Raw genomic sequence first — 72,089 nt, 5'->3', positions numbered from 1 at the left:
GTTGATGTTGGATGGTTCCACGGTAGCCTCTCGTTTTCTGCACGTAGAGTTGGAGCTGAACGTTCACCTTCGCCGGCTCTCGTTCAGTGAGCCCGTGCACTACATCTACAACCCGCTGGAGTATGCCTGGGAACCGCACCGCTGCTTCGTTGAGACTTACTGTCGTGGCGGACAGAGTATTCTCTTCCTGGGGATGAACCCGGGACCCTTCGGCATGGCTCAGACCGGGGTAAGGATGTGCAGGCAGGCCAAAGAGAGAGCCCAACAACTCTCACTTGATAGCTACATTGTTAAATTAGCCTACTTCCATTCAGGGCAAAAGGTAAATAGTAGCCTCCTAGAACTTTTGGTTGATAGAGGACAATATAAACATTTATTACCACTTTCTCATATTCACCATTGCAGAATGGAAATGTCTGGAATAAGGCATACACATAAATAAGTCAATATTGCCCACTCTGTTTAAATCTGATCAAAGTCAGGGTAGAATAGAGTTGTATTATTATCCACCTAATCATCATTCCTCCTCTGCTCTCAGGTACCCTTTGGTGAGGTAAACTATGTCCGTGATTGGCTGAAAATCACTGGGGAGGTTGGACATCCCCCTTCGGAGCACCCAAAGCGACTAATCAAAGGCCTGGCCTGCATTCAGAGCGAAGTGAGTGGCTCCCGTTTCTGGGGCTTCTTCCGCAAGCTGTGTGGTGAGCCAGATGTGTTCTTCCGCCATTTTTTTGTACATAACCTGTGCCCACTTATGTTCATGGGTACCACCGGCAAGAACTTAACACCCCCCGAGCTAGTCATTGGGGAACGTGAGGCCCTCCTGGCTCTTTGTGACATGGCACTGTGCCAGGCTGTGGCTGCCCTTGGCATCACCATGGTGATTGGGGTTGGCAGAGCAGCGAGCGCGGCGAGCCCTCACTGCGGCGGGCATGGAGGTACGGGTGGAGGGCATCATGCACCCATCCCCCAGGAACCCGTTGGCCAATAAGGGCTGGGAGGCAGTAGCTAAGGCCAAGCTGGAGGAACTGGGTGTCCTATCGCTGCTGACCATGTGACCTCTAGCTAATCAGCCTCCATGAGCGAATACTGTATTTGCTGTATGCTGGCCTGGGTGTATAAGTTGCCTGCTGGCACAGATCTAGGGTCAGCTTACCCTTCCCAAATCCTAACCTTCATCTTTAGGGGGAAGAACACATCACCCAGGCCCTCTCACACAGCAGTCCCTGTTGAGCAGCAGTTCCCCTCCAGAGCTCTCATGTTTATAGGCCATGTGGAGAAATAGTGCATCACAATGACTCTCCTCAGATGCTGTTATATCCATTACAGAAAATATACATTATGTCTATATGTACTTTACTGTGGTGTGTACTGCCTCACAGCATGTCGACAGGTACTCATCTCTGACCTTTGTGAGGACATTCTGTAGCATATTACCTGGAAATAGTTCCAGAGACTGTAATGAAGAAATTAAACGTTTTTAAAATGATATCATTTACAACAATTTATAAGATTAAAGATTTTCAGGATTACAGTAGATACTGTATACAGGTTTAGGAGGAGCTTGCCTTAGGTCTTTTAACAGCTCTGTTGCTATCAGACTCTGGTGATGTAACTGACCAGTTAGTCTGGAATAGGTTTTAGTTTGTTCTTCAGAGTTATTTCTACTGTTAAATGACAATGTTGTAATTTGTTAACAAGAAAAATAAGTCATGTTGCAGTAGTTTATTTTATTTTCTTCTCTGTCTCGACAGTGGTTTGCAAATTTGGAGTGAATGTGGGCTAGTTTTTTGTCCCATTGTAACAACATTGCTAAAGCAATGTTTCTCATTTGGTCAATTTAGTACATGTTCAAGCCAACCATTGTTGCTTGGCTGATGCTTTATGCATGGACATGCCCTGTCCTTACCTGTTACTTCTTAGCAGGTCTTAACGTGTTGACATCTTATCATTACTACTAAGAAATTCTGACCTTCAAGGTCCTAAACCCACATTACTGCATAGCTAGGTATAAAGCCATCTCTATAATGTTTGTACTGGGACGAAGCCCCAATAGGTCATGCATAATTAGAAGAAGCCCTTGACATACATGGCACTCAAATGGTCTTGCACCGTGTTGTTATACCACTCAGCTCTGCAGGAGGTTAAGCTTGTAATGGAAAAGGGACTAAAGTGTTCCCCTTGCAGGTTTCTCTCCGATGATGCTTCCTCCCTTACACAACATTCTGTACACCTCAGGCAAAATTCCACAGGTCAGGTGATCAAGCTTTCTGTGTGCCACTCTCCATGTGTGAACCTAAATCAGGTGGTCCCTTAATAAGAATGATCGCTTTAGAAATGCATAGAATTAATCTTATGCTATTGCCTTGTAATGCACTTTGGTGTGTACCTGATGTTAGTGTTTAAAAAAATAAACTCATTAAACAAAATAAATGTCCTCTCACTGTCAACTGTGTTTATTTTAGCAAACTTAACATGTGTAAATATTTGTATGAACATAAGATTCAACAACTGAGACAAACTGAACAAGTTCCACAGACATGTGACTAAAATAAATGGAATAATGTGTCACTGAACAAAGGGGGGTCAAAATCAAAAGTAATCTGGTATGGCCACCAGCTGCATTAAGTACTGCAGTGCATCTCCTCCTCATGGACTGCACCAGATTTGCAAGTTCTAGCAGTGAGATGTTACCCCACTCTTCCACCAAGGCACCTGCAAGTTACCAGACATTTCTGGGGGGAATGGCCCTAGCCCTCACCCTCAGATCCAACAGGTCCCAGATGTGCTCAATGGGATTGAGATCTGGGCTCTTCACTGGCCATGGCAGAACACTGACATTGCTGTCTTGCAGGAAATCACGCACAGAACGAGCAGTATGGCTGGTGGCATTGTCATGCTGGTGAGTCATGTCAGGATGAGTCTGCAGGAAGGGTACCACATGAGGGAGGAGGATGTCTTCCCTGTAATGCCTACAATGACAAGTTCAGCCTGATGATGCTGTAACACACTGCCCCAGACCATGACGGACCCTCCACCTCCCAAACGATCCCGCTCCAGAGTACAGGCTTCGATGTAACGCTAATTTCTTCGATGTTAAATGTGAATCCTATCATCACCCCTGGTGAGACAAAACCGTGACTCGTCAGTGAAGAGCACTTTTTGCCAGTCCTGTCTGGTCCAGCGACGGTGAGTTTGTGCCCATAGGCGACGTTGTTGCCGGTGATGTCAGGTGAGGACCTGCCTTACAACAGGCCTACAAGCCCTCAGTCCAGCCTCTCTCAGCCTATTGCAGACAGTCTGAGCACTGATGGATGGATTGTGCGTTCTTGGTGTAACTCGGGCAGTTGTTGTTGCCATCCTGCATCTTTCTTTTGGTGTTTTTCAGAGTCAGTAGAACGGCCTCTTTAGTGTCCTAAGTTTTCATAACTGTGACCTTAATTGCCTACAGTCTGTAAACTGTTAGTGTCTTAACGACCGTTCCACAGGTGCATGTAAATTCATTGTTTATGGTTCATTGGAAAAGCATGGGAAACCGTGTTTAAACCCTTTACAATGAAGATCTGTGAAGTTATTTGGATTTTTACGAATTATCTTTGAAAGACAGGGTCCTGAAAAAGGGACTTTTAATTTTTTGCTGAGGTGAAATATTGAATTGCCACGACTTTGCTCTGGCATTATTAGAATGTTTTTGTACATTAACTCATTTCCACTATGTTGCATTTCTTTTGTATTGCGTAAGGCAAGGAATGGACTATATACTTCATTCTCATTATTATACTAAATCAGCCAGTTATTTGTATTATATGCTATGGTTTAGTGGAACGTTACACAGGAGTGCTATGTAACATGTTAATACAATGCTGTATCTTGAGTAATTACTGTGTTCATTGCATAAGCAGCTTAGTGGAAAGTACTTCCATGAATTCTCTCTGTTCCTCTTTTAACTCTGATCACAATGGCTCCCAGTCATCAGGAGCTAGCAGGTAGAGAGGGCTGCTGCAGTACGGTGGTTTGATGTTGTTTGTCTTGATCCTGGATAATGCATAAATCATACAGTCACCAGCTACGAGCCTCACCATTACAGGGTGCAGGTGTGTGTCTGAGAGAGAGAGAAGAGGGGCCGCCATCTTAAATGGGTTTGTCTGGGGGGAGCTTGATGAGGCAGGACGTGGTGTCTGTATAATGGCCATTTGCTCTCTCTCACACAAAAACTCTCTGACTTCAGAGCACCTGCACACTCAAAATCAAATCAAATTTTCACATGGTTAGCAGATGTTAGTGTAGCGAAATGCTAGTGCTAGATGTGCTAGATGAAATGCTAGATGCTAGTGTAGCGAAATGCTTGTGCTTCTGGTTCCAACATTGTCGTAATATCTAACAAGTAATCTAACAATTCCCCAACAACTACCTAATAAACTCAAATCTAAAAGGGGTGAATGAGAATATGTACATATAAATATATGGATGAGCGATGGCCGAGCAGCATAGGCACACCCACAAGCAAAATCACATGTATTCAAATGCACACACACTATGCTCCCTTGCGTTCTTTATCTCTCTCTCTCATGCATGCAAACACACACACAGAATGGCGCTCCACCGCAGGGCTGAGAGCATAGCCGCAGTTCCCTAATGACTCCCATCCCTCTCTGTTCTGTGCCGCATTATTAATTAGCTCAATGAGCCTTGCCAATAGGACCCGCTCTGTGGATTAGAGTCCTGCGGTAAAACACGCACACTCCTCTGAAAGTACCCTCCTGTGTACTGTCATGGGCCCTGGATGTGGGTCTAGGTGAAATTCAGCTGCTGTCCTGTCTCTCTGCCACAAACCCAAGCTGTGCTGCGATGAGCAAACTTCCTGGCATGATGGAGGCTGACAATAGAGGGGTTTGTTTTTGTGTCACGGTGTTCCATCCACCCATTTTGACACACAAATGCTGCTCATAGGTAAGACGAACATATTATGTACAGTGTATTCAGCATATAGTAAATGGGGTAAGACAATAACCCCTCAAGATAGTCCAGTTTGATGCTTCAATCGATTCTGATGTTCCTCAGGTGCATAATTTTCAATTTTGAGACTGATCCTTTCAATGTGTGTTTGACTTGGTATTTGTGTCTTGCTTGTTGCTTTTCAAACATGACAGTCCACTTGACTGATGATGAGTGGGTGTTTGTATGTGCATTTCAGCATCTTACGCCAAGGAACAATGGCGCAGGACATACTTCTTGGCAGCCTGACCTCCCGGTGACCCCACATCCATGCGTGAGGAAAGGACAGGGGAGCTAACGTTAGCCGGCGTGGGCCTGTCAGAGCCATCGATTCTGTGATGAATGGAGGTGGCGGTTATTAAACCAGAATTAGAGCGTGGGTGGGAGGAGGGGGAGGCAAGCAGGAGGGGGAGAGGTGATAAATGAAGGGGCGAAATGTTCTGCAAGAGAGGATAGAGGAGGTGGGGGGGATGTTGAGGGAGGTGGATGGCACAACATCAGCATCATCCCTCTTTATTATCCTCCAGGGCCGCCCGTCATACGGAGAGAGCGAGGGCACGAGAGGGGCACACCTAACTGATAACCTCCACACTGTCCACACACACTGGAGGAAAGGGGGTTGGGGGAGTGTAGGCAGGGGTACACATTACTGATACCCCCCTTATGGAACCTTAAATTCTGCCCCCCTCTGCTTGGGCTGTTTCCTCCCCATTCCCATCACTCCGTTTGGCCTTCAGTGTTGAGATGACTGGGGTTTCTATTGGAATATTAACATTTTTAAATGTGCAGTTTTATCCAGCCTCATGTTTTTGGAAAATCTAGAAAATATAAATAGATGATTAAAAAAACGTCCTGCTTATAAGAAAAGGTTACTGTGAAATTAATTGGATAGATTCTCGTAAGATGAATGTTCTCATTAAAAAATAATTTAATGAAAATTTGAATGTATAAGTTTAATTTTCCTAAGTGTTTTGCGTATCATAAGAATTGTTGTTTTAAAGTCTTGTGTGACTCCCATTTTTCTTGAACTCTTCTTTTTTTCTGTGGCTGCAAAGCCCATCAATCATGGCGGGCTCTCGAGAGTGGGACGGTGCTCACGCGGTACACACAGATAAGTCATACAGGCGCAGGATATTAGACGGATCAGCAGGGGGGAAAGAACAGTGAGGGTTCACCGTGCGGTTACGACACGGACGTACATGCACACGGTCATATGGGGGATTGATTTTTCTAGGCAAATCCATTTACCATCGGCCATTGCTGTTTTCAGTGTGTTTCGAGAAAATACGAGACGAGACAGATAAATTGTCACATTTCTGCACCATGCACTGTACTAATCACTTCCCTTCTCCTCTCTCTACCCCCTCCATCACCCCCTCTGCTCTTTTTTATTAGTGGTTTATTTATCAATGTTTTAGTTACTGTCACTGCTAATTTCTGCCCGGGTTTGTCTTCATTACACCTCTGGAGTCGTTAGGAGAGAGCGTGCTGCTGGGTTATGTAGAGGCACCACACTGCTTCTCACTCACTTACTATGGTAATTCTCTGGCTTGGTAATGGCCTACCTCCCTCTACAAATTTAAACCACCCCCCACATTTTATCAGCTACAAGTTATTTGTTTTCCAGTCTAACCCAGTTTGTCTCCTTCAGTAAATGTGGATTTTGTTGATGTTAAGGTTGGGTTGGCCTGAAAAACTAGTTCCCTCACCACTGGACCTAAACTGTCCTCAACTGTCCACATAGAGGCCAAGAGACTATTGGCTAATGCTGGTAGATCTGCTGATGCATAAGTTGTGTCATCATCATGAGCAGGTGAAGGTTCCGTGGAGTCTTACCCAGAGGCTTATAGAGAAAGGGATGCTTCAGTTCTCAACCATTCTCCAGTCATTACTGAGAGGAATAGAATGTCTTGAATAAATTAAACGCTGAGCCGCCTCTGTGTGTGTGCGTGTGTGCTTGTGTGTGTGTGTGTGTGTAGTGTACGTGTGTATGTAGTGTACGTGTGTGTGTGTGTGTGTGTGTAGTGTACGTGTACGTGTGTGTGTGTGTGTGTGTGTAGTGTACGTGTGTGTGTGTGTGTGTAGTGTACGTGTGTGTGTGTGTGTGTGTAGTGTACGTGTGTGTGTGTGTGTAGTGTGGGTGTGTGTGTGTGTAGTGTACGTGTGTGTGTGTGTGTGTGTGTGTAGTGTACGTGTGTGTGTGTGTGTGTGTAGTGTACGTGTGTGTAATGCAGCAAGTTGAAACATTTGATAGTATGGCCATTGTATGCAAAGGAAAATGCTCCACATTATCAAGGTGTATAATTGCAGTACTTTTAGAAAAAAGGGTTCCAAAAGGGTGGCTGTCCCTATAGGAGAACCCTTTATGGTTCCAGGTACAACTCTTATGGGTTCCATGCAGAACCCTCTGTGGAAAAGGTTCTACATGGAACCCAAAATAGTTCTTCCTGGAACCAAAAGGGTTCTACCGGCAACCAAAAAGGGTTCTTCAAAGTGTGGGGACAGCCAAAGAACCCTTTTAGGTTCTAGATAGCACCTATTCTTCTAAGAGTGTATACTTGAAGATATACTGTATATTGGGAAAAAGCAGCCTTGGTAAAAGCACACCAGCAGAGAAGAGTTTATTGACTAAATGTTAAGCTGGCTTTATCAAAAGAAGGCAGACTTATTTATGGGGCGGGGGAAGAGGGAGAAGCTCAGTGAGTTATGTGTGAACAAGCCTTAGGACCGTATACAGCAGACAGATATCCTGCTGCCTTGTCTCAAGTCTCTATGGGTTGAGAGCAATGTGCATTGTGGTGCGGCCAGTACTCTTTGTGGTATTTCAGAGGCTGTGGTACTGGCTGTGGTAAGCAACGATGGCAGATTCTGTTCTCTGAGTTTACAGATGGTATTCCTGAAGTAGTCTGTTCCCCTTTTATTTCAGCTTAAAATTATTCATTTGTTCTGAGCAATGAGCTGTCTAGCTGCCCTGTTCAGGTGATACTTGGGATTGGGTTGATGGATGAGAAATGGCGGTGGCACGTAGATGGCAGAGGGCGAACCAATCCCTCACTTAATTAGAAATGCTGTGATTCCACTGTGAGTGCAGCTTTTAAAAACATATTCAGATCTGAATATGAGACCTGCCTCCGCCTAATGTGACAACCTTCATATGTGTGTTGCCAGATGTTGAGGATGCTGTGAAAAATGTACATTTTAATTCATATGAATAACTTTAAAGGCATATTCATGACTCTGGAAAATACTGTATGTCGAATCAACCTAGGGTCCACCACTACATCCTTCTCATATACCTTAAGATCTGAAAATACTTTCTGGATAGATGTAAGCAATATGGAGGGAAATTGAATAGAATAGTACTTTGTTAGTCCATCCATTACTACAATCCATTACTAAAGAAATGTGTCTCTTGATCTGCTCCTATTCTCCTTCGACAACACATATCAGCTGCAGTGGGGTTCCCCTGGAGGGTGGATGGTTAATGCGTTTCTCAAGGGCACAATGACAGTGGATGGTAGCTATCATCTGAAGCCAGTAGCGCTCTGGTTTCCAGTTCAGTTCCCACCTTTATCATCCGGCCCAAGATTTGAACCAGCAAACTTTCAGCTACTGGTCTGCCTCTCAGTGTTCTGGGCTTAACATCCTACCAATACCAATTAAAACCTTTCAGATCAGACAGGGACAATAAAGAAGTGTAATGGCCGGTAGGGGCTATAGGTCTTTCTATTTTTTTCTCTCTTACCGATCCATCTAAGAGCTCAACTAGGTCAACAAACAAAAAGCAATTAAGTGGGGCAGCAGCCTCCTTCAGGGAGTTGGTAATTAGAGAGCGGTGGGGACAGCTTCATTCTAAATAGGTACTAAAAGCCCCATCCATCATCTCCACTGTGAAGGCTCCCTCTCAGGTCATGTGATGAGAGAGAGAGAGAGAGAGAGAGAGAGAGAGAGAGAGAGAGAGAGAGAGAGAGAGAGAGAGAGAGAGAGAGAGAGAGAGAGAGAGAGAGAGAGAGAGAGAGAGAGAGAGAGAGAGAGAGAGAGAGAGAGAGAGAGAGAGAGAGAGAGAGAGAGAGAGAGAGAGAGAGAGAGAGAGAGAGAGAGAGAGAGAGAGAGAGAGAGAGAGAGAGAGAGAGAGAGAGAGAGAGAGAGAGAGAGAGAGAGAGAGAGAGAGAGAGAGAGAGAGAGAGAGAGAGAGAGAGAGAGAGAGAGAGAGAGAGAGAGAGAGAGAGAAAATGCATGTGTTTCTGTTCAGCGATTTAAATTGTGCTGCCACATTTGCATTGCAGAAAGGGGCAAACATATCACATTCCCTTGTGATTGGTTGGATGCAAGGCGATGAGGTTGAGGATTCAAAGTTTATGAACTGGGCACTACCATTGTGAACTGAAAGTGGGGAAGGTTAAACACAAAGGACACAGCATCCTTGACCTGTGCTGTTCCCCCCACCTCCAACTGCCTGCCCCTTCTCTTCCTCCATATGGTTGGGAACCTGTTAATATGGCAATCTCGCCAAGGGCAGCACAAATGATATTTGGGGAGACTTTAACTGGTAAAGAAGAGAAGAATCAGTGGAGAAAAACAGTGTTAGGAACTGTTCAATCTCTTGGAGGCCATTCATGCATTCATTTGGACATTTCCCTACAATTACGCATTTAATATAGCTTCTAATCAGCATCAACTTATTTGGGATACACTGAGCGAAATATCTTACTTATTTACTAAACGATCAGGCAATGGGTAGAAAAACATTTGACAAATTTACCACTTACCATTATTTGGGCAACAATTTAGAAGCTTAAAACCACTGGAATAGTGGTAAACTTGCCTGGTATTGGATGCAAGTGTATCTTGTCGCTACCAGGAAGATGGTTCGGGAGGCGAAGGAAAATTGAAGGGCCAAAGTTGGAGAATTACCGAACATCTGTCATGACTTCCGCCGAGGTCGGTCCCTCTCCTTGTTCGGGCGGCATTCGGCGGTCGACGTCACCGGTCTTCTAGCCACCGCCGATCCACCTTTCCTTTTCCATTTGTTTTGTCTTGTTTTCCACACACCTGGTTTGCATTACCTCATTACTCATCTTGCATATAACCCTCTGTTTCCCCCCATGTCTGTGTGTGGAATTGTTATATGTAAATGTATGTGTACTCCAGGCTGGTTTGCGCCGGGTTATGTTAATCCGTGTGTGTTTAGTTTTCTGAGTAACGTGTTTTGTTCACCTCAATAAAAGGCTCCGTTTGCTACCCATTTCTGCTCTCCTGCGCCTGACTTCCCTGCAGCCAGTTACACACTCCTTTACAACATCTTTGGTCACCAAGTCTCCAAATCTACAATTAAATGCCACCTCCATTCCAATAGTCTCTTGGGAATGGTCTGTTATGAAACCAAAAATAATAAAAGCATTTGATATTTTCTGAGACACTTGGGATTTTAATTCAAATCGTGTGCTGCATATTTAATAACCGCCCTAAACTCTACACCCCCAGTGGCTCTGTGACGCCCCCTTGACAACTGTGAGTCGAGGAAATGTCTGGTTGCGGCAACCAATCATATCGCTGTCTGTAACCAAGACTTAACAAAGAATTGCACTCGCCAACCAATCCGAGACCCCAGTGCAACCAGGAAGTAACCAAGAACAATGAGAACAGAGCTATAGAATTGGCTGGCACTAGAATAGGGGCCTCTCCATCTCTACCATGAACATTTCATTCAACAGTAAAGTTTTCGATGCTTACGTTATCTTTTTTTAAATCAGAAGTTTTGTTGTCTGCTGTTTTCAATCAGAATATCTAGCACTAGCAGGTAAGATCAGTGCATTAGGCACATTAGTACAGATGTCTAACAATTTAGCTAGCTAGTGAGCTAACTAGCTACAGTACTTGCAGTAGGAGTGTATTTTGACAGATTGTCAAAATAGTCTGTCAGCCCCAATACTTCCACACTAAGCTAAAATCACAAAGTGTGTGATTTAATAGTAGGCCTATGTTTTGTCACACCCAGTTAGCTAATGTTAGATACTAATCCTTAACAAATTTTACTGTGTGATATTGAATAAACATGCACTTTTTTTCCCTAATGTGTTGAGATGTTAAGTAAAGGTTAGGCACTATTCATTTAATGTTCCATCTATACATCCAATCTACACACTGTGATTACATTTTACATCTTATACTCACCATTACAATATTTTCCCGTTATTTCCATAAAACACATGGAGCAACACATCTTCAAAAAGTTGCCACATGGGAGCCTTGTCCTGAAAGACACCCGTTTCTACAGATGCACCATAGAGAGCATCCTGTCTTGTTACATCCCCACCTGTAAAAGCAGCTGCACCGTCCCCTGGAAGATCACAAAGGACTTCAGCCACGGCCTGTTCTCTCTGCTTCCATCTGGCAGATGGTAAGAGCATCCACCTCCAGGCCATAAGACTGTTGAAAAGCCTAGCTGTCCACCTGCACAACCTGCGGTTCACCTGCACCTTAAGAGACTGACTCTCTGTAACACTGACCCACTAACTCTCTGACTCTCTGTAACAGTATTGCTTCCGTCCCTGTCCTGGCCTCAACCTGGGCTCGAATCAGGGACCCTCTGAACACTTTTGCAACTTGTCACCCACAAAGCATCGTTAACTATCGCTCCACGAAAGCCGCGTCTCTTGCACATGCACGCATGCATGCACACTCACTCACTCACTACCATCACTGCTGCTATTATTTATTACTGTTTATATGTACTGCTCACTTTATCTACATGTTGACATAGCACATTTCATACTACATACTGTTACTGCTAGTTTTACTCCTACTTTTGAGAGATAGCCCAATAATAGACTAAAGGAGCCTAACATTACTCCTTATAGTCCAAGTATCTTGGATGTTCTGTTTAAAGGTGAATTGGCTCTGGAAGCCAAAAGAACCAAACACTCCATCTAAACGTGAATCGATTCTCAGTTGTGGTACGGTTCTAGAAACATAAATCCCTCTACTTTCACATCACATCAAAAGAATTTCACAAATGCAAAATACACACTTACTGAACACTGTTTTAACTGGTTTTAACACAGCTGCAGCCGACAGTATTTTTCAGTGACACATTTATGGCATCCGTCTTCCGTTTACACACAGCTGTTAGCAGACACATATAGCTAATTAGCACAGGTAGTCAGTTGGCTCTTTTCTTCTGTCTTTTTTCTCTAAATACCAGTGGCGATTTTAGCATGTAAATCTTGGTGGGGCAAAAAAAAAAAAGAAGTGGGATGCATGCCATCAAAGCCACTACACAACACTAAATAATACATGAATTGCACTATAACGGTGACAAGCGGTGCCAACACAAACTGTTAGGTCCTACATAAAGCTGTCCCAATAGCAGAGTCCCAACACCTTACTGCTACACCTGGCTATCAGCAGAGCCTTCTCTGGCAGCGAAACAGTTAATTCAGCCTCATTTACTGCCATTAAAAAACATTGCTGATATGACTGACTTACTTAAACAAACGCGGTTTCTGCTGACAATTGAGATGTACAAACTATGGCATAAGGGGACTACGAGCGGATAAGAGGCAATCCGTAATTTTGATTAAGACATTAATGATCGAGCTAGGATGTACGTAGTCAATATAACTATTTGTTCAGCACTTTTGAAATGTACAGCGACAGAATTTAGAACATGGGCAGTTCTTACAGTGTTCTTCCTGTACACCAAGTAAGAAACGTAGGATAAATAAAGGGGGCATATAAGCAGACAATGGAAGCTCTTACAATATTCAATGATTACATTTCCAAAAACAAGTTATAGGCTACATGTGCACCACCAAGTCAGAACAGTAGGCAAAATTAAGTGGTGAAAATAGACCAAATTATTAGGGTGAGGCACATGGGCTACTAACAGCTTACTACACAACATATACTTACTATTACTTTCTTAGCTACAGTATACATACAGTGCCTTGCGAAAGTATTCGGCCCCCTTGAACTTTGCGACCTTTTGCCATATTTCAGGCTTCAAACATAAAGATATAAAACTGTATTTTTTTGTGAAGAATCAACAACAAGTGGGACACAATCATGAAGTGGAACGACATTTATTGGATATTTCAAACTTTTTTAACAAATCAAAAACTGAAAAATTGGGCGTGCAAAATTATTCAGCCCCTTTACTTTCAGTGCAGCAAACTCTCTCCAGAAGTTCAGTGAGGATCTCTGAATGATCCAATGTTGACCTAAATGACTAATGATGATAAATACAATCCACCTGTGTGTAATCAAGTCTCCGTATAAATGCACCTGCACTGTGATAGTCTCAGAGGTCCGTTAAAAGCGCAGAGAGCATCATGAAGAACAACGAACACACCAGGCAGGTCCGAGATACTGTTGTGAAGAAGTTTAAAGCCGGATTTGGATACAAAAAGATTTCCCAAGCTTTAAACATCCCAAGGAGCACTGTGCAAGCGATAATATTGAAATGGAAGGAGTATCAGACCACTGCAAATCTACCAAGACCTGGCCGTCCCTCTAAACTTTCAGCTCATACAAGGAGAAGACTGATCAGAGATGCAGCCAAGAGGCCCATGATCACTCTGGATGAACTGCAGAGATCTACAGCTGAGGTGGGAGACTCTGTCCATAGGACAACAATCAGTTGTATATTGCACAAATCTGGCCTTTATGGAAGAGTGGCAAGAAGAAAGCCATTTCTTAAAGATATCCATAAAAAGTGTCGTTTAAAGTTTGCCAGAAGCCACCTGGGAGACACACCAAACATGTGGAAGAAGGTGCTCTGGTCAGATTAAACCAAAATTGAACTTTTTGGCAACAATGCAAAACGTTATGTTTGGCGTAAAAGCAACACAGCTGAACACACCATCCCCACTGTCAAACATGGTGGTGGCAGCATCATGGTTTGGGCCTGCTTTTCTTCAGCAGGGACAGGGAAGATGGTTAAAATTGATGGGAAGATGGATGGAGCCAAATACAGGACCATTCTGGAAGAAAACCTGATGGAGTCTGCAAAAGACCTGAGACTGGGACGGAGATTTGTCTTCCAACAAGACAATGATCCAAAACATAAAGCAAAATCTACAATGGAATGGTTCAAAAATAAACATATCCAGGTGTTAGAATGGCCAAGTCAAAGTCCAGACCTGAATCCAATCGAGAATCTGTGGAAAGAACTGAAAACTGCTGTTCACAAATGCTCTCCATCCAACCTCACTGAGCTCGAGCTGTTTTGCAAGGAGGAATGGGAAAAAATGTCAGTCTCTCGATGTGCAAAACTGATAGAGACATACCCCAAGCGACTTACAGCTGTAATCGCAGCAAAAGGTGGCGCTACAAAGTATTAACTTAAGGGGGCTGAATAATTTTGCACGCCCCATTTTTCAGTTTTTGATTTGTTCAAAAAGTTTGAAATATCCAATAAATGTCGTTCCACTTCATGATTGTGTCCCACTTGTTGTTGATTCTTCACAAAAAAATACAGTTTTATATCTTTATGTTTGAAGCCTGAAATGTGGCAAAAGGTCGGAAAGTTCAAGGGGGCCGAATACTTTCGCAAGGCACTGTATCTCCCTGGCATATTACATTGTTTATGCAGCAGCATACAGTACAATATATTTTTGGACTCACGTTGTTGTGCTGTGCTCACTTGAACAGGAAGGTGGTGCAGCAGTCCTTCGTGGGCAAATTTTGTCATCAAAGTCTGGCATTCTCTGGATTCATGGTGCTTTCAAGACAACTGGGAACTCTAAGTTTTTAAAAAAAGGTTGAATCATGATGACGTCAGTGATCTTCAAGTCGTAGCTCTAGAAAGAGGCCCGAGTTCCCGATTTACAATTCCCGAGTTGGATTAAAGTTCAAACGTATTTTCCCAGTCGTAGCTCATTTTTCCCAAGTTCCCAGTTGTTTTTAACGCACTAAAGTCAGGTTTTGCAGTTCCGAGTTAACAGTTGTTTTGAGCGCGGCACAAATCATGCTTCATTGACAACATGTCCAATGTGGAATGTCAATCATTTTAAACAAGGAAAAGAGACCCTTAATCTTAGACTTGGGACCACACAGCCACTCCACTGAATAGCAGGCTAATGATTGCTTTGCAATGCTTGCAGTTAGCCACTGATTCCTTCCAAACTACTAATTGTTGAATTTGCGATATCCAACTTGTTTTGTAATGTTTATGGCCGATGAGCACCGATACGTTTTATTTATAATTTCACTTAATTATTTATCTTCATATGACAAGGATTAAAAAGGATTTGCCAGTAGATTGTCGACTTGATTCATGATGATGACTGCTAGCTAAGATTTTGAAAGTAAGAAAGCTACTGTAGATATAACGTGATTTGATGTCATTTTATCTTTGGCCAATGACCTTGAGCTTTCTTGGATGGGCACTTCTCATGTAACTCTATGGCAGCACCATAGGGGTTTACATTTTCGAGCTCTACCCTTAGACTTGGTGGTGACGTAGTGTCCCCATGATTGACAGAACACTGCGCCAATCACGGCGCAATGCTCCATATTTTCTGCTGGCTTGCCCCACCACCACAGAAAGCACTTTATTTCTTAAATGTTTTTATTTGCTCTGCCCCACCTGCCCTGAATGACGGGTCGCCACTGGCAAACACATGCTGTAACATGGAGATATGGCCCTGTGGTAAGACTAACACCATAAAGGTGTGTATCAATTTAACCTTTTGTTTTTTGTTTTGTATTTGAAAGATAAGGTCCTTATGCTTACAAAACCGTACTGCAAGCGGTGCGTGTTAATGTTCAGACCGAACTCCGGGGCTCTTAACAACTTCCCTACAGAATACGCCTACGTCCAATGACTCTTACGTGTAATGGAATTGAATTGAGAGTTTATGACCTCCACACCTGTGCCTGGCTGGGTCTCTGTCTGTGACCTCCACACCTGTGCCCGGCTGGGCCTCTGTCCATTCTCCACATCTATGCTTGGCTGTCCTTCAGTCAGCTCCTTGTCCTCTGTTCCTTACGGGCTGGGCATTCTGATTGGAGCCAACAATCAGTCTCTCTCCATTTTAAGGTAATTATACAAAATTGTAATTATTTGTGTTCAATTGTTTGTCCCTCTGTGGTGTTTATGACCTCCACACCTGTCCCCGGCTGATCCTCTATTTTTCAAGCTTATACAGCATCAGTTTTCATTGATGTATTAGTCAACAGTATTCTCCCCTTCCTCTTAATTTACTCTGAGCCCAAAACCCCTTAGCTGAATGCTGTAATTACATTCTGATCAGTTAATGTCAGTCTTTGAATGTGCCATTGTATAAACTATTTAATTTTCCTGAGTGTGTGCTGTGCACTGATTAAAAAACAAATTAGAGTATATTTGTCATTCTCACATCTTCCTCCAATTATGTTGTCTTCAATTACTTCCTTGATTTACAATCAAAATAACTTAGCCAACATTACGTTTTCGATGGGATCATGGTATTACATTTATAGATTAAGCCCTTTCTCTAAAACTGGGATAAACAAGATTTAACTCCTGCGGTGTTTAGGCCTACTAAATGTACCCTTCTTCATAGCTCATAGCTCAGTATTTGAAATATTTATTTCATAGTCTTTTTTGCTCATCTTTATCGAGGGTGCCAATCATTTTTACCTGACTGTATGTAGCCTGGGTATGTATGTATACAAGTATAGCACAGGTGAGAGGAGAGCATACGGTTCTTACCGCCTCACTAGAACAACATGGAATACACGTCTCTGCATCCTTTCTAAGGTCATCTTTTGCAGGGAAACTATGTATGTTATATCATGCAATAAATGGGAACCTCACTCAACCAAATATCTATCTACTTTTACTCTGATAAGCCAATTTTATGTGGAAGCGTCATGAACCGCGCCAAGGCCAGCGGTCATCAGTAGTGTTCAACAGCTCTGTTCTCATTGGCCAATTCATGGTAACGTCTTGGTAGCGATGCCGTCTCTGTTTGGTTGGTGAGGGCAATTCTTCGTAACTTCTTGGTAGGATCAGGGATATGATTGGTTTTCGCTACCAGAAATGTCCTCGACTGACTCTCTAACCGCCAGTACAATATTGTACCGAAAGACCATCAATTTTCTAATATGTAAGAGATGGTACTGTGACTGTGCTGGAGTGATGTGACAGTTGTGTTGAGTTTATAATGGGCCTATGTAGCCTAATAATATGTGACCAGAAAACTTGAGATATTGTAGGCTACAGCTTGGGTCATCTATTTTGAAACCTCCCAAAATAAAAACGTTTGATGGATTTTTGAAAGATTTTTCTTCAAACCGTGTGCAGCCTATTTCATAACTGCCCTAACATTGACAGAATAACGTGTAGGTGAAAAGATGGGCATGTTTCAAGGCGAATGGTCGTATTTGAAACTACTTCTCTAGAACGTCAGCGGCTCCGTGGCGCAATGGATAGCGCATTGGACTTCTAGGTTAAAGATCGTGGTGATTCAAAGGTTGTGGGTTCGAGTCCCACCGGAGTCGATTTTTTAAAAATCTGTTGATAGTGAAACATGAGTATAGACTGACAATGAAACATGAGCATTTGCTAATACGCAAAATGTGCTTAACCTCAACTATAATAATAGCCCGAATATTCACCTCCATTGATAAGCCGAAAGGCTCTCTCTACACACAAGGTAGCATAATCTATCGCCGAAATTAAAGGAAGATTCACCAAAAATTGTATACTTTTATTAACGTCAGATGTCGGGTAGTTGTCATAGTCAATAACCAAATAGGCGACCCTTTACTATGCATACAATCTTGAAACATGTTAAAATACTATGCTGGCAAAAGTTGTTTGCGAACTGCTTGTTGCTCTCGACGTGCTCGTTCAAGATTACGCAGCCTGAAGGCCTGCGTAACAGTGCACGTGGCGTAGTGGGTGTGGACTCCGAGTTGGCGGCTGGTGCTGGAAAAGGCTTCCAGGCATACAGTGTCGGAACAGAGAGTGCAACGAAAACCCATCATTCACCATGAAACATAGAACTTCTTTAGTAGGTTGATGAAAAAACACACCATCAACAGAATAATTCCGCTATGAACAGCAGACATTGAACACACGCAATGGTGCCCCCAATCTCGGATAGAATCTCCATAAATAGAAAGCATTGGCTGGATAGCCTATATCCCACTAGGATTTCCCAGTGTAGTTCATCCAGTATTACGTTTAACAGAGGTTTACTACTGAGTAAGTATCAATACCAGAACATAAACAGGTATGCCGTCATGTATTAGCAAATACTGACCACATTGTTCTTGAGGTTATATTCTTATTTCCTATTGAATTTTGTGGTTATAACAAGGCAAAACACTTAAATACGGATTAGGCAATTATGCGTTTGAATGCTGATATTTTATACTGCAGAGACGTTAACTTCTGGCAGAGAGATGCTGCATGTTTGCGTTCAATCAGACTGAAAACAATGTTTCACTCTCCCACAGACTTGCAACATCAGCTCGCTCTAGATTGAAGCCTCTGTACCGCTGGCTGTGGTCTCACAACTAAACATAGGCTATTATATTTTATTAAAATCCGTCCCACTCCATTTAGAGTACGTACGAGAGTACCCACTCCATACGTTACTTTACATCTACAATATGGTAGACAAAGAACGAGAAGAGTTTGAATAGCCCAGTATTATGGGCCCTTTGTTTCTGCATAGGCTGTTCAGATGGAAAGAATCATTCATTTTAATTTGTCGTCTACATGAATCAGGCATGCAGGCCTGTTATATCTACTATGTTACACAACATTGAGGATAAACTGTAAGGGAGCTCTCTTACCTTTATTTCGGCAGCCTTGTGTTATGACGGTCACGTTAAAATAACGGATCTCTCCAAGTTGATATTTTGAAGTGCCCTCCCTAAACGATAAATAAAAAGTATAGGCTTATACCATCAATGATCTTAATGTAACCGGGTGCTCATTAATCTTCTATTTCGCTAACATCGATTGTTTCAGACCCAAGCTCGTGGTTCTGTAAATAGCGGGACCAGCCCTTATACAAAGTGATTTGTCCATTAACAAACTAAAGTTCGAGTCAATTCATTAAAAGTATATTGATATGTGTCCCTGCACTTAATGCCAAGGATCACCAGGTGAACTAAGGCTAATTAAAATTAATGTGAATAATATACCTGCTCATATTAATTACACATTACAACAACATACAATTGTCATGATAATAATATAGTTTAATTTATAAACAAACATTATTTTATTAATATGTTAATAATAATAATATTTATGATTTTTCATGTTTTCAATCTTATACAAAAATAAATGAACACCTGAATTTCAAAGTTAGTAAAAAAAGGGGGCACGCATCATTGTTAAATGTGCAAGTTCCTATTCTACAAAATAACATAACTTATTCAACTTCACGCCAAGCCGATTTCAATTTGCAGTATAGCCTGTGACAGATAAGTGGAGTTGGAGTGGTTTGTTGGTAATCGATTGAGAGAATTTTTAAAATATTTAGTCAACTGAGTGTTGCCTCTCCAACCCGGTGACCGAGTCAGCCCAAGGCGAGTCAGGGGTTAAAAGGTCGAAGTTGAAATGTGGAGCAAGTTCCAATCACCCAAGGAAAGCAATGTAGTCGAGGAGTAAGTGAAGAGCTGTAAACACCAGTAAACATGCAATTTGATGTTTCTAATTGAAGTGAATTTGCAACGAGTGAAAAAATACATATTTGAAATGATCTGTAAAACTGTTAATAACATTATCCCCACTTTTGCCTGAATTTAATCTAATTCATTCCGATGCAGCAGAAACCTATTTTCTTACATTTGTATTTTCTTAACGTGTTTTTTTTTAAACGTGCAGCCTATACTTCAGCGTTCTGATATCGTTGTTTTGCCCTTTAATTGTTTATTTTTCAAGCAATATCTGACAAATGTTAGCCACTTTCAGATTCTGAACGTACCAGATGTCTCCCCACTCACTATCGTTCTCACTTTTCTCCCTTGTTTCCCCCAAAACATGTCAGCATAATGCGGAAATCAATAGTGACTAGTCAATTGTTGTTTTCCACCATAATCCACATTTTTTTATGGCCGACATTAACTTGCCAGCAGTCATTTACCGTGTTTACCTTCATTTAAGAGACGGAAAAATATTTCACGGTTGCACAAGTTAATATAGATCTAGCCCAACTTTAAAACATGTTTTGTTGGCTGCACTTAAACCTCGAAAGTAGTTAGTTTTGAATTGAATTAGGCTAATTGCTTTTTTCCTTTAATCATGATGCTCACTGAATTCTGTAGCAGAATGACTGCTGATAAAAGTGATGCAACCTACCGAGAAATGATCGGAAATTAATTTCAAGACCAGAACTTGCTGTGTCAATTAAATGTAGCCTACTTCTTTGTAGGCAGTTATAGAACTGGCTAAAGATGATGTGTTATCCTTTTTGGTGTGTTGTTAAAGTGGGATAATTTTTGTTTTTTTGAATGGCCAGTTTCATAATTACGTTATTTAGATATTAGTCATTATATAGGCTCTGAGATTGTAAGGAGTTGATATGCTAATTTTACCAAATCATATCTCTCAAGTTGCACTAGCCTAATATATTTGATTATTTTCTCAGTCCTAATATCTCACAGAACCGCCTGTAGGCCTACTCACGTACATGTAGGCATATTTATTACCAGAACGTCGAGGTCAATAATCAGACAATAATCATCGTATGCCATTCTGCATGCATTTCGATTGCATTGAACTTGTACAGTGTCGAACACATTTTTCCATGGGATTTAATTGAAAGGGTTTACCATGTAGCCTATTATCCTGTCCAAGTATTGTGCCAATAGTTTATCTGGGCTATTTAACACACAAAAAAACATTAGTCATTGTGTTAGGCTACACGATAACTAATTTCCTTTGCATAAATAACCAGCACGTGCCACTCTTTCCTGACATTCTTCACGCACGGGAGCTGCTTTTAGATCTTTTTCAAGATGTTACCCGCAAGACATCTGTAATAGAGAACACATTGGGAATATGAAGGAAACGCCTATACCTTTGTTCAGCTTGAAATAAACATTTCCATTGTATCAAAATGTATTATAAAGGATCGTTTAAATGTATGTTTAACTTCTTGGGCTTAATGAAACCACCATAACCCATCACGAGACCTACATAGATGCTTCAAAAACAATGTATAAGAAAAGTGATGATGGGTGATATAAAAAGTCCATACATCTTGTGCTTGGCCGAATGTGGCATAACCGTTTTGACACCCTTTACCTAATGTTACATTTGTTTTTGAGTGCTTTGAAGGTGTACATCCTTATTTAGCCTACATAATGAAATCTGTATTCTAACAATTCCTTGCTGACTGACTACCAAAGTTGTTGAAATGTTCATGTTACTGACCTGTTACTGCGCTTTCTATTAGCCTACATGGGGATCAGGTCCCCCCTCTTATTTATTATGATCTAAAAGGTAAAACTGACCCTAGATCAGCACTCCGAGATGCTTTATGAAAATTGACCCAGCTCGTGAAACTGCAGTCATAGCCCACTGAGGTTTGGTATGACGGAGGCGGAGGCAAGTGAGCAACATCACTCAGAGGTGCTCTGATGGTAGATCTTCCAGTGCTCTGATAAATGATAGGATTGGCCCGTGCACACAGAGCCATCTCTCTTTCTGGGTCCATCTCGCTCTTCTTTATCTTCTCCTTTTTTCTTTCCCTCTATCACCTGTGCTCTCTTTTTTTTCTCTCAATTGTCTCCCCAACTCTTTATTTTATCTTCCCTTTCTTTGCTACCTCAACCTCACTCTTTATCTCTTCCTCCATCCATTTATTCTGTCCTTTGTGACCCCCCTCTCTCTCTCTCTCTACTATGGCTCTTACGATTTTCTCTAAATTCATTTCTAAAATGTAATGTCATTTATAGGCTATTGAAGAACATCTTTTTACAACACCAAGCCTTCACATGTTATCACTGTTTAGACAAACATGTCACACTACTTGAAAGCAAGTACCTTTGTCCTCTCTCTTTATATATTTTGGCTCCTGAGTGGCGCAGCGGTCTAAGCACTGCACCTCAGTGCTAAAGACCTCCCTACAAACCCTGGTTCAATTTCACGCTGTATCACAACCGGCCGTGATTGGGAGTCACAATTGGCCCAGCGTCTTCCATCATTGTAATTAAGACTGTTCTTAACTGACTTGCCTAGATAAATAAAATACAAATATACCTCTGCCAATTGTTTCTTGAAGACCTTACAATGACCCTTAAACTCTCTTAGAACTGGGTTTAGCCTGTAGTTGGACAACATGGCTCCAAATGTGATTTCTATCGTGATTGCTCTGACCAAGTGTCTTCTTACAGCAGCTCATTTGATAGTAATGGGGCACAGTTGACCCAATTAGTTAGCCTATACGAGACCACTATGTTAGGGAACTTAGAGCACGCACGTGTGTAACTCGAATTTTCACACATTAGGCTACCCATTGACGTCAATGCATGATTTAGAGCTCCTCGTTTAAAATATTATTTTAAACATAAAAAACAACCAGAGCTATTGGTTTCTTATCGCCTCCATAGGTTTACCTGAAACAGGCTGGCCTGTCAAGCGCCTGACTTCAATCACAACCTCAGCCTACATTTCAGAAGGTTTTTCATTTATTTTTTTGTTATCATTATTTTTTCTCCTACATTTCAGAAGTAATTTGATCCACCGACCTGTGATGACGTAGCCTGCTTAGATGGGTCCCTAGGTTTGTCCTTGCAATGGCACCCTACCCCTCGCTTCGAGTTGAGGATCGAATACATTTTTTTACATTTTAATTTAACCTTCATTTAACTAGGCAAGTCAGTTAAGAATAAATATTTCTTTACAATGACGGCCTAAGTTAGTAAAAACTTCTGTGGAAGTTTTTCATGATCATGAAAACAACAGGATTCAACTTTGTATTTGCTCTGTTAGAATATCTAATATTCAAAGGAAGTATATCAACTCGGAAAAATCCATTTGCCGAATAACTGAGGTGATCTAAAGCCATGTATAATCCATAGTGGACCAGTGACTTCATTATGGACTAATGATAATTGCGCAAGCTGCATGATGCGGGTGGGCTCGAATGGTAAGGATAAGGAAGATCAAAATTATATTTTGGTGGTGTTTATATTTTTTTTGTGAGGTGCACATTCATAAAACATTTAAAATATACCCTGCGCATCTAGGATTTATACCATTTATGTTTTCAAAGTTAGTTTTGAGAACCATTCGAATGTGCCTAAAGAACATTTTATCGGAGTAAAAAACAGCAATCAAAATCTCAGTTTTTACTGAAAACACTAGATCCATCCTCAAATCGAAGGAGACCTAGCAACACAATTAAATTAAGGTAGCTATCTATATTAACAAACTATTTAGCAAAAGAGATTCAACATTCTCAGTTTTGCAGAACGTTGTCAACACGTTTTGATAATAGGAATTCCTGACTTCCATACATTCTGAACAGAAACCTTGAAAATTCATCATGAGCACACATTTCTGTAGCCTAAATCTTAAATTGGATTAATTTGGTAATACGTGGACAGATTAATGTGGTCAATTGTGGCTGTTGTTCGTTTGCTATGTCGTTTAGAGACAAATTAAAACAGAAAATAGAGATGAAGCATGCTACTACTATGCTTAACCTTTAAAAAATAATCTCAAAATATATGGTTAATCATTATTTGACTTAGGTTTTGAGAAACTTGTTTTTTTCTGAATGTTTGATCTTTTTCAAATAATATGTCATGCTCCAACAGAATGGATGCATTTATAACAGTCATTCATTTGTAAATATCCAGCACAGTCTATTAATACTCATAATAATTCACAAATATACAGAGCTTCTTTATGTAAGCCACTTACCTTAATTATGGTGTTTAGATGCCATGTCTGTCTTCACTCACATAGAGCAGGTATCAGGCGTTGTAGTAGGCTAGAGACAGGGGCATTCGGTATACGCCATTGACACTTGAGTGTTTCTAATGTGTCTATTCACTAGCATCAGTGTTAATTGATCTCTGAATTTGTACTTGGGAAAGTTAGATTTTGGGTTGAAATGACATGGAAACAATATAGATTCAACAAGGTTTTGTCCAGTCGGAAAGCTTAGAATTCAACCAACAATGTATGAAGAAATAATGTATCTTACATATACATATCTTTTGTCACCATTCTTCCTTTTGTTTTCTTTGGCTACTGTTAGTTTTTCATCAAGGCAGTACCACAGTATACTCTCATTATTGATTAATGTGATTGGGTGATATGGAAAATGGTAGCTAGATAAAGATGGATAGAGAACGTGTGCAAATAGAGATAAGTCTTCATAATAAACAGATCAGGGTCTGTTTCCGATCACACAGTGATTCCTATGATTGATAGCTGAATTGCTGTAACCCTTTGATGTGTGTGTTTTCCGTAGGGATCAAGTGCAAGAGCAACTCTGGAAGATGTGGTTCAGTTGTGGAGCGGCCTGGATGGTGAAAAATAATCAGGCAAGTGTAAATGAATTGCCATGCCTGTGCTCCTCTTCATCCAGCTGTGTTGTCTCCTCTGTAAACTTATTTGAGTGTGTTAGCATTTGTCTTCTGCTTGTGGTCAAATCCTGTGTGTTTGACTGCTAGAGAGAATACAATAAATACCTGTAGAGAACCCAATTAAGATACAGTATGTAGCCTACTTTATTTTTTAAATATATTTTTATATATAACACTTGATCCCTATTCCTGATTACCATTGCAGACACTGAAATTAATAATCAATAAACATGATTAAAATGTGTTTACTGCTTGGAAAATTGTTATTGTAGAATTACAATCATTATCAATATCCTCATCGCCATTATCATCATCATCATCACCCCTACTCCCAGTGTCACCATCATGGGTTATGGTCTGTTTGCATTGAGTGTCTGGAGGCTGTTTCATGCAGATTTGATATATATTTGCAAATGATCAGCAATATGCAGTATGCATGGGTACAACACTGAGACATATCCCTGGTCCCAGCTGGGCGGGCTAATGGTATCCTACAGGCTGGGATCAATAGCTCACTCCTTACATTTGCATAATAAGCAGATATGTCTGTGTGACAGCTCCTGGGGTCGTCCAGGGTTCACCTGCCTCCCCGCTACTGTTTCTCCCACCCGGAGCTCGATTAATACATCTACGGGTAGCTTTTTTTTACCGTCTGAATATTAATTTACTCACAGTCGATAGTGGAGCTGCCTCACAGAGACACACAGGAAACAGCATGTATTTGTAATAGCCTGCATCTGGAGTAGGGGACAAAAAAGTGTCCTTCCTTCCTCATCCTTCCCTTTCTGTTTAATTAACTCAGCACTGCATACCTCTAAAACCGACCTGCATCTTGCCAACATACACAACTCCCTAGGTTGGAGGATAATACCTTTTTTTTGTTTGAACTCATTTTCAGCTCATTGTAATTCATGAAATAATTAATTACTCGCCATTAACTTTGTTTAAAATTGGATCATAAATGTGCATGATGTCTCAGTGATTCCATGCACCTCATCCAACAGTCCATAGCCTACTCATGCAGTTGAGTTTACTGGGAAATTGGCCTTTTCCCTTGTCTGTCTAATAAACATATAAGATCACATAAGTCTGGTGTCTTGATAAACCTGCTAAGTGCATTGGTGAGCCTTGGCGCAGTGGTGAGCTATGGGTCTTGGTGAGCCTGTTCAACCTTGGCACTCAGGTGAAGTGACCCATAGGTCAAGTGATAATGCAATGTAATGAATCAATGCATGCTGAAACCCCTTCAAACACTGTGGAGACAAGCACTGCCAGACAACTGAACCAAACACCCTAACTGCTTGGTGAGCTGATACAAGTAGTAGCATTTCGAAGCACTGGACTCGCCTCTCTGACCTCAACATTTTCTCTCTCTCTCTCTCTCTCACACACACACTAATATTTTAGAGTTCAGGTTAAAGCGTGTTAACCCATTGTCTTTAAAGGTCTTGAACAGTTTCTTAACAATTTGTTATCCTTCCTCTTGACTGTTTTCTTGTACCTTCTACACATAATAACATGATTTTACTGTAGCGGTTGTTCTCTCCTCTCAAACATTAGGGGAGGATGGAATTCAGTGATTTCTGAATTACAGTGTTGAAATATAAAATAATGTTTGACACATTACGTTGTATGTAAAGTGAATCCCTGAATTCAGGCCCTCAGAAAACATCAGGTCATAGGTTCATGTGTTTTCCTGTGCTTGCTACATGAAGAGTTATAACCATGTCCCGGGCCTTCATCTGCATCATATCTGCTCACCTCATGATGAACTACATACCAATCACCTTGGTATTTAAGAACGGAACGATCACATGGGGAGGTCAGGGCTGTTATGTAGTGAGCCCCACTTGACAGGGATGCATCTCCCCGTAGCGCATTACCTCCTCACTACCCCTGACAATGCCTTAGGAAATTATGCAGCGCCTGGTGGCCTCTCATTTTACCGCAGAGGAGCGAAAGGCGTTGTTATTTGTTCATCTCTCGACCCTGGAAGTGCCGGAGGGATGAATTGGTGCTGGCAGATGACTGTCACCACCAGGAGAGGAGAGAGGAGAGGTCAGTGAGCACCGCTGAAGTTGAGCTAGTGCTGCCGTGGCTGCTGCCTGGGCTGTGGAGAGAGGATGATTGGTGCAAACTTGCTTCATTCAAACATGCCAACCTGTGTGAGAGTATAGAGTGGTGCTGAGAGAGTGGGAGAGAGAGCAAGAGGGAGAGAGGGTTCTTTTACTCCATCTAAATGGACAGTGCCGTGGACAACACCTGCCTGGAAGCATAGTATGGTGCTGAGTGAGAGTGTCATGTCATAATCTAACACACTGACAGGGATTTCATATCACAAGTTAAAATCCAAGGGATATTTTATCGAGGCATTGATTTCAAGAATAAATTCAGCTACTTGAATCAAAGAAAAAATATATATTTAGAGGTTATTCCAAATGATTCTCTATTACCAAACACACACTCTTAGAAAGGAAGGTTCTGGATATAACCAAAAACAGTTCTATGCCTGCTTCATATGACACCCCTATAGGTTCTATATAGAACCCAAAATTGGCTCCATATAGAATCCTATATTAAACCCAAGGAACCAATTTTGGTTCAGTGAAGAATAACCCCTGGGGTTCTGATCAAATAACCATACAAAAGGGTTCTACATAGAACCTTCAGGGGTGCCATATATGAAGCAAACAATATAACCTTTTTGGATATATCCAGAACCGTTTTTCTAAGTGTATGGCATCTTACAATTTATTTTTATTGATTTAGGTGACAGTTTTATTAACAATGACAATCAAGTGACCCTTAAGTTGTGTGTTTGGAGTTGTTGTTTGTGTTTACCCGTAGCCTCCTCGTACCTCTTTGCTTTAAATGGCACCAATCACCTGCTTAACTGGAGTGCAGTTAAATCCTCATTGATTTTGATAATGTGCTGCTTTAATATGACAGTAACAGTTGTAAGCAATACAGGGAGTCAACTTACCCAGATTGATGGTCCCTTGGTGAGTTACGAGTTACGACCCATCTACCTTACTGATGCCTCTGTCCCCAACACCATTATAATAAAGCAGACAAATAAATAAGAGCCGTAAAGGTGACAAAGGAAAGGGGATATTTAACATTCCCCAGTAAACAGGCTCTGGTGGATGCAGACGAATCGGGTCTCACCAAGCCAGGGAATATCTGACCAAGAGAATGTGTTGCTCTCAGGGACATTGAAAAAAAAACTTTGATGTAACTGTTGGTTTTTCAGTATGAGTAAAAATGAGTGAAAATGTTTCTTGATATTTCCAATTTGATACATAAATATATAATATATATATAAATATATATAAACTACCGTTCAAAAGTTTAGGGCCACTTAGAAATGTCTGTGTTTTTGAAAGAAAAGCAATTTTTTTGTCCATTAAAATAACATCAAATTGATCAGAAATACAATGTTGTAAATGACTATTGTAGCTGGAAACGGCTGATTTTAAAGAAAAAAATTGAATATCTACATAGGAGTACAGAGGCCCATGATCAGCAACCATCACTCCTGTGTTCCAATGTCACATTGTCTAATCCAAGTTAATTTTAAAAGGGTAATTGATCATTAGAAAACCTTTCTGCAATTATGTTAGCACAGCTGAAAACTGTTGTTCTGATTTTTTTAACCTTTATTTAACTAGGCAAGTCAGTTAAGAACCAAATCTTATTTTCAATGATGGCCTAGGAGCAGATTTGTACCTTGTCAGCTAAGTGGTTTGAGCTTGCAACCTCCTGGTTACTAGTCCAATGCTCTAACCACTAGGCTACCGCCGATTAAAGAAGCAATAAAACTGGCATTCTTTAGACCAGTTGAGGTTCTGGAGCATCAGCATTTGTGGGTTTGATTACAGGCTCAAAATGGCAAGAAACAAATAACTTTCTTCTGAAACTTGTCAGTCTATTCTTGTTCTGGGAAATTAAGGCTATTTCATGCGAGAAATTGCCAAGAAACTGAAGATCTCATACAAAGCTGTGTACTACTCCCTTAACAGAAGAGCGCAAACTGGCTCTAACCAGAATAGAAAGGGGAGTGGGAGGCCCCGGTGCACAACTGAACAAGAGGATAAGTACATTAGAGTGTCTAGTTTGAGCAACTGATGCCTCACAAGTCCTCAACTGGAAGCTACATTAAATAGTACCCGCAAAACACCAGTCTCAACGTCAACAGTGAAGAGGCAAGGCTGGCCTTCTAGGCAGAGTTCCTCTGTCCAGTGTCTGTGTTCTTTTACCCATCTTAATCCTTTCTTTTTATTGGCCAGTCTGAGATATTGCTTTTTCTTTGCAACTCTGCCTAGATCAGCCGTTTCCCTGCTCCAATAGCTATTTAAAACATTAACAATGTCTTCACTGTATTTCTGATCAATTTGATGTTATTTTAATGGACAAAAAAATTGCTTTTCTTTAAAAAACAAGGACATTTCTAAGTGAACCCAAACTTTTGAATGGTAGTGTACATATAAGGTTGAAGTCGGAAATCCTTGGGGATCTCAGACGATAGGAAAGAGAGTTTGAACAGGCTGGTAATAGGGGTTGCGACAATGGCGGCAGATTTTTTCAGAAATAGAGGGTCCAGATTGTCAAGCCCAGCTGATTTGTACTTGTCCAGGTTTTGCAGCTCTTTCAGAACATCTGCTATCTGGATTTGGGTAAAGGAGAAGCTGGGGAGGCCTGGGCAAGTAGCTATGGGGGGGTGGAGCTGTTGGTCGAGGTTGGAGTAGCCAGGAGGAAGGCATGGCCAGCCGTTGAGAAATGCTTGTTGAAGTTTTCGATAATCATGGATTTATCGGTGGTGACCGTGTTACCTAGCCTCAGTGGAGTGGGCAGCTGGGAGGAGGTGCTCTTGTTCTCCATGGACTTTACAGTGTCCCAGAACTTTTTGGAGTTACAGGATGCACATTTCTGCTTAAAAAAGCTGGCCTTTGCTTTCCTGACTGACTGCGTGTATTGGTTCCTGACTTCACTGAACAGTTGCATATCGCGGGGACTATTCGATGCTATTGCAGTCCGTCACAATATGTTTTTGTGCTGGTCGAGGGCAGTCAGGTCTGGAGTGAACCAAGGGCTATATCTGTTCTTAGTTCTGCATTTTTTGAACGGAGCATGCTTATCTAAGATGGTGAGGAAGTTACTTTTAAAGAATGACCAGGCATCCTCAGCTGACGGAATGAGGTCAACATCCTTCCAGGATACCCGGGCCAGGTCGTTTAGAAAGGCCTGCTCGCAGAAGTGTTTTAGGGAGCGTTTGACAGTGATGAGGGGTGGTCATTTGACCGCGTACCCGTAGCGGATACAGGCAAAGAGGCAGTGATCGCTGAGATCCTGATTGAAGACAGCGGAGGTGTATTTGGAGGGCCCGTTGGTCAGGATAATGTCTATGAGGGTGCCCATGTTTACAGATTTAGGGTTGTACCTGGTGGGTTCCTTGATGATTTGTGTGAGATTGAGGGCATCTAGCTTAGATTGTAGGACTGCCGGGGTGTGAAGCATATCCCAGTTTAGGTCACCTAACAGAACAAACTCTGAAGCTAGATGGGGGGCGATCAATTCACAAATGGTGTCCAGGGCACAGCTGGGAGCTGAGGGGGGTCGGTAGCAGGCGGCAACAGTGAGAGACTTATTTCTGGAGAGATTAATTGTTTTAATTAGAAGTTTGAACTGTATGGGTATGGACGTGGAAAGTATGACATTACTTTGCAGGCTATCTCTGCAGTATAATGCAACTCCTCCCACTTTGGCAGTTCTATCTTGACGGAAAATGTTATAGTTGGGTATGGAAATCTCTGAATTTTTGATGGCTTTCCTAAGCCATGATTTAGACACGGCAAGGACATCAGGGTTGGCAGAGTGTGCTAAAGCAGTGAGTAAAACAAACTTAGGGAGGAGGCTTCTGATGTTGACATGCATGAAACCACAGCTTTTTGGATCACAGAAGTCAACAAATGAGGGTGCCTGGGGACATGCAGGGCCTGGGTTTACCTCCACATCCCCCGCGGAACAGAGGAGGAGTAGGATGAGGGTGCGGCTAAAGGCTATCAAAACTGGTCACCTAGAGCATTGGGGACAAAGAATAAAAGGAGCAGATTTCTGGGTGTAGAATATATTCAGGGCATAATGTGCAGACAGGGGTATGGTGGGGTGCGGGTACAGCGGAGGTAAGCCCAGGCACTGAGTGATGATAAGAGAGGTTGTATCTCTGGACATGCTGGTTGTAATGGGGGAGGTCACCGCATGTGTGGGAGGTGGGACAAAGGAGGTATCAGAGGTATGAAGAGTGGAACTAGGGGCTCCATTGTAAACTAAAACAATGATAACTAACCTGAACAACAGTATACAAGGCATATTGACATTTGAGAGAGACATACAGCGAGGCATAAAGTAAATCGCAGGTGTTGATTGGGAGAGCTAGCTAAAACAACAGGTGAGACAACAACAGCTAATCAGCTAACACAACAACAGCAGGTAAAATGGCGATGACTAGCAAGAGAGGGTCGGATTAACTACACACAGAGCCTGAGTTTGCGGCTGGGGCCGACAGATAAAAAATAAATAAACAGAATGGAGTACCGTGATTAATGGACAGCCCAGCAGGGATCAGCTATGTAGCCAAGTGATCATGGTGTCCAGGGGGCAGCAGTAGATGGAACAGGGAAGCCGCCACTATGCTAGCACGCGGGCGACACAACGTTTAAAGTTAGTAGCCCGGGGCTAGTAGAAGCGTCTGCTCCTACGGAGGCCGGTTGAAGGCACAGCGGATGGAGTATTCGTTGGCAGACCAGTCGTGGTGGTGTGGCGGGGCGCCGTGACGATAGAGAATCCAAGCCAGAAGGCGAAAGAGGTATTGTAGAATTTAGCTTGCTAGCCGGGAGATGCGCCTGGCTCACGGCTAACTGGTGCAAGCTTCGTGGCAGTGGCGTTAGCCACTATAGCCAATCGAAAAGCAGCGGTGATCCGGTGCCAAGGTCCAGAGTTAACAGCAAGGATCCGGTGGAGTATTGGGCTCTAGCCGTGTATGAGTGGGGTTCGGGTGAACAGCTGAGTAGGCCGGGAGGTGGGCCTCAGGGATAGCTTCGGTAATGGGTGCCACGGTGAGTGCAAGCTAGCTGTGAAGATCAGAAGTAGTGGTCCAGGGATTACAGCAGGAATCCGGCGTTGTTGTGGAGAGACAGTCCGATACTAGTAGACTGGCGAGTATTATCCAGGCTAAAAACAGGGCTGGTATCTGTGCAGAAGGTAAAAGCCGCTAGCAGTGGCTAACAATTACTAAATAGCTTGTAGTTAATTAGCTGGTTAGCTTCTGGTGGTTCTTGAATGTGTTCTAAAATTAAAAATAATAGCGATTTCGTATCACATTGGGTGAGGCAGGTTACCGGAAGGTATAATCGAATTAAGAATCGAAAAGAGATTGAAAATAAAATTGAAATATATACAAAAAAATACGAAAAATACAAAGGTACACGAGAGGACGAACAAAAACACGTCTTCACTGCTACGCCATCTTGGATTATGATCTCAAATGATGTCAATTAGCCTATCAGAAGCTTCTAAAGCTATGACCTAATTTTCTGGAATTTTTCAATCTGTTTGAAGGCACAGTCAAGTTAGTGTATTTAAACTTCTAACCCACTGGAATTGTGATACAGTGAGGAAAAATTACTTGTGTCATGCACTAAGTAGATGTCCTAACCGACTTGCCAAAACTCTAGTTTGTTAACAAGAAATTTGTGGAGTGGTTAAAAAATAGTTTTAATGACTCCAACCTAAGTGTATGTAAACTTCCGACTTTAATTTTTATTTATTTTTATTTATTTATTTCACCTTTATTTAACCAGGTAGGCTAGTTGAGAACAAGTTCTCATTTACAACTGCGACCTGGCCAAGATAAAGCATAGCAGTGTGAACAGACAGCAACACAGAGTTACACATGGAGTAAACAATAAACAAGTCAATAACACTGTAGGGAAAATAAATTACATAAAAAAAATACAAATAAAATAAAGAGTCTATATACATTGTGTGCAAAAGGCATGAGGAGGTAGGCGAATAATTACAATTCAGCAGATTAACACATGATAAATGATCAGATGGTCATGTGATAAATGATAAATGATAAATTATCAGATGGTCATGTGCAGGTAGAGATACTGGTGTGCAAAGCTGTATGTGTGTGTGTGTGTGTGTGTGTGTGTGTGTGTGTGTGTGTGTGTGTGTGTGTGTGTGTGTTTGTCAAGTGCACACAAGGAGATTGAATTTCAAGGGGATTATTTTGCAAGACACTACTTGATTTAATGTCAACATATTCCATGTAAACAGCTGTTGTTCAATCACTGAGAGATTTCCACATCTTTTGAAGGCTCTTGACAACATCTGGGAGGCATAAAATAGAGCTAATGATAATATGTATATACGCCTTCAGAAGTCACACACACACACAGACACACAGTATTATTAAATCACTAAGCGTATTCACACTCTACATTTCTTAACCACAGCATTACTTGATGCAGGGAAGAATAGAAAAACGGAAGAACAAAGTGAGAAGTTTGAACAGCAGGCTTGGTTGGACCACCAGAGGCAATAACAAATAAACACAATCAAAAACAGGCAAGCAGAGAAACCACTTGTTTGTTGTGGGTCATTGAGTCTTTCCTCCAGCATTGCTGCCAGTACTTGGAGTTCCTCCTTTGAGTAATAGCCGTGGGATTTGGAGCCATGTGTCGCCGAAATGCTCTCTCATCTGCATCTGTTCCCACATTTACATAATTTCAATCTGAGTGTGATTAGACCAAAATGTCGTTATTCAGCAATGACTTGGGCCGCCAGCATGACCCCTTCAGGTAATGTAACACAGAACATAGGGTAAGCTGTTTCACTGGTGTCTGGATGAGGCTTCTGGAGTCATTGGGTTATGCTGTTTGCTCCATCTTGTAACTCCAGTATTGCAGTGCAGGGCCTTCAGGGTAATGCTAAATGATGAAGGGAAAAACAAACATAATTGTCATTCACAATAGTAGACTAGTTTTCATTTCTTTTTTACTATAGGGTTATGAAAAACCTTCAATGAATAATAATGAGTAATTTCAACACAATTTCTAGAATTCTCCATTCGCTAAGACCTCAATTGAAGTTCTCAAGTTCCATATGTGAAATCTGCATAAAGAGAGGGTCTCCATGTGTTGGGTTCTTGTAGATTGAGTTGCATTAATTGTGCTGGTGTATTTCTCCCCCTCCTCTTGTTCTCCTGTGGCTGTGATTAATAGTCATATGACAGTAATAACAGAATTAGAATGGCAGAGCGCGAGGCGTGTAGCACAGAGTTGGCATTTGCTACTGTCACAAACAGGGGCCATTGGCAGGCCAACTTAACCATTAAGCCCACTGCTCTGACTTTGTGGGTGACAGATGATAATGCAGTGCCGTCTTTACAATAACAGCATCCGCGTACACAGCATACAGCCAGCCACTGCAAACACCATCAGAGAAGCAGACAGAGAGACAGATAGGGCGGGTGGGAGGGAGACAGGGAGGGAGGGAGGTTGAGGGGAAAAGGAACAAAAAAAGAGAGGGGTAGGAAGAATGAGAGAGTAATATGGATGAGAAAAAAATAAACACTTCAAACATCAAATACACTTCACTGTAATTCTTTGATAATAATTATTTACATATTCTGAGAAATGTTATTATTATAATCTGTAGTCATTATTTGGCAAAAACCTTTTAACCTCAAAGCGTAACAGACTAAGCTAGGAAGAAAACAGAAGGACAAAGCAGGATTTGATTGCAATGCAGGGATAATGTTACTATGCACTGATGCAGGAGCTAACATTGTGTTCTATAGGGAGGAGGTCAGAGACCTGGCAGTGTGGTGCAAGGACAACAACCTATTCCTCAATGTCAGCAAGACAAAGGTGCTAATCGTGGACTACAGGAAACTAAGGGCTGAGTGCGCCCCCATTCACATCGACAGTCTGTAGTGTAGCGGGTCGAGAACTCAAGTTCCTCAGTGTCCACATCACTAAGGATCTATCATGGTCCACACACAACAACACAGTCGTAAAGAGGGCACAACAACACCTCTTCCCCGTCAAGAGGCTGAAGAAATGGGGCATGGGCCCTCAGATCCTATAAAAGTTCTACAGCTGCACCATTGAGAGCATCTTTTAAAAATATATATATTTTACCCCCTTTTTCTCCCCAATTTCGTGGTATCCAATTGTTAGTCGCTACTATCTTGTCTCATCGCTACAACTCCCGTACGGGCTCGGGAGAGACGAAGGTTGAAAGTCATGCATCCTCCGATACACAACCCAACAAAGCTGCACTGGTTCTTAACACAGCGCGCATCCAACCCGGAAACCAGCCGCACCAATGTGTCGGAGGAAACACTGTGCACCTGGCAACCGTGGCTAGCGTGCACTACGCCCGGCCCGCCACAGGAGTCGCTGGTGAGCGATGAGACAAGAATATCCCTACCGGCCAAGCCCTCCCTAACCCGGACGACGCTATGACAATTGTGCGTCGCCCCACGGACCTCCCGGTCGCGGACGGTTACGACAGAGCCTGGACGCAAACCCAGGGTCTCCCTTAACCACTGCACCACCCGGGAGGCCCATTGAGAGCGTCTTGCTTGCTACAACATCGCAAGGCGCTATAGAGGGTAGTGCGTACGGCCCAGTACATTACTGGAGCCAAGCTCTCTGCCATCCAGGACCTCTATACCAAGCTGTGTCAGAGAAAGGTCCTAGAAATTGTCAAAGATTCCAGTCCTAGACTGTTCTCTCTGCTACTGCACGGCAAACAGCACCGATGCACCAAGTCTGGAACCAACAGAATCCTAAAGAACTTCTACCCTCAAGCCGTAAGACTGATAAATACTTAGTCAGGGTAGCTATTTGGATAACTATTTAACTATCTGCATTGACCCTTTTTGCACAAACTGTTTTGCACAAACATATGCGGTTGCTACTGTTTATTATCTCTTATTCCTACTTATATGTACATACAATATAGCCAAGTTATCGTTACTCATTCTGTATTTATTTTTACTTTTATAATTACGTGTTTTATTTTTCTATTTTCTTTCACTCTGCGTTGTTGGGAAGGGCCGTTGGTAAGCATTTCACTGTGTCACCATTTCACCTGTTGTTCACCAAGCATGTGACTAATAACATTTCATTTGATTTGCAAGAAAATGGTGTTGATCTCACAGCAGTCTGCTGACAAAGGCATGGCTCGCTTCTTTCTCCTAATTTGGGAATGATTCACATTGAAATTATGGACTAGGAAATGATGTGTTTTGTGTGTTTTTAGTGTGTTTTCCATACAACAAGGAACACAGACTGTCTATTTGCCACTGGTAATGAATCACTCTCTTTCACAGTATGTAATCTTATTATTTGCATTTCTAATTTGAACATGCATCACATTTACATTGCTCAGTTCAAAAGACACAAACTAGAGGAATACCATCATCTGTCATATTAAAGCATTTAATAAACAATTTCACAATCTGTACAACAAATTTAATTTCAATCTGTTTTTTCCATAGTTTATGGCTTCCATAATATTTGGTGGTGTGTCATTATCACAGGTGTATAAAACACATATACATATGTTTAACATATAAATTGTTTCAGTATTCAATATGAATATCTTTATACACTGTAGCAAAATACAATTAATGCATTCATCTACTTTAGCAATGAGAAAACAACTCACTTGAGGAATCACAATGTGCCTCTGGATATTGGTAGTTTGCAAAATAGCTAAATATTTTGTGTGTGTGTGTGTCCTCAAAACAATCTTATCAGAGGTACTTGTCATAGTGAGAGGCCCCAACTGTAGCATCACATATCATATTAACCTGACTGGAATGGGTAAGGATCCGTGGAGCTGGAGAGTTCACTAGCATGCCGGTCGACAACAGTCCTCAGAGGTGTAGCACTCTGCTCTCAACAGCCCTCACTAATCATAACCTAATGTGCTTACGGACAACATCACTTAATTCGAAATCACTGCTGATCCAACAACGATCGAGTTTAAGGGGGTTAAGCTCTAGAGTTCAGCCTTGTTTGCTCCTCTTGTTTCCCAACGCTGAAGCACTGTTTACTATAGGGGATCAGAGGATGCACCATTTGCTGCAGGAGTGAGGTTGGTGCAGGCCATAGCTTCTACACTTAGGTCCTTGTCAGAGCACTGAGTGAAGTGCTGCTGCAGTCATATTCTCCCTTAAAGAATCATATCAAGGTGGAGCCCAAGAGCCAGGTTCCTCACAGCATCCATCCCTGTGGCCGTCCAAGAGGAACAGGTGAACTAGGCTCATCTGCTGTCTTTGTCATTGAACAGGATCCACCTCACTTTGCCTCTCAGGTGACATTCCTAGGGAGTTAGAAAGCAGGGGAGAAAACACATAGGGTTGAGGTTACATATACAAAACCAGAAATTATGGACTATCAGTCCATTTTGGTGACATAATGCAACGCAATGCTTCGCACACAATTTCTGTAAAAATTGTATTACAGAAGAAAATAACATTTGTATTTGCAGACATTTTCACATTTTACAAAGCATTCTAGTTAGGTTATTTAGAAATACTTTTTTCCATCCAGGGCCTTGAACCAACACCACAGTTAGAGGACAAGCTACCCTGCTTTGCCACTTTCATACAACTATTGTGTACATATTTGGGAGACTTCATGCCACATATAGCTTGCCTTCCACCCCCTGAGTCACAATGTTAGGTAAATGGAAACACCTATAGACCCCGCACTGAAGAAAACGCCTGAAGTCTCCACACTGAAGAGAATGCCTGTATCCTCCACACTGAAGAGAATGTCTGTAGGTAGTCTCCACACTGAAGAGAATGCCTGTAGGTAGTCTCCACACTGAAGAGAATGCCTGTAGCCTCCATACTGAAGAGAATGCCTGTAGCCTCCACACTGAAGAGAATGCCTGTAGTCTCCACACTGAAGAGAATGCCTGTAGCCTCCATACTGAAGAGAATGTCTGTAGCCTCCACACTGAAGAGAATGCCTGTAGCCTCCACACTGAAGAGAATGTCTGTAGCCTCCACACTGAAGAGAATGCCTGTAGCCTCCACACTGAAGATAATGTCTGTATCCTCCACACTGAAGAGAATGTATGTAGCCTCCACACTGAAGAGAATGTCTGGAGCCTCCACACTGAAGAGAATGGGATACTCTCTTAGTCCCTAAAGTGGTTTGAAGGATGTTTTGTTGATATAAAGTGCAAAAATTATTATTATTCAATTCTACTCAGGGATGTTTTCTGTCTTTGCATAACCATAGACCTTGAAAAACTTAAATTGCATTTATTTCACATTTGGATGGGAATGGTGGAATGGTGTGTTTACAGATATCCCTCTACAATATTTAGTTTAGTAATGGCCTGAGACATCAGTCATACATAGTCAAACATCTGCCCCATTACAATAATGCAAATGTAATAAAACACAATATAAACAGAAGGAAATATTCCTTTACCCATAGTCATAAATAGGCAATGACGGTCATTAATATAGAAAATAAGACTCGGCTACAGTTGAAGTCGGAAGTTTACATACACTTAGGTTGGAGTCCACAAATTTATTGTTAACAAACTAGAGTTTTGGCAAGTCAGTTAGGACATCTACTTTGTGCATGAAACAAGGATTTTTTTACAGACAGATTATTTCACTTATAATTCACTGTATCACAATTCCAGTGGGTCAGAAGTTTACATACACTACGTTGACTGTGCCTTTAAACAGCTTGGAAAATTCCAGAAGATTATGTCATGGCTTTAGAAGTTTCTGATAGGGTAATTGACATCATTTGAGACAATTGGAGGTGTATCTGTGGATGTATTTCAAGGCCTACTTTCAAACGCAGTGCCTTTTTGCTTGACATCATGGAAAAATTCAAATAAATCAGCCAAGACCTCAGAAAAGTAATTATCGACGTCCACCAAGTCTGGTTCATCTTTGGGAGCAATTTCCAAACGCCTGAAGGTATCACGTTCATCTGTACAAACAATAGTATGCAAGTATAAACACCATGGGACCACGCAGCCGTCATACCGCGCAGGAAGGAAAATCAATCCCAGAACCTACAGCAAAGGACCTTGTGAAGATGCTGGAGGAAACAGGTACAAAAGTATCTAAATCCACAGTAAATCAAGTCCTATATCGATATAACCTGAAAGGCCGCTCAGCAAGGAAGAAGCCACTGCTCCAAAACCACCATAAAAAAGCCAGACTACGGTTTGCAACTGCACATGGGGACAAAGATCGTACTTTTTCGAGAAATGTCCTCTGGTCTGATAAAACAAAAATAGAACTGTTTGTCCATAATGACCATCATTATGTTTGGAGGAAAAAAGGGGAGGCTTGGAAGCCGAAGAACACCATCCCAACCGTGAAGCACGGAGGTGGCAGCATCATGTTGTGGGGGTGCTTTGCTGCTCCCAGGGATGAACCAGACTTGTGGAGGTCTACACTTTTTTTTTTAGGTTTTGGCTGATTTATTTTGATTTCCCCATGATGTCAAGCAAAGTGGCACTGAGTTTAAAAGTAGGCCTTGAAATACATCTACAGGTACACCTCCAATTGACTCAAATGATGTCAATTAGCCTAAGTGTATTTAAACTTCTGACTTCTACTGTACATATTTTGCTGTGATTTGTATTATTGTTGTAATCAGTAGACCTAATTTGGATTTCTAAAGTTTTGTCAAGTTGCCAAGATAGAACAGGTGAGTAAGTACAAGCTGGGCAGGTTTATTTAAACTAGGAAAGCAATACCAGGAAGTTCGTCAAACAATAACAACAGCCCTGACAATATGCCTACATTGCTCCAAATTAAATTACAGGTATGGGCTAAATAGTTAAATGGAGAAGTATGCAGAAGTAATATGCAAATTAATTCTAAAAAGTCTTTACATATGCTAATCACACAACTCAAACACTTCTTAATTTTAAATTGAAATGATATTGCACTTGCTATTGCCCTGCCCATGCATACATTTCCCACAAGTATTTTCTGCCTGGACAAAACAGAGGCAAGTTTGACAGCAATTTCCCAAGTTTGACAGCAATTTCCCATGTTAAATAATCTTCATAACTGATGTGCCATGAACACCATAAAAGACAAGCATAAACAAAGTCATTTTCTTGGCATTTTGCCTAACATTGAGCTTATCAGAACTCAAATGTCAAATAATTATAATTCTATGCAAAATTGTGCCTTCTCAAAGCCTTCGGACATTTTGCAAAAGTTTATAAATATATCATATTGTTAAAGTGAACACTTGGATTTCTTAAAGAAATCATGCAAATATTGTACAATTATTTAACCCGCAATCTCTTCATTCAAGTAGCAAAACTACTCTGCCATATCACTCTCAATTCTGCTTGACCACACTGACAAAAAACTATACATTTATTATTATTCATAATATTATTATTACTTACAGAGTATGACACCATTAAACTAACATTTTAATTGTAATAATTTGCAAAGATATTTTCTATTTTGTTTTTCTCTTTCTTCAGAGAGCTAAACTAGCTCAAGCCTTTCCTGTCCTTTCATGCACATGCAGGCTGCAGCTCCTCGTGAACTCTGTGTGAACTGGGATGGCGACAATAAATCATTTTTTACTCTCCTCTCTCCCATCACTCGCGCCTGCCGTTAGCTCACCCTGTCAAACCATTATAATGTCTAGTCCTGCCTTTAAGCTGGTCTAGGGGACATCGAGAAGAAATATCAATAAAAAGGAATTAGAAAAAATACTGCAATTAAATATTGAAGAAGATTTGAATCAAATAAGTCAAACTGGCTGTGTGCTGCTGGTAACTATGGGCATGTAGTCAATAAGACAAAAGGCTCACATGTTACAATTAGTTTATTATTCATTTGTTTAGTGAATTTATCAGGCAGATAGTGACTTATGAACTATACAAACAATCAATAAGACGTTTTGATTCAGCCCCAGGCAAACACAGTCACTCTCCTTGGGGTCAAATGGTATGATAGTCTATATAGGGTACAGACTGACCTGAGGGTGAGAGCAGGCAAGAGGCGAGCTGGGGAGACGTGAATAGGCAAGGTAGGTAGTGGTTAGAACCATGCATACAAATGGTGCTGTCTCTGTGCAGTCAGGGTAAGATTTATGAGTCCATCGCATTCTATTGCTGTAAACAACGCCGAGTAAAAGAAAAAAGTTTGAGTTGGCTAACGGTTGAGGAGACCAATTGTTGTGTTGGACCAATAATAACGTGATAGACCGTTTCGCAGGATGACAGATCCTTGTTTCAAGACAGCACAGGTTTTAAATTATAATAAAAAATGTATGTAGGCTAATTAGTTATCTAATTTAAATTGGGCGTTTAGGCAATTTGAAATCTTCACCCACAATTATATTCACAACACATCAGGAATTTTATACAGGTGGAAGAGTGGGACTGTTTTAATTTGACAAGGTATTATCCACACTTAACCTAGATAAGCATTCTAAATGGCCTCATTAACAGTTATTACATGACTATTATCTCATGTCCTGGCTATAGGTTTGGAGTTTATTGTGATAGCTGAAAGGTCCTACATTGTCCTATACCAGTATATGACCTAAATATGACCTAAATATGACCTAAATTGTTATATTTGTGTGTGATATGAAGGAATAGTATGACCATTTGTTGCAAGTCAATTAGAGGACTACTTTTGATACTTAAGTACATTTAAAAACAAATACTTTTAGACTTTTACTCAAGTAGTATTTTACTGGGTGACTTTCACTTTTACTTGAGTCATTTTATTTTAGGGTATCTTTACTTTTACTTAAGTATGACAATTGGGTACTTTTTCCACCACTGTGTGTGTGTGTGTGTGTGTGTGTGTGTGTGTGTGTGTGTGTGTGTGTGTGTGTGTGTGTGTGTGTGTGTGTGTGTGTGTGTGTGTGTGTGTGTGTGTGTGTGTGTATGTGTGTGTGTGTGTGTGTGTGTGTGTTTGTGTGTGTGTGTGTGTTACCCAGATAAACTTAGTTGATAGACATTAGCATAACCTGTTAGCCCTACTGTCCCATCTAATGATGAGGTCATAGTAACTGCTGGAGCCTTGAACACACACCATCTTCATTCAATCTCTTGACAAGACAGAATAATCACTGGTGATGAAACAGTCATGACTGTTTGTGTGGGGAAAGCTTTATGTATCAGAGCACGGGCCTACTGTTGATTACTGTTGACACCCATACATCTGAAGTGGAAATAACTTATGAGTGCCATTTTCCTTTGACATATTTCACACTGCATCTGTAACGGGATAGGATGAATAGGCTGACTGACCTCACTGTATTGCTCATTCACATAGAGATTTCCTATTTGATATTCTCCTCCTCCTCAAATAGTAAAATGTTTTGTCCATTGGACTAGATGGGACTGGGTATTATTCTCCACCAATGGGCCTGGAGGGAGAGTCAAACAAGACTTTATTTGTCAAGGCATAATTGTGGATCCTCCTAATAAGCCGTATTAAATTGGAATTAAGGTTCAGGAAGCACAACCTCCACCCTCATGTAAACAATCCTTTTTTGAATATAATGGTATACCCATAAACCTACCCACAAGCAAAGTTGTAGTGTAAAGTGTATATTTGTGGACAGAGGATCCATTGAGGGAATACCAACGACCAGCGGCTACCATGCGACTGAATTTCCTTATGTTTGGCATTCCATTGAGTCCTCAAAATAAAACAATTAACAAATGGATCTAAATAAAATGCCACCAAAGTGTTTAATTAGCCTACAGGCATATAATCTTAAGGACAACTGACATGGAAAGATATTGAAGATAGGCCAAGTAGTTTGTTTTGCAATAGTATCCTATTTGTCATCCATCACATGACTTAAAACGGGCTATTGGCGAATAACTTACAATTTTGTAAACTTGAAAGTAGCACGTAATATAAATCTGTCATTCTCTTAGACCACATATTTTATGAGAGAACATGTTGACACAGCCACCAGATTATTTGACTTGCAAAACTTCCTTACGAGTGTGTATGTGATTTGTGAGGGGACTTGTAGACCTATATGAAAATACTAGTCACCTTTCGCAAAAAGTATTCCTTACACTGTGAAGTACATCGGATAACACATGATAATATACAAATCGTTTTGTTTCATGTAGGCTAAAGAATAATTTTTCATCACATCACGTGTGATGGGTTACAGGGAGAGGTCCGAAACGACACACGCACGCACAAGCACACACACAAATACAAATAAACACACACACACGCACGCGCGCGCGCACGCACGCATCCGGGGAGAGGGGAACATCTGCTGTGCTTCGGAGTTTGAATAAGGAAGCGGCTAGATTTATAACACATCACCATTGAGAGTGCCTCCCTTTTTGTTCAATAGCCAGACGACCTCTCTTTCAACCCTGGGCTCCTATACTACCGCCATGATGCACACAATACTCTCTCTCCTGCACAATGAAACCATCGGCAAACTCCCAATAGAGATGGAATCAGCTAAGCTACCAATGTAAAATATAAATGGTAAACTATTTATAGAAAGAAAAATTCTAATAACTTGCTCATTTGATAAAGTTAACCAAAACGGCTGTATAGGCAGCTGTAAGCCTATATATCCTCCCACATAGCCTGGCCTATTCCAAAACCATTCCATGTCTTGTGGAAGAGTTCCGCATTTTTGAGGGACATGAGAGCAAAACTTGCCATAAATCAGAATGAGAAGGAGGAATGCTGGAAAGACACTGCACAGTTCCAAAACAGCCCAGGGGGTGGGGACTCCTCCAGGCATGCAGCGACACAGAAAGCTGTATATAAACCCACTGAATTACACAAAGCAGAATGTTTTGAGTAATTTTATGGTTAAACCAATTGGCCTATAGAGCTAATTGCAAGTTTGATCGCACTTTTCTCAGCCTATTAAAACGGCCTTAGGCCTATAGACACAAAACTATCAAGGGTGCTTGCCAACATGAGGCTGTCTGAATTAAAGACGGATATATTGTTTAAGATATGACAATATCACGTCATAAAGACCCCTATTGGGAAATTTAGGCTTAAGAAATAATGGTTTATTTCTAGCCCCTAGCCTACACAAGGATTTTTGTAGGCTACCAAATTACACGAAAAGTCAAAATACTACATACTACTAAATCCATTTAAACTTAAAAGTTAAAAACATATTGTTTATAGGCATAGGCTAAATCCTTTTACAAAAAGACAAAGTTCGATCCAATCCTTCATCACTCCTCGCATCATATCTGAATGAAGGATTCGTTGACCCGAGAGCAAATGTCTGTCCGTGTGCCATGCCAATACAGCCAGTGGTCCATAACCCATACCACAGCACCGAGGGCGTCTCTGCTGCACCTCTTCTCCTCCCTCTCCTCTAAAGTGTCCATCCCTGTCTCAAGTAGGGTCATGACCCTTTTCGTTGCCAGACACGAACTAACAAGTAAACATGTCATTGGGTGTTTAAATATTTATAATTGCTCGCAAACAGCAGAAAAATCCAGGAACTTGACCCTACCGCCAGAAACATGCAGTCCTCACACCCCACCTATGTTCACTTACCAAAGATGCAAAAACAAAAAAAGGCTAATTCCGTTTCAAGACATTCTGAAACCCTTAAGGATTCACTGAAGTAAAAAAGAATAAGCTAATACAAACATCATTTTAGTAAAGTATTTGTTACATAAAATAGTTGTATTTGATAAAATAGGCATGTTCTAGGCTCTTATCACGACAATTGTGTGTTTTCGTTGTTGCTGCTTACATCGAAATTAACTTGACAACCTATCAATTGTTCCTTAACACTTTTCTGACTCAGCCTTTTCATTAGCACATGCAATGATGTTAGTCATATATATAGATTATTTTTGCCAATATGAATGTGGAATGGACGTGTATTCATCACTGACACTGACCGCTCAGAAATGTCAACGTAAACACAGTGCAGAAACCCAGTGCAGAAACCCGATGATGTAGCCTTTCAATTCCAGCCTGACAGACACACATCTCTCTCTGTCCCGTCAAAGACACTTGGGAAGTATTAGGAGGTGATACTGTAAAAGTTTTAGGCTACTAGATGGATGAACACGTGTGCTGCCTATAGGCCCATTGAAAATAGTGGATATATTTGGTACGCTAAAATGCTCGGATATATATTTGGTAGGCTAACGCCTGTAGTGAGAGGATGACACATTGAGATAAATCTTGCATTTTAAAAACACAATTTAAAGCTAGGCTACTAGCTGTACTATGTATCATTTGACCAAAAGTAATAAAAAACGATTTAATGCTAAATATACTGTGTACAAAACATTAGGAACACCTACTTTTTCCATGACATAGACTGACCGGGTGAATCCAGGTGAATGCTATGATCCATTATTGATGTCACTTGTTAAATTCACTTCAGTCAGTGTAGATGAAGGGGAGGGGACAGGTTAAAGAAGTTTTTTTAAGCCTTGAGACATGGAATGTGTATGTGTGCCATTCAGTGGGTAAATGGGCAAGAACAAAGTTTCAAGTGCCTTTGAACGGGGTATGGTATTAGGTGCCAGACGCACCGGTTTGAGTGTGTCAAGAACTGCAGCTGCTGCTCGGTTTTTCACGCTCAACAGTTTCCCGTGTGTATCAAGAACGGTCGACCACCCATGGACATCCAGCCAACTTGACACAACTGTGGGAAGAATTGAGTCAACATGGGCCAGAATCCCTGTGGAACGCTTTCGACACGTTGTAGATTCTATGCCCCAACAAATTGAGGCTGTTCTGAGGGCAAAAGGGTGTGCAATACAATATTAGGAAGGTGTTCCTAATGTTTTGTACACTCAGTGTATAGACCTAAAAATACACTTCAGTAATTTAGCAAACACTTTTATCTAAAGTGTCTTACAATAGTGCTTAGAAACATTTTGGTATGGGTGATCCCAGTGGGAATCGAACCCACGATGCTGACCTTGCAGCACAGGACCAATTTCCCCCCATAAACCTTGTATATTTTTATACAGGCCTATACGTTTTTTTTTGTGTGTTAAATAGCCTCAGGTGTATTACATGTTAATAATCGTAAACGAAGCTTTGTTATAGGCTATTCATTTCAGACATTACTCACGCATTTACGGTATTACGGCATAATGAGATTTTAGGCTTCATATTTGTAGTTAGTCACAGATAGGTTACAGCATCAGGACAATTAACAAATCACATCACACACACTCTCCACGGGTCAATTAACGTAGAACAAACATCCACAATCAAGGCAACCCCATGAAGACATACACACAAGTTACAAGTCGAAGTTACAAGTCGAGGGACCTTGACCGGTCATGTCAGGCCGTTGAAAAGGTCGAGCATCCCGGACTGGAATTAAGCTAATGGCACAGAAAACGTGTCCCCCGCCTGAACCCGTCTTTTATACCGTCCGCCTGAAAAAGAATTCAATACGATTGCCCTTTTCAGCCGCTCTATAGGGCGACAGAGTGGTAGGCTTTAGAAAACAGATCACTGGGAGGCAGTGATTTTGGTATGCATACACCCTCATTTCTCACCGGTGTCCGGGAGTATAATGGCAGCCAGAACGGTGGGTGGATCTGGAGGGGTTCCACTCTCCCCGAAAGTCATGGCCAAGTAAAACTCAGTAAGGCCCATGTCGCTTTGTTCTATAAGAAAGAGCTGAGAGATCCATGCTAAGATAGGAACATGTATATTAGAGAAATATTCCACTCAAAAACTGCAAAACTCATCATACCTCATCATCACCTTTTCTGTATTTTGACAGTTCTATATCTTGAAAACCTAATTACTGACATGCAAAACATTTGGGGAATGTATCAAAGGTGGACTAATGAAACAAATACCAAAATATATTGGAGTGGTATTTTCCTTTAAGACTTAAGACTTAAGACTTAAGACTTTTTCCTTTAAGACTTAAGACTTATCCTTTAAGATATCAAGGCTTACAACTTCAGTCTATATGGTGATGTTCACTAGCAGTATTTGGGCCTTAGGCAATTAACGCCACTATCTGTAGACATCTAGCTGCTTATTAACTTATGCTTATTAACTTATATTATAACAAAACAGTTATGATTTTGTTGTCATATCAGACTTTGTAAACAGTTTTGAAAAGTATTTTTGCTTGGAATGTCATCCCATTGAGCACTACAGATAACCTATAGAAGATATCAAGTGTTATTTGCATGTGAAAATGGCTTGGAATACAACTCATGCAAATTGTAGATTGAAAGTGAATCTGTAGGCTACGAAGCTGCAGTGAGTTTTATAACGCTGCTAATATCAGTCTAACCTATACATTTTAAAATCACTTTAGATTGAAGAGACATACTAGCTGGTTTGATTTGAGGTACGACTGTGTGTGCATTAATATTTTTTTAAATAGAATAATTAGACGATTTCAGTGTTTTCTACAATTAAAATATTTGTAATTGTTTTCTACAATTAAAAATGTGTCTTGAAATAGCATAATACAATATACACATATACACAATTTGTTGAGGCTTTCAGAGGTCTAGTTATGTTTAATAGTCCATATGCGCAAAACAGTTGCACGTAGGCTTATGGAAATGCGCACACAGGTCCATAACATTGTTGGTAGCCTGGTTGGAACACGTCACCTGTGCTCGTATGAATCAAACTTTGTTTGCAAACACATTCTATGTCATTAGTTTAAGTTTTAACTAAGCATAATGTGCATTTGAATTTGGGGAAAACATGTTCAACCTTTTGGTGAACTCTGAAAGGGCTATTCATGTGAGATGACTCGGAAAACCCTCTGCCCCTCTTACTCATAGAATAATGGAACTACTCTAAGGGAAGTTATCAATCAGTTATTCCGATGACATATAGGCCAAGGCCTACTACCACTTTAAGGTCCGAGCACTTCTTCGTTTGCAATGGGGACTATCAAGGGTTCCCCATCTCTTACATTAATACATTTTCAAAACATGGTGTAGGTCACATGTAAATAGAATATAGGTTTTTATGCTGAATACGTAAATAAAGATGACTCAAATGTATTCTAAACTACTCGACACGGTTTTATTGAACACTACGATTATCACAAAAACACTCAACTTATTATGTTGCATTTTACAATGATCAATTAAAATAGATCTAAATCACAAAATGTAATCACAAAACACACTACCCTCACTGACTTTGCTTGATAAGAGGTTGTGCTGAAAAATAAATCACAACATTTCACTGATTCACATGTATTGAAAAATAAAAACTGGCTATTGTTACTGTCACCTCTGAGATGAATAGCCTAAATAAATAGATTACCCTAACATTATTTTTCAGAGAATAAATAAAACGATTGTGTTTGTATAAGTCTACTGACAGCTACGTATTCTGCCACAGGCAAATACTTTGATAATATCTATTATTATTCGTCAGAACAACTTACTAACATTTTTTTTTAAATTATATAATAAATAAATAAACCCTGATAACCGTAATAATCCGTTGGCACAGTATCTGCAGTAATCCATGCTATATAACATGCATACTTGAATAACTGTGGACTGAGAAGAAAAACCCGTTTACGCACAAGAACACTATAGGAACAATTATATATATATAAAAAGAAAATATTTTTTTGTTAAATAAATAATCCGTTGTTTTTTCATCCTCTTTGTCAGATACTATTTTGTGTCTATAACCTTGTAATATCCTGGTCTCGTTCGACTACGGACACTCGAGAGAGTTCCTGGGAAGCTGGCATGGTGTTGGAGCCCACAGCACGCGGGAGAGTGCTGGCTGTTGTGGACGCTGTGTTGGACCCGGAGGTCGCGCTAGTGTTGGATGAGGAGGAAGATCTCACTTTCGTGTTGGGTAGCCTATGGTCTTTTTTCCACTTCATTCTTCGGTTCTGAAACCAAATTTTAATCTGGCGCTCGGAGAGAACCAGGGTGTGGGCGATCTCGATGCGTCTTCGCCGAGTTAGGTAGCGGTTATAGTGGAACTCCTTCTCCAATTCTAAGACCTGCTGGCGAGTGTAAGCAGTCCTGGACCGCTTTGCGTCTGCTCCATTGTAATTGGGATTCACTGAGAGGTTTGTAGAGGTCAGTAGAAGATAGGAGAAAGGGAAAGGAAAAGAAGGAGAAATAGGAGGGAAGCAAGATTGGCGTGAATTGAAATATGAAAAGAAATAGCGATGTGAATGGAGAATGAAATCACTATTATCTAATCCCCAATCAAATATTTCACAGTGACTCGACTCGTGGGCTCTACAATGGGTAGCACTTTCTCCACTGCGAGAGAGGAGCTGAATTATTTATTCTACATTATATATTTTTTTTAAATCCTTCGCCCTCTTTTCCTCGCTCACTTTCTCCTCCCTCTGACACATACATAACAGAAAAAGCCACATGGCAATACAACTGTCCAGACTAGTGCCTCCGCTATAAAATTTATGGCGGGTGTAATTGCCAATGCTGACTCGTAAATCTACATCATATGTGCCATTTCAAAGGGGCTGCTCTCTCAACGTACGTAGCACGAGCCGGTTATAGGCCAGGCAATATAGGTAAAATAAGGGTGAAAGAGAGGAAGAGAGAGCACGAGAGGTAGGGAGAGCGAGTAAAGAGAATAACAACACAGATTGCCTACCGATACTGACGTGGATTTTCTTCATCCATGGGTACACTACAGGCTGCTTAGCCAAGGCAGAGCTGGTGGGTTGCTCCGGGGCGGCTTGGATGCAGGCAGCCGGCGCAATCGGTGGGGTGGTAGGGGATGTGGGTAACAGTGGCAAGGGTTCACATGGAGATGTATGTGCCTTCCCCGCAAGCAGATTCCCCGAGTGTGTGAGCCCATGGCCGGTCTGGGGCTCGGGCTCGGGGATGCTTACACAGTTATACGGGCGCTCCTGGTAGGTCACTCGCGGAGGATACAACTCCTGGTGGTGATGCTGGTAGCCGGTGTCTCTCGTGCGGCTGTAGTATTCAGGGCTGTGTTCTGGGATGTAGCTATTTTGTGAATATTCCTCGCAAGGAGGAAATTTCGGATCGATGTAGCTAGAGTCCATCAAATACGAGCTCATGATCATTAATTTCTGGAGTGAAAAATATATTTTCTACCTTTGTCGTTTTTCTGGTCCATAAAGCCCTCCTACTAGCAAGCGACCCTGTAAAGTTACTTTAACCACGTGACACAGCAGTCCAATGGCAGCTGGCGAGGTTGTTACCGGATAAGGAACCAGACATTTATTCGAATATTTTTGTAGCCTTTGTGTGAGAGTGTTTTCTCCAGGCAAGGCCTCGGCTCTTCGACCAAGATCAGTATGAAATTATTGAATAGGGCAGAAAGTGGCGAAGATCCGTTGGAGGCTATGTGAGGAAACAGACAGTCATGTATACACACATCTCAGGCAGGGACTGAGGAGAGCAAGAAATATACACCAAAACAAACAGAACAAAGTAACAATGGCATAAATTGGTGTGAACTTTGCGGTTAAGTACAGATAAACCACTCTATTCTTAAACCATGACAGCAGAATGCATTCACAATCACACCCTAACAATGATATAAGATAACAGCTATCTGAAGAAAAGGAGGATTTAGGGAAAACAGGGCAACATTCTTAGATAGCACACGTCTAATTAATTGGGCCATATTGATCATTGACAAGCCAATCGTTTGGAGACCATTGCGCACAGGGTCAATTCAACCATTGTAAACCAATGGAGATGATGCTACCAGTGCAATGCTACTAATATGATAATATAATACTTCTAATGCTAATTTTCACGATATGAATAGGCCAATAATTACACTAATATGCTTAGTAGGCTATTAGGCCATTACTAACCTATTGTAGGCTTGTTAAAACAACAACAATATTGCCATTGCAATTTTTAATCTTGTGTAAACCGAAGAATAGAATATAGCATTAGGTCGTGGTATTACTGGTAAAATAAGGAGTAGTTGGCAGCTGTAGTTGCAATGGATTAGCAGTTATGGTTGTATAGTGACCCTTTGAGTGATAATGGCCTGGCGAATTACAGACGGAGTCCCCCTCACGATCTATATCAGAGAGACTGAGAGCTGAACCTCCAGGTTAACTGTCTACTTCCTAAATAACAGGCATCATTGCCGTGTCAGTTTTTATTGAATAAAAATAAAAACGACACATAAAAGTTAGAATGGCTTATTTATTAGAACCCCCCTTGTTGTTTGAGTTTTATTAGGCTGTAAATGCAGTAAATCAATCGCTTCAAATGATTCCCGCTCGCACGCCCGCTTTATGGTTTCCTAGAACATTCTCTCTCCAGGTTTCTATCTCGCTCGGTCTCTCCCACTCTCTCTTCACCTTCCCTCTCCTTCTCCATCTTCCAAATTTTAGACGTTTGCTTACATCCATTGAAGAATTATCAGATGTTCTTGATGGGCTACTACGTTCTATCTGACACAGAGGTATTGAAATCGCCCATATATTCCCGTAGAGGCGAATTTGCGGTTGTTAATTGTAAACACAAATTCGGTTCTACAGGGTGCATATAGACGACTTGTACTGCATTCCAATGCTGCAAGCTGTGATTGTGAAAACTGGAAATAACTGTTAACAAATCCCACTCAGAATAATAAGTAGACCAATGTCATGCGGGCATATTTTAGAGATAGCAAGTATTCAGCTCGTAGAAACTTTCTCACAGCCTAGCGTATAGGTTATGAAGCGTCAATACACATAACACACCACATAGTGGCCTATATCTTGAATATGTTATAGGCTATTAATTAATGGGTGCACATGATGGTAGAGTGTTAATAATTATATAGAATTTAACATTTCTGTCATCATAGTGTCAGCTAAACATGATGCACACAACAATAAAAAACATTTGAGAAATTTCCGCAACACACTGTGAGACGCGGTAAGTGTCTATTAGACCCACAAATTACTAAGCAGAGGCAAGACTTAAATCTTTCATTGCACAAAATGTATGCCTTTAGCTGAATGTCCTATGTTTGGCCTCCACCTAGAATGTATAGGCTACACAAAGGAACTTCGAGAAGTAGCCAAAACACACAACAAACAAGTGAATATGCATGCGCAAAAGTCAAATGTATAATCAAAAGTCATTCAACATGTCCCTAAATATAACCTTGCGGGTACCCCTTCCTAATCATAAATATTCAGTTTGGAAAAACGGAGGACACAAAGGGGCCACGTGACAGTAGAGATGAAAAATAACTTTCTATTATCCCCGAGGTATATTGTGTTCTTCATTACCATACTGACCGTTGGGTAACCCGAGTGTGGCGCGCTGAACGTACTCAATAGACTATGCCTATGCCTAAGATATCAAAAGTGAACTCCCCAGAAAAAATACATTGAATATAAGCTACAATGAAAAAATATAAACCTCAAGAGCAATAACAATATTAATATGAAGAATAACAGTAATCAACATTTTCAAAAAATAAGTAATATGCCGCCGTCTATATGTGTTTATTTAATATTTGATAACCTTAGTCTGCTTGATACGAATAGGCTGAGAGTCCCGTGACTATGAAGTTACTTCCAATAGGCTTATGGGGGGGAAAGACTATCGTTTTTATTTCCCATCCCCCACAGTCCTCTTTCTCTCTCACCCTCTCTCGCTGAAGGCTCATTTTAATATTAGTTAGACAGATTGACTGGTGTTTCACCTCTTGCATTTGACTCGTTCCAATAGTTCACTGCCAAGGAGTTATTGATGAAGAATCACCAATGAAATGAGTCTCCACACAAATGCCATTTAGATCTGTTACCTCGCTCAATAACTGAGTATAGGTAGAGATGGAAAAATTAACCCCTTGAGTAAACTAATCTTAAATCGTGTTAGATTTGGCAAAATGACGTTCCTTGAATCTATATGGGCTCTGTTGCAATATGTACGCTACTTCAACTCAACGCATGCTTTTGGAAAAAATCAGCACTACTCTGTCTGCAATCCTCCACAGTTATCCCCGGGTAGGGTGGTACTGTGCGGGGCAGGGACTATACATTTATCCATTTATCTAAAACGTTGTGACTTGCTGGTGAAACACACTTTCAATTTATTGCAGTAATAGATCAACGACATGCCATTTTATTCAATCAAACAGACAAGCTGACTGAGCAGTCCTTCACATGTTGCCATAGCTTTCAGCGATAGAAAAAAACAATAAGGTAACCAACAAAGACATTTGCAGGTAATTGGCGTATTATGGATTATAAATCCCAGGGCAAGGTTTTGTAATGTATTTTCAGTTCTCGTCGATGCCGTTTGATCAAGTTGGAAGACTAAGGTACTTTCAAATTCTTCTAGTCAGGATGTTACAGCTCCCTGCAATAGTTTTGATTCACAGTAATCATACTTTTGGTGTGGGATCAGCAATGTAATAATTTCAGAAGTGGGTTCTGTAGCCAGGCATTTGAAGTACATACAACATTGATATATACTCTTAATTGTTTCCGCATTAAGATTCTGAAAATGTGGATAACAGGATTTTGTTGTAAAATGTCATTTAGTTCCCTAATGGAATGATAACTAAATAATATCCTAGTTATATGTGTTGCAAAATTTGAATGATCATATTTGCAAACTAAATAGATACACTCTGCCTTTTTTCAATCATCAGAGTTCCCGCTTGCCTGAAATTCCAGGATCTTTCTCTCCAAGTAGCGAGATAATTACTTCTAAAAAAAGGCCGTCCTACAGGGGAGGCATTGTTTCTAGTCATAGGCCATTTTCCTTCCAGTTGAATGGTCGCTATCAAGATCCGATATCAATTTGCTTTAGCTCCCACAAATAGCAATGGAATAGCTAGGCCTACCAGATCTCATCAAACGTGACCCAACTACTATTGACCTCATGCACCAAAGATGCATTGTCTCAGGCCTGATGTTGTATTATTATTATCATTACATAGCCTACTATTCAATCAGCATATGTTTAAGGCTTATGTTACCAGGTTATCACCTTCCAGTCAATTGAGAACCCTAATTAATCAGGTACATTTGAGAGAGAGAGAGAGAGAGAGTTAAGGAGACCAACAGTGATTATGGCCATGAAGACAGGCTGAGTGCCATGATCAAGTAAACATCAAGCCAGCAGTTTTTTTGTTACATTTTACAACACTATAGCTAACATCCCCAATATGAACACAAAGGTTACACTTCTGCGAAACCTCATAAAACACTCAACATCGCCTTTTAGAGTCAAGATTATTCTGAATGTATAGCGGTGGCCTGTAGCGGTGGCCTGTAGGGGTGGCCTGTAGCGGTGGACTTTTTTAAGACCTATTATAATATTGAATATCACAGGTGCCAGTCCAATGTAATGTCAATGAGGCCATGAGTTGCAGCAGTCTGGTTAGAGCTGTCAATCGGACATGACGTCACGTGACCCAATCGTGACCTAATTAAACTAAGTTATATCCTGAGCCGTACACCGGATCTGGCTCTGACTGTATCTGTCATGTAACATTTTTAAGTCCAGAAACATTTAAATGCTTGCTGATATTCAATTAATTCATAAATTAGCTCTTAGGAACATGTGTCTACATTTCTTAGGCTACTGGTGAAGCCTAATCTATGGTACTCAAGGTACAATTCACAACAAACATGAAACAAATAATTAAACAAATTACCATTTGTGAAAACTGTCTATTGAACTAAAAGCAAGCCGCCATCTAACGTAAAACACAAGGAAACCACGAAGCCAACACACCTGGAACTTTTTAAAGTTAAATTGAGAGGTCCGGAAAATTAGAGTTACACAATCTGTTCCTGTGTTCAGTATAGGAGTCTCTAATGAATGAATGGGGTTCACGCGATACTGGCAGGCATCACAGGGTTTAATGGTCCAACCTGCTGTTATCTTCGCTAAAACAATTTGAGAGGGAATAATTGTTATCTCTGAGTCGCCTGCTCAGCCAAGTCACACCAGATCCAGTGCTGTATTCGACATTCGCCCAGGAGGAGATTCCCACTAGGGGCAATGGTGAGAGCTATTACCATCAAGTATGCTTGCTTCTTGCTTGGGCGTTGCGGATGGGGATGGCCGTAGGCTTACTCTGCTACTGAAGTCAATACTTAATTTAAGTATGAAATATTTCCAAAAATTGTCAGCTGCAAAATTCACATTCACATTCGAACCATTATCATACACATTTTAAACACATTTTGGGTTGGATTATTCAGTACAATAATATAGTCTATAGTCTTAAGCCTAATAGTCTATAGTCGACATTGTATGAGCTATTGTCTCATACCAGAAGGTGCAAAGAAATTATAACTAGCCCAAATTTTGGAGTCCTGGCATCCCCCCTACAATTAACTAACAATTGATAGCCTACAATTGCCATGCTTTCATGTTTAATTTAATTTTGTTCTATGTTCAAGTTGCCTATGTATAAATGCAGTATAAATGCTCAACAAAAACATTGCAATGTTGAAGTCTAATTATGTAATGACAACCACACATATACACACATGTCAGGAGAACACAGGGGGCTTCCGATATGCTACACGCTACACTAACTGAAGGAAACGCACATGGCCTATACTGAACTGTTAACGCCCATAGCATCACATCTATATCACAAGCAAGTAGTCTACTTTTAAAGGTAATCTGAGTTTAGAGAAAATGCCAACATGTCAAGAGCCTAATTGAGAACCATTAGCGACAGACCACCAAGGCATTTCTCAGGCTAACATTAAATTACAGCATTCATTTAATCTTAGCTGGGTGTTACAAGAGGCAGGTGTCTATTTCATTATAAAGCAAGATAAACAAGATTATTAACTTACTGCATCGTCTGGGAACAATTTTCCGGAGTCGAACGATGTGAGTGCAGAGCATTGGGGGCTAGATAATCCTCACTAAACGCCTCATACTTCTCCGACCACTCAGATAAGAGGACCCAACAGCTGGGATTCACGACAGTTAAGATTATATATGATGTAAATATATTGAGGGCTGGTTTGTCAGCTCTCCCAAACCATAAAATGTACTTTAATGACATCACGTGTTTTCCGTGAGCCACTCAGGGTCAGCGCCCTAGGGCCTTCAGCATACACAACCTCCAAAAGTTTTAAAGTTTTTTTTTAAAGACAGACGGAAACAAAAAAGTATCCAATACCAAATCAACCCTACTCCATGCGGTAAGCTTGCAACTGACATATCCGAGAGGGATGTCAGACGCAGGACGTCCTGAGGAACTATAACCACAATAACATAGCGGTGAGTAATGCTTTTTTCATTCTCTCTCTCTCACGTGGAAGCAGGGGTTTTGACGTGTAAATAGTGTTTGGGAAATACTGTACCAAGAAGTCGCAGAGGACTGCATAACTAGACAAGAGTTTTCCCTCTAGTCTAGTATAATGGAAAGGCTACTTCAAAAGTGAAAGGGCATGAAGAGGGGTGGGGTGGGGTGGGGTTGTCCAGCACTGTTACCTGTCTGTGTTGATACGGAGGAGACAGTAAGGTTGATGCTGTGTGATGACGGCTCCAAGAGTTCCTCTTAAGGGGATTTACTTGGTTTCATACTGCTCCCGGTGTAGGACACATCCAATGACATCATGGAAGCAAGGCATGTAGGTACTATTCCAGGAACGACATGGTAGTTGACCCTAAAAATTTAACCAAACTAAAATTCACTTTGAACAGAGGTTTTGAAAATGATCGATGCATCGGTTTCAACTTTACAAGTTACGTTTAGTGGACGTTTCCATCCAAAGTGGCTTCTTAAATGTGTGTTGTGTAGAAATTTCTGTCAGAAACATAGATATGGACAACATGTGGAAGAACTGTTTGGACCTGTTTTGAGTACCGGTAGTCGTGTGAACTGATTATTACGGATAAATTATCGTTTCTAGTACAAGGTTGCCGCTGATGGATCATTCAAAACGACTAAAGAAAACATTATCACGTAAGTTTGTTAGGCCTAGATATTGTGTTTAATGTTTCTGGAAATAGCCTAGGAGTAGAACGTATTTTAAAAGTACTTCAAAAGTTCAACTGCAGCTTGGGATTTTGATTAAAAGTTTACTTTTCCTTGGGAAAATTATGTTCATTTCATCAACCTTGGGTGATTCATTTATTATTTTATCTAAGTGAACAGATTGGCTACATTCAATGGAAATAGCGTTTTCTTATGTATTCAGATTCAAGAGTCGTGCTGAATGTGCATCTGTTTAGTTAAACAATTGTCGTTGTTTGAGAGGTGTTAGGGAGAGCAGTAAAGTTTTATGATGCGTCAGGGCCATAAAGCTTTACAGGCATCATCCGTCTGTACTGTACTGTAAATAATTACTGAGGAAGTAGAGGCTGGCAGAGAACCGGGATCAAAACCCGAGACCACGTTGAGAATTGCTAAGGGCCAAAGAGTAAAAAAGCAGCCACTTCTTGGAGTAATCAAACGACTACTGAATTGGCTGCACAAAATTCCAGTAGGCCTATAGCCTTATACTTCCCCAGCACAGCCCGTTTTCCCCGTGACATCGTCAAAAGACAGTGGTATGAAGCACATGTTCACCCATCTTTATTTCATTATTTAAAACACAAACATTAACGAATGCCTTTCTTCTCAAGATTTCAGTCCACTTCAAAGACAACACTTCATTCAGCTATCTAATAAACAAGGTGAGCAATTTAAAATATAGGCTCTACCATGGTGCTAACTGTTCTAGATGAATTAATAGGCCATTAAATAATTCCAGTGCATTTTGTTCCAGAGGATCAACCCCCATTCTACCACTGAATAGATTTCCACAAAGTGAAACAGGGATTTGACAAGAACATGTGAACTGTAATATGTGAAATCGTTTTACCTACAAGGCCTTCAACGTTTTCTTTGTGAGCAATTATAACCCTGCAGAGTATGAGAAAAGGTTGACATAACACTGTTTTGTGGCAGACGTTGGAAATGAGGGTGAGAAGGAAATTGTTTAATTGTTAGCTACTCATTGTGGACATGAGCTACTCATTGTGGACATGAGCCTCCTGCCTCATGACAACATTTATGTGAACTCAACATCTCACCTTAGTTGGTGGCCTGTTCTGTGTTCTTCACTTTCAAACATTGGGCAAATGAATGTATGTTTTTCCATGTTCCAAAATAATGGGACATTTGCAGGAAATGTAGGATGACCAGAACACTGGTCCATGTATTGCCCAATTCTCAGCAGAAATCCTCTATTACATGCATTGTTCGTGTTTTACAAAATATATTCTAAATTGTTAATAATGATTTGTCACAACTGTAATGCTGAGGCTAAAATAACTCATCCCATGATCATACTTGGCACATTGAGTCAGATCTTAGTCAACAATCAAGCCAAATTCCCCCAAATATGAATCTCCTGCCGACTGGCAAGTTATGTATTCCAATATACCTTTCATATGAGGAAACCATTCACAGTATAGATGTTAACTACGAAATGTATAGTAAGGTTTAATGTTTTATCGAAACTATTTAGATTGTACGAGTATCTCACTGTTCTCACGACACTATTGCCAAAATCAACAATTTTACGTGGAACATTTCAAATACAATATCGTCATTGAGAATGATATAGTCCCCGCAATTTACTAAAATGTGTCTGTTACATTTTAAGATCCCTGGATGTTTAAACGGGCCTGATAAAAAAAACAAAAAAACACAAACAGAACAAAAATATACAAGAAGTTTGAAGAGTAGGCTAACTACAATGAATTTACCTTTCGTGGTTGTGTTTTATATAAATTAATAGAAAACTCACACGGAGAAAACAATGTTGATAGTACAGCAGGAATATACGATAATATCAATAACTTTCAACTTGAAATGAATTTAAGGAATAAGAGGGGAAGGGATGAAACGTTAAAATTATTAAAGTAATATTTTCTATAATTAATCTATTTCAAGCGTTTACATTCTCACAAGTTCTATAGGACTCTGTTGAACAAGTTCATATTCCAAGGTATAAAATAAAACAGTACAATATTCAAACAAAATGACAGATATATTACATCATCAGATCCATAATCGAAGAATGTTCATTATTATCACACTGAAACATCGCATCACAAAAGTCACGGTTTGGAAACGGGTAGTGATGAGAGTCTTTGAATCTCAAACAGAAACGTTGATATCGTTTGAAAATGCCCCCTTGTTTTAGATGGACTCTTTCATTTTAAGCTTTGAGTCCTTCTTCCACTTCATTCGTCGGTTCTGGAACCAGATTTTGATTTGCCTCTCATTCAGACAGAGCGTATGCGCGATCTCGATGCGCCTACGACGCGTCAGATACCGGTTGAAATGGAATTCTTTCTCCAACTCCAGAGTTTGGTAGCGTGTGTAACTCGTCCTTGACCTTTTGCCGTCAGCCTCTGTGGTGTAATTGAGAGAAAATGTGTGACCGCACTGGAAATGTGAATATTCATATAAAAACAGAGTAAACATTATCACTTAAAATATATCTTAAATTGTCAATGGACATGCAATGACTTGCAGTTTACCAATAGATACGAATGAATAGCAAAACACAGCCTGTAAGTCACTATTCTGTGACTATATCCCCATGTCAATAGATTACTTTAACGTTTTAAAGTTACTGTATGGCCTAATGAACGTAAGGATAGCTGGATGGCTGGATGGCTGGATAAATGATCATCAATATAGAGCTGTATGAGTTACCAAAATGTGTCCATTCGGGTTTACTCAATGAAACTACAGTGATTGTATCACTATTAGGCCTATGACTAATAATAGTTTTATTATTATAAAGCAAATGTGTATTTTTAACAATAACTAAAACAAGGGAAAGAGTCATTACAGTTACAGAAATATCCTTTCCCCCTCTAAAGTAGCCTACGTGCCCTGTTGTATAACAAACAATAACTTGCCAAGGCCAGTAGCCTATATACATATTTTATTACATTAGAAACGTTCAGTTAAAGTTTATACAGTGAAATCCACAATCTCACTCTTCAGTTCAAATATCCTCGAAAATAAGGATCATGTTTATCATACTACGTTGTTTTGGTTCTAAAGATAGAACGCACACATTGTTTGTTGAGGGTTTGCAGAGACTTGTGTCTCCCTTATCCAATTACCCTGTCATAAATTTGGACGCAGATCGCCTCTTCGTTGTAACAGGACAGTTTTACGAGCAATTGATGCCTTTGTCATACAATTTATGACTGCGAGTTTTATTATTTACGAATGCGACCTATAAAACTCATAGAATAAAAAGTGTGAATGGACTCAAGAGGGTAAAACAGATAGAACACATGGAGGAGAGAGAGTGAGAGGGACACTTCCCTTCTGTAGAAAATAAAGCGAAAAGAAACATCAAACTTTACCGTGACCCATGTGTAGTTTAGTCATCCAGGGATATATTTGCGGTTGCTGCTCGCTGGTTTGTGGCTGAGTCGAATGGTTTGCTAGCGTTACTGGCTGGACGGGTTGCAAAGTTCCGACTTTGATCTCTCCTGTTTGTGTCTTGCGGATGGGCATTTCGCTCAAATCTGAGTTCATCACCGGTTTTCGACGATACAGTCCCAGATTTAGAGATTCCTGGCCGCTTGTCTGCTCGTTCATGAGGTGTCTCTGGGTAGCGTCTCCTGTGGAAGACTCTGGCGGTGGTGTAAGGTCGCCAGGATTGCCACGCAGCACAGTGTTCATCTCTCCCATGCCAATGGAACTCGAGGACCGTGGGGACGCAAATGACCCGCGGTGATCATGCCCTCCATAACCACTGTAGCCGGACACGTTGAGGTCAGGGTTAGATCCGTAGCCATGGTTGTGCAAAGCGAAAGCTGACGCATCGTGAGTTTGCTTAAACAACGAGTTGGCTACGTAAGAGCTCATTTCAAGAGAAAACCCTAAGGAAACGAAATGGAAGCATTTATACGGACTAAATTATTGCATTCAAGTTTTGACGTAACACGATAATTGTAAAATATGTACAGATAGCAGTTATAACGGTGTGGTATTGTTATTGCGTTTGCGTTTGATTTGTAGCTCTTTTGAAGTTCATGGGGTTTTATCCTAAAAATGACAACGATTTATAGGTGGGGTATTTTTTTACTTTTTTTTTAATCCATTGCCCAAATATGGGACGTCTAAAAAGAATCACGTGCTAGTATCGGCCAGTCATAAATTTGGCTAGATTACACTTGGAGGTTATTAATGGCAATAGGAGAAACGCCTGATATCCGGGCATCGAGGACCCTGATGGGACACTGGCGGAGCAGGGCTGGACGGAAGGCCGAGAGCGTCACCTGGTGCCAGGGACGGATAAGAGCATAAAACACACAAGGGCATATGGCACCCTCTCCTTCTCCTCTCTGCCACACTATGTCTTGATCTACCTGGCAACAACCACACAGTTATGCGCATCGAGGCATTCGCGCACATGGAATATTGTTATTTCGTAGGATAGAACTGCATTGATGGCTAATTGATTACCACCATAATCAACAATAGTAAAATTGCTCTATAAAAGTGTAGCCTTAAAAGTGTAGCGTAGAGCAGGTAATCGCTCTCCAAACAATACCAGGTAATCGGTCTCCAAACAATACAAGGTCAATTTTCAACCTCCTTTATAATATAATTGTCAGGCTACATAATGTCTGACCACAGTTTTACGCAGTTGTCAGTAGGGTTCTTTAATTGTTTTTCCACCATAAACTGCTAATAATAATAATGATAATAATAGAAGGCTAAACAATCAATTGCTATGGCATATGACTTTGGCCTTCTGTTATGCAGTCACCGTACTAGCAATACTTGAGCTTACTTTTTTGGGTCGCTATACTGTAAGTTCGCATTTTTTTCACTGTGGCTATATGTTTTATATTGACTTGTATCTAGAATTGTTTTCTAAATGGCTTGACTGATCATAGCAACAAGTTTCTCGATATGGCAGGTTTGGCAGAAATCGAAATAGTCGTGCATAAGTTTGAGTAATTGTATAGCCTACAACGACTCTTAGAATGATAATGCCAATATTATGATAATGCCAACATAATAATTCTCATAAGAGTAAATGAAACCCAAAGTTCTCTTTATTGATGTTGCATCACTGGTTTATCTGAAAAGACAAAGGCAAACAGAGTGTCCTCCGTAAACAACGGTAACATCGCCTGGCAATGGTTTTAAATGGCTTGTGTGTGACTAAGAAGGCCTTTTAGTATTATGCTTGGTATTACGTTACATATAGGCCTACCTAATAACACGAATTACAACCTTAAACCATACAATGTAAGATGAAATGGAAGTCTATTCAGACTAGAAAATTAGACAGGACTCACAGACAGTGATGTTCTATCGAATTGTGTGTGATTTTTTGCTTTTCCTCTCCTCTCCCCATCCACATTTTCCAATATTTCTGTAGCTATTTGAAATGACTAGTCTATTCAAAGATTTCACTGCATGGCTTTGAATAAATTTGGGTACATTTAATTGCTTTAACATCTCAATGAGCCCTACCACAGAGAGCCACAGACAAATATCAGAGAGCCACAGAACATTCATTTATTTTAAGTGACAAAGCTTTGAATTAAAAAAAGAAAGGCAAAAAAAAAACATTTAGTTTTAGGTCTATTATATGACGAATAAAAAACTTGAACAATGACATGTGTACACATTTAACCTGGAGGGCTATAATGCTGCTGTTTGAGAACGAGACTAACTTGGTATGGTGGGCGCAAAGACATGGACAACTTTTTTATTAACAGTTTTATTAAATATGACTTGACGTAAATGTCATACATCACTGTTATTGTTTCATTTTAGATTTTCATCTAACGCTACAATCTAAGCCACATCGGTCAGTTATTATTTGACCACATACTCAATGTAGGCTACTGGTACGTATCTAAACATAAATAAAGTAGGCCTACTTACTACAAAAAAAGTTGCGGGTTGCACACAAATGCTCTCACAGGGCTAAGGCATGTATAACAGATACACACATACATATATATATATATATATATATATATATACAAACGTATAAACGATTTAGGTAGTTAGTAGAATAGTTTTTTCGTACAACAGAACAGCAAAACCAAAAAAACATCAATAAGTTACACAAGTGGATGTAACGCTTGTAGTTTAATTCACATATTCTTTTGACAATCATATTTGGAAAAACGTATTCGTCATAGATGTACAGACATCTGAGAACCATGTGTTTTGCATCTTTGTCAAACAACATTTATGAAAATACAATAATGAACGTCTTCTTGTTACACACAGTCTTTGTAGGCTATATGAGGGAATGTCAAGTAAAGGAAAGAAATTATGTGGTCACCGTGAAAAGTTCATATCAATACAGAATTTAAAAAAAAAGGCAAACATTGACGTCTGAAGATATATTGCATCCACGTTGCATTTAACGCAGCCATATCTTTGAATACACTAGTGTTTTTTATTGTGCTAAAAAATAGTTGATAGGTACTTGCTAGGTAGTTAAGTTATTCTCACATCACGGCGGATTGATGCATATAGTAGGCTAGGATATGAAGTCGTTCATTCTTTCTTCTCTTCTGTCGCCTCTTCTGTCGCCACTTCTGTGTCCTCTTTTCCTGTGTCTTGACTTGCCCCTGCCGAACCACTTTCGGCGAGAGTGGACGTTAGATTGCTTTCCTTTTTCCATTTCATCCGGCGATTCTGGAACCAGATTTTTATCTGACGTTCCGATAGACATAGTGCGTTGGCGATTTCGATACGTCTGCGTCTCGTCAAGTAGCGGTTGAAATGGAATTCCTTTTCGAGTTCTAGAGTTTGGTATCGGGAGTAAATTTGGCGTCCTCTTCGCCTGTCAGAACCGTATCCAACTCCTGAATGGAAACACAATTTTGAATTATCATAATCTGGCATAATCAATATTTTTACGTAGGATATGCAATGTCACTAGCCGAACACACGCGCACACATAATTACAAAAAAAACACGGAAATAATCGATGTCTAGGATATAGCCTAATTGTGTCAGTTCTTACATGCTAGCCTATGTTTTGCAATTATCTAAATAATCAACAACAGTGGTGGTGCACCCAGTCCACTGAGTGATATTTGAAGAGATTATAGGTTATTCGTCTTACAATACCTTGAACTCTTTAATATGGGTGACAAAGGGATTAGTTTAAAATATATAAACTATTTTGTTTTGAGGGACATGGGGATGAACTGTGACTGAGACTTTTTCCTACGAAGATAAAAGGCCTTTATTGCATGCGACAGGGTGCTGCTGTAGTAATGGTTTATGGGGTGATAAAAAGTAGCTTCCCCAGTCGTAAAACGGACCAGCTCGTTTAATTCATCTCTAGGAGTTTGTAATAGGCCTACTCACCGCTATGAGAGTTCATCCGTTGCATCCACGGGTAGATCTGAATGTTCCCCTTTTGTTCCTGTGAGCCGTTCCTGCCTTGATCAGACTGGTAATCCTGCGCGAGCGAGCTTTGTGAACCTTGTCCCAAACTGCTCTGCCTACAGCTGGGTAGCACGTCCTTGTCTTGGTAAAACACGTTGGATCCATACTCGTACGGTCCCCTGGTCGAGCCGAATACAACGTTGTCTTGGGGAGAATAGAAAGGCGAGGAATATATCCGGTTTTGGGCTACAGCGGTTCCGTAGGAGGAGAAGTGTCGAACTGGGTCATAGGTAGTTGAGTTTAGGGCCACGTTTGGTAAAACCTCTTGACCACCAGCTAAATGGCATGAGAGCGACGGGTTTGCGAAATAAGAATTCATACCTCCCTCTCTCCCTTGCTCCCTCTCTTTCCCTTTCCCTCCCTCCCTTTCAATATCAGCTCTCTTTTTATTCTCTCCCTCTCTCACACTCATTAAGTCACTCTCTTTTTTTCACTGTCAGCCTATCTTTTAATACAGGCACGCTGTATGATTTCTTTATAATGTATTTCTGGACGCCAATAAAGACACAAGACACCGCCGAATGTTGTCGCTAAAGCCTCACTCTAGGATGGACAAGATGACAATGTCAGCTGACCAAATTTCCTCCAATAAAAAGCAGGGAGTAGAGGGACTGAGGGAGAAAAAGTAACTTAATTTTAAAAAATTCTCAGTCAAAACTACTCTCGCATATGCGCGCGCACACACACGCCATCGTAATCTAACACGTGCACACAGGCGCGTGCACACACACGCATAAGGAATAGATACATAGGGAGCATTTACGCGCACGCACGTACACACACGCACACGCACACACACACACACACACACACACACACACACACACACACACACACACACACACACACATACACACACACACACACACGTCTCCTCTTGCCAATCTGCTCCTGCAACGCATATTCTTTGTTGTACAGTACTATCCCATAGCAACATAATAACACTCCTGTTCACAAAGGTATAAAGAAGATTCAGTGTGTGGATGAATTAAATCAGATAGGCCTTTAGCAATAAACATTCACAATAATGAATTAGCCTAAATGTGGAATTTAATTATTGAGAGAAATAGATGCCATCGCTAGACAAGCATGCTCTATTTAAATTATTTGACTTGAGTCCAGTCTCTTGTAATTTAAAAAAAGATTGGACCTTAAAGAAGAACGGGAGTTATGTTTCTATACCTCTCGCGGTTGAGAAAATATGATTAGGGTTTATAACCGCAATACAGTGTGATTCAGTTCGAACAATATTGCCCTCTTAAATCGATTAATATGTTTTTATTCGGTGTGGGTTACATAGTTTCTAAACGGATTAAAAAACATGATTTATGTTGAAAAAAGAGGATTAGGCGGGCCTAATCCAATTGTTAAAATAGAGTCAAGAAAACGTGTTTGGGTGACTTTTAATTATATTATTTACAATAACAACAAATAGATAGATAGGGAATGCTTTAGCCTAATATGAATGGACTGAATGTTGATGTACTGATAATTTGAAGGCCCATAACACAATGATCTAATACTTCCACATAGTAAGTATCGCGTTAATCCAGTTTGACATAAAATAAGTCCTAACACAGGCTTTGTTTGAAGGCTATAGGCTGGCAGGATAACTGAACACAGGAGTGTGCCACACACACACACACACACACACACACACACACACACACACACACACACACACACACACACACACACACACACACACACACACACACACACACACACACACACACACACACACACACACACACACACGCACACCTATTTTCTCATTAGAGTTGGAATGACACGAACATGGAAAGGGTTCACTATTGCTTACGGCAAGAGAGGCCTCCTCCTATTGCTAATGCTAGCCATAAAAATAAGTTATGTATATATTGTTGTGGATAGACGGGCATGTCTTTTGGGGCTTCTCCATCAAAAAGCGAACAGGTCTAGGCTACAGTTGATAGCGTGTGAGGTTGCCCGATATAGGCAACGTTTTATAAGAATTAGATTAGGACTGGTGCACAAAATTCGAGAAACCTATTCGAAGAGGTAAGAAAAGTATTATATTGGGACAAGAGGCTTTTAGCTGCGTTACCCCTTTATTTAGTAATTATTCTTTCGGCAGAAAGAGGGGGGTTTATGGCAGTTTTAGAGCGAAAGAATGTCTTAACGCCTGTGTAAGCCGCAGAAGTCATATAACCAGACAAATGACCGATTCTAGTCTATACTATTCTCCTGCATGCGCTGTGTGTATCCGCGTGTGGGAAATCCTCGCCCATACAAATAAATTAAATGCACTAGTGAATGGAAGGCTTTAGCGTTAGAGCATGGAAAGAAAATACACTTTAATTAAAGACATTTAGTGGTGCCTTTAAAAAACGTGTATTACTACAAAGAAGGCTACAGGCCTAAACCTTACAGCATAAAATGCAACAGCAAGATAGCAACATTTATTGATAGGCTAAGTTACAGTATTGCAGTGCAACATTAGAGGGTTGTAACTGTAATATGTTGATAATTTGTTGATGAAATAGCTAAGCCAGTGTGAAGATGGAAAATATGAATCATTGTCGGAATAGGTCTATTGTAGGACAATGCAATACAAAATAAAGAATGAAAAACGAATATAGCTAACATCTTGATTTTCAAATATCCACTAAACATATTTAATATGTGTTTCAAATGTGTCTGTTGCGTTTTGTCTTGGCCTCGGTATCAAACTCAAAATATTAGACTTCCACACAAACAACGTAACGTTATTTGTAAGACAAGACATTGGTAGACTATTCTTTTTGGAGTAACATGGGAAAGATAAACCCGACTTTTATGACAAGTTTGATGATTTCGATTGATATCCACATAGCCTAATCAATCCTACTCTGCCAGAAGAGGACTGGCCACCCCACATAGCCTGGTTCCTCTCTAGGTTTCTTCCTAGGTTTTGGCCTTTCTAGGGAGTTTTTCCTAGCCACCGTGCTTCTACACCTGCATTGCTTGCTGTTTGGGCTTTTAGGCTGGGTTTCTGTACAGCACTTTGAGATATCAGCTGATGTACGAAGGGCTATATAAATACATTTGATTTGATTTGATTTGCCTTCCAAATAAAAGTTCAGCACTCAGTTTAATCGAACTAATGAGCTCACGGGTCTGGCAAAAGTTGTCGGATACAAACGTGGTGTTCCCCAAACAGCCTTTGATCTCTAAATCCGAACGCCTTTAAAGGCTATTGCTATAATGCGGGCCATATGACAAACGCAGCAGTTGGAATGCAGTGGGGTGTTATCGGTGAGCCTTTCTGTAAATTGAATAGAGAACTTACATGGAACCTTTTATCTCTGTAAGCCTAGTTTGTCATGCAACTTTAGATAATGAATATATGTATTAATTGAGCCCCCCCTCCTCATACACACAATATTAGACTATACACGTTGAGTAACCTATATCTATCTATCTCTTTTATAGTGCTTCTCTATTCCTCGCGTAAAACATGTGTTGTTGCAAGGCTGATGCCTTGTGAAGGAAACGTGAATTGGGTTGGGGGAGAGGTAGAGAGTGTTTTTTATTGTACTATGGAAGTGGAAGTGTATGGGGAAGTGTTTTATTGCACCCTTTGTGGAAGACAGTCTGGCATTTGCACGCAAAAACAACTTTGGAGGTCTTGAGGTCTGCAACTAAAACGGACTAAAACCATGTCGTTCTGATAATGTTAAAATGGTGTTCTATGGCAGACACAGCAAGTCTAACAAAGCCTTAGAAGCATACAAGAGTAGCACAATTATGCATTCTAAAACAAACTATTGCAACTCTAACTCTGTCTTATGCGCCAGTAGCACGAAGAGAATAGGTTAGTAAATAACTATACTACACTAATAATACAAATGATGGTATCAGGGTTATGGGTTATATTCAATATTACTGGTTTAAGATGAGATATTATATAAAACCATCATTAAATTACAATATTATCTTATATGGGCAAAACAACCCTAAACGTAGGCTTTTTAAAATAAATTAAGAAAAGCAGCTGTCCAAAATGATCACATAACTTGGCTACAATAGTCTCTCTCACATTATAACGATAAGGCTTTTGTTTCAATGCACTTTCATATTATTATTATAGAACATAATTATTCAGAATATTTCTAACATTTGAATAAAGCACAATAGCAGAATGTGCAACATAACCTTCAGAATTTTAGCGACAATCGCCTACCAAAGAGATTCAGAGCTTCATTTGCGATATGCCCAATAATCTCTAAATAATTTGAATCACTTTTTTTGTAGTTTCAAAGATTTGTATCACCAAATAAATCAACATATCGAAGGCCTACCCCTGTAAGTATAAAGCTTTTAAAAGTGACTTTACCCTATGCCATTCTCTAAAACTCTCATCAGTTTTTTAGAAATGTCCTGAAATGTCCTGCAACCCCCTACCTGCTTTTACAGCAAAATAAATTAACATTAAACTGATATGAAAACAACCACAGTATAGACAGAGTGCGCCTAGAGAAAATCAATGGCTTTTCTAGTAGGCCCGTGCATTTTAGGTGCAGCGTTTTGAGTTTCAACCAAATATTACGCACAGGTTCTGTCTAGACGCCCACAATGTTATCCTGGCATGAAATTTGCTGACTCGAATAAATATATACTCTTGTTGTACTTGATTTTCATTTTTCATATTGAGCTTGAGTAGCTAGAATGTTTATGTTTATGAAATGTTGTAGTCTAGTAGGCTATATGACCATACTATGACACAAAATATATATGGAGCATTACGATCAACACCTCGTGCAGCTTACTGTGGGCTATCCAAACAACATAATGTTGTTATTTTGTCCTATATTGTGTCAAAGCTAACATTTAATTAGATAAAATCAAGGTGACTGAACACACCCTATTGACATAGACCTACTGTGTGTATGTATGTATGTTCTCGCATTATCGATCACACACTAGTATTGGCAGTGACAGGATTTTGAGGTGCTGCGATCTAACACTAGATGGCAGTGTTGACTGTAATACATATTAGGTGTGGGAAAAGAGGTAATCAAAGTTTGAGCCTGAATTTGTAGGCTATTGCCAAATGCTGTGCATGACAATCAATCACACGTTTGATTTTATATTGCTGTGATGCGTTATTGACTTACGAATCGAACACACCGACAGTGATATTGCATTTTGTTACACCAGAATTACATGAATTTCCAATGAAAAGCTGCGTTTGCCTTGCAGCATTGCGTTGCAGAGGAAGTTGCAGTGCGTTCGGTGTATACATTGGATTTATCGAACGTATGTGTCAAAACTGTATGAGTAGACGTCTTGACAGAAATGGTAGCAGAAAGTGAATTTTTAACTTTTGTGGCAGACATATCCAGACGATGCTGTATACTAATTTGCACAATACACTGTCGGTGTGTTCGAAGCCTGAGGCTATCCATTGTGTAACTAAATACATTGTCACACAGAGACATCGGTCCTAAACATTAAAGCCAAAACAATAACCTAGGCCTGGTAGTAAGGTATGGTTAGTAATGAAATAGATGTTCCTTTTTTTAACATCGAATGCTTGACTGCAGACTTACTGAGAAAACCCAATTCATGAATCAGACCAGGGTATCACAATGTATCACACTGGATATTTAATGTACATACAATTCAAGAGTTAAATAAATGAAATCGCTCAAATTTTATCGGAACCATTACAGTAAATCATGCCAGACATCAATGCACCAACCAGCAAGCTCTATACCCCACAGGTACCAGTTATTTTTTATGGTCTGGTACAAGAAGCGTTGCCACAAGCTAGTCCTGGTGATGCACACAAGCCCTCTTGCCTATTTCTGTCAGAATCAAAATGATTGCTCACGTGTGTTACAGCGAGCTACTACTAATATCAGGAATAGTTCCCCAGACCCACTTGTAGATGAATTGCAGAATATATAGCTTGGTGTGTAGCTTATTACTAAACCATACTACATACACTATACCTTTATTTTGTGCATTTGATGTTTACACAAACAGATCTAATGACGTTACAATAGTTATACCGATATCAGGGGAAAACAATATGTCCATAGACCATAGACATACAGTGTCAATACAAGTATACATTAGATGCATGATTTGGTAAACTGCATTTTCCTCCCATTTAGCAAAAATATATGTTCCATATTTAAATACATCCAAAGGCCACAGACCATTCGATTAATTTTAAACCAATAAGGAACGCAGAAACCCAAACTTACCTACGTTCTCCTTGCTGCTACAGTGACGTACATCCAGTGACAGTACAGTACAGTGACGTACTGGTCCAGCAGCTACAAGCGCTGGAGGGAAACCAAGGAGCCCGAGGAACCCAACTTGTTAATATCCAATATGTCGCTTGTATTCTGTTCAACGCTGTAAAACGAAATTAAAGGTATTCAGGTTCTGAAGTATCACAATCCACAACCTGGATCCGAGTAATCTAATCTACGCAAAGGGAAGAGAGAGGGAGAGAAAGAGAGAGAGAGAGAGAGAGAGAGAGAGAGAGAGAGAGAGAGAGAGAGAGAAAGAGAGTGAGAGAGATTGAGGGGGAGCACTGGATAGGGACGGAGAGACACAAAGCGAGAGAGGGAGGGGAGAAGGAGTAGCAGTCAAATGGAATGGCAAACATGTAGGTGTGCTGCAAAAGAAAACACATTTCTGTATAGAACGCGAAAAATGCTGTCGCTTAAACGGCCAGGTCGTGTACCGATTGAGAAAGATAGTAATCAGGGAATGACAGCAGTATAAAGTTCATGTTCACGGAGAGAGAGTCACATGTCAAGTTACATACAATCCAATTTCCGATTCAGTCGTAAAGTTTTATAACTCAGTTGTAACTTTCCCACTTTCCTGGCCGACCCATTCTCTATATCTTTTATTTTGCATAAGGACTCTTCACTATCTATGGAATAACATCAACAACTCCAGAAACTCACATCTCATTCAGTATGTGTCGATGAAAGCTAGTCTAGTTAATGTTCTTATTCTTTCCATACTGATGTGCCTTCCTTTACGCAATTGCAGAGTCCTATATGCCAACTTACATTTCCATCGATAAATATAGTTCTGTTTTTCTTTGCTTCTGCATCTGAAAACATCAGTCACATAGCCTACATTTTAGTCAGGGCGTAATACAGCATTTACACGGAGGATGTATCCTGCAGATGCACCAACCACTCCTCCACATGCGCAGTGATGCGGGTAAACATATCGTCACCAAACATGTGCGCGCGCATGCTGTACCTTCATCCCAGGTCAGCAGCAGCAGCTTATTCTGTACATGATGGAGATCAGCTATAAAATATATCTAAAAAACATGTTTTATACCTTTGTTTACATGAAAACATATATTTCCAAGACAGAGACACATTCATGTTATCAATTGATTAGATGACAGGATGAGATTGTCTAACTCTGCCAATAGAAATAGCCTAATTGATTTGATTCTAATCCTATTGAGTACATTGTCAGATGGTCTGTATACCAGTTTAAAATAATTCTGATGACAGCATAGTTTACTTATTAATGTGAGACTGCCCTGGTATTCATTCCTGCCTTCATTCTCTACATGTTGTTGGCTATGTGAGCACATTGTAATAGGCTATGATATGCTCGTAATGGTCTAATGCAGCTGTTTAATACTTGCTGTTACTGGCAGAGAGGTTTGGAACTATCTTTCTTATTGGTCTATTAACTCATTTACAGCATGGTGATGTCACCATGGAAGGCCAAAACTCCATCCCACCAAAACAGGCTGAAATTTCAGGCGGTCTTTTCAAACAGCTCTAAAACATGAAACACACCGAGAATCTCACTTCCGATAAACAGTTGGAGGCTGTTCCTTCTCTTGCTAGAACAAAAGCAGTACTTGCTACGTGCAGACACGTCAGTGATGAACCAACACAATGCTTGTCAGTGGCCACCAGCCAATTGGAGAGCCCGAACCCCTACAGAAAAAGGATAAAAGAGGGCGTTTTCTCCATACATTCATGGATGAGCCAGTCACACTAAGTGCACAGACAGAATGTACACAACACTA

At 40.6% G+C, this 72,089-nt stretch overlaps 4 protein-coding genes, 1 long non-coding RNA gene and 1 other non-coding gene across 7 annotated transcripts in view; 2 read left to right on the top strand and 4 right to left on the bottom strand.

The window, feature by feature from the left end:
- smug1 (single-strand-selective monofunctional uracil-DNA glycosylase 1) overlaps positions 1 to 2,436 on the top strand; it is a 2,863-nt gene extending 427 nt beyond the window's left edge. Inside the window, 3 exon segments of the mRNA XM_021610067.2 lie at positions 1 to 229; positions 539 to 894; positions 896 to 2,436. The exon segment at positions 1 to 229 is cut by the window's left edge and continues 72 nt beyond it. Coding sequence (XP_021465742.2) covers positions 1 to 229; positions 539 to 894; positions 896 to 1,058 — 748 coding nt within the window. The 3' untranslated portion in view covers positions 1,059 to 2,436.
- Positions 2,437 to 17,394: 14,958 nt separating this feature from the next.
- trnar-ucu lies at positions 17,395 to 17,484 on the top strand. The gene is given in 2 exon segments: positions 17,395 to 17,431; positions 17,449 to 17,484. It is a non-coding gene; the product is annotated as a tRNA-Arg (tRNA).
- Positions 17,485 to 36,051: 18,567 nt separating this feature from the next.
- On the bottom strand, positions 36,052 to 71,307 carry LOC110528209. 2 transcript variants are annotated; one of them, XR_002474212.2, is made up of 3 exons: positions 71,095 to 71,307; positions 70,270 to 70,423; positions 36,052 to 36,954 (listed from the first exon to the last, which is right to left on the bottom strand). It is a non-coding gene; the product is annotated as an uncharacterized LOC110528209 (long non-coding RNA). The 2 variants fall into 2 exon arrangements; XR_005052631.1 differs by lacking the exons at positions 70,270 to 70,423; positions 71,095 to 71,307 and adding an exon at positions 55,419 to 55,865.
- Positions 47,073 to 49,714, bottom strand: LOC110528205 (homeobox protein Hox-C4a). Its single transcript, XM_021610064.2, has 2 exons — positions 49,250 to 49,714; positions 47,073 to 48,685 (listed from the first exon to the last, which is right to left on the bottom strand). Exons 1-2 carry the CDS (start codon positions 49,686 to 49,688, stop codon positions 48,294 to 48,296), a joined length of 831 nt encoding a protein of 276 aa, XP_021465739.1. The 5' UTR covers positions 49,689 to 49,714; the 3' UTR covers positions 47,073 to 48,293.
- On the bottom strand, positions 57,135 to 60,641 carry LOC110528207 (homeobox protein Hox-C5). The gene is made up of 2 exons (XM_021610066.2): positions 59,956 to 60,641; positions 57,135 to 58,980 (listed from the first exon to the last, which is right to left on the bottom strand). The coding sequence occupies exons 1-2, from the start codon at positions 60,461 to 60,463 to the stop codon at positions 58,766 to 58,768; spliced, it is 723 nt and encodes a 240-aa protein (XP_021465741.1). The 5' UTR covers positions 60,464 to 60,641; the 3' UTR covers positions 57,135 to 58,765.
- Positions 62,109 to 64,731, bottom strand: LOC110528206 (homeobox protein Hox-C6). Its single transcript, XM_021610065.2, has 2 exons — positions 63,953 to 64,731; positions 62,109 to 63,441 (listed from the first exon to the last, which is right to left on the bottom strand). Exons 1-2 carry the CDS (start codon positions 64,443 to 64,445, stop codon positions 63,131 to 63,133), a joined length of 804 nt encoding a protein of 267 aa, XP_021465740.2. The 5' UTR covers positions 64,446 to 64,731; the 3' UTR covers positions 62,109 to 63,130.
- Positions 71,308 to 72,089: the final 782 nt, after the last annotated feature.

The sequence above is a fragment of the Oncorhynchus mykiss genome, chromosome 7, assembly GCF_013265735.2.
Source record: "Oncorhynchus mykiss isolate Arlee chromosome 7, USDA_OmykA_1.1, whole genome shotgun sequence".
NCBI classification, from domain to species: domain Eukaryota; kingdom Metazoa; phylum Chordata; class Actinopteri; order Salmoniformes; family Salmonidae; genus Oncorhynchus; species Oncorhynchus mykiss.
Note: the sequence above shows the minus strand (reverse complement) of the source record. Positions and strands in the feature narration are given on the sequence as shown.

What these genes read in the sequence shown, in the direction of transcription:
- LOC110528207 (XM_021610066.2), bottom strand. Translation starts at nt 60,463, where the DNA reads ATGAGCTCTTACGTAGCCAACTCGTTGTTTAAGCAAACTCACGATGCG. An exon ending in TAAACTACACATGGGTCACG is followed by an intron (nt 58,981 to 59,955) that starts GTAAAGTTTGAT and finishes ATTACACCACAG; the next exon opens with AGGCTGACGGCAAAAGGTCA.
- LOC110528205 (XM_021610064.2), bottom strand. Translation starts at nt 49,688, where the DNA reads ATGATCATGAGCTCGTATTTGATGGACTCTAGCTACATCGATCCGAAA. An exon ending in GAAAATCCACGTCAGTATCG is followed by an intron (nt 48,686 to 49,249) that starts GTAGGCAATCTG and finishes CAAACCTCTCAG; the next exon opens with TGAATCCCAATTACAATGGA.
- LOC110528206 (XM_021610065.2), bottom strand. Translation starts at nt 64,445, where the DNA reads ATGAGTGTGAGAGAGGGAGAGAATAAAAAGAGAGCTGATATTGAAAGG. An exon ending in ACGGATGAACTCTCATAGCG is followed by an intron (nt 63,442 to 63,952) that starts GTGAGTAGGCCT and finishes GTTTCCATTCAG; the next exon opens with GAGTTGGATACGGTTCTGAC.